Source organism: Mesoplodon densirostris, chromosome 2, assembly GCF_025265405.1.
Source record: "Mesoplodon densirostris isolate mMesDen1 chromosome 2, mMesDen1 primary haplotype, whole genome shotgun sequence".
Lineage (NCBI taxonomy): Eukaryota > Metazoa > Chordata > Mammalia > Artiodactyla > Ziphiidae > Mesoplodon > Mesoplodon densirostris.
In genome coordinates this window covers 122320-187844 of record NC_082662.1, presented here as the reverse complement: position 1 = coordinate 187844, position 65525 = coordinate 122320, and the positions used below count along the sequence as shown (strand labels likewise).

The following is a 65525-nucleotide window of genomic DNA, read 5'->3' as shown; positions in this document are numbered from 1 at the left end:
TGGAGAAAGGAGAGTCTTTTCAACAAATGGTATAGGTACTGTTGGATATCCATACACAAATAAAATAATCTGGAACCGTATCTTTACACCATATACACAAATTAACTCAAAATGGATCATAGACCTAAATGCAAAACCTAAAACTAAAAAAAACTTCTTGGAGAAAATTTAGAAAATCTTTGTGATCTTTGGTTAGGCGAAGATTTCTTAGGTACAACCAAAAGAACAATCCATGAGAGAAAAATGGATAAAAAATGGATAAATTGGAATTCATCAAAATTAAGAACTTCTGCTCTTCAAAAGACATTGTTCAGAAAATGAAAAGATGAGCCACAGACTAGAAGGAAATAATTTCTTATTACATAACTGATGAAGAACTTATGTAAAGAATATATAAAGAGCTCTTAAGACTCAACAATAAGAAAACAAATAACCCAATGAAGAAAATGGGCAGAAGATTTGATCAGTCATTTCATGGAAGAAGATATATGGATGCATTTATTTATTTTAAAAATGTTTTTGCCACGCGGCTTGTGGGATCTCAGTTCCCCAACCAGCGATCAAACCCAGGCCCTCGGCAGTGAAAGCGCCAAGTCCTAACCAGTAGACCACCAGGGAATTGCCTGGATGCATTTAAACACACGAAAAGATGCTCAACTTTAGTCATTAAGGAAATGCAAATTAAAACCACAATGAGGGACTTCCCTGGTGGCGCAGTGGTTAAGACTCCACACTCCCAATGCAGGGGGCCCGGGTTCGATCCCTGGTCAGGGAACTAGATCCCATATGCATGCTTCAAATAAGAGTTCACATGCCACAACTAGGGAGCTGGAGAGCCACAACTAAGGATCCCGCCTACCACAACTAAGACCTGGCACAACCAAATAAATAAATAAAATTAAAAAATAAAATACCCTCTTTAATAATCGTTTAAAAAAAAAGCAAACAAACAAAAACAAAAAACAAGAAAACCCCACAATGAGATAGTACTAACCATCTACTAGAATGGTAAAGTTAAAAAGTCTGACCAGGGCTTCCCTGGTGGTGCAGTGGTTGAGGATCTGCCTGCCAATGCAGGGGACATGGGTTCGAGCCCTGGTCTGGGAAGATCCCACATGCTGCGGAGCAACTGGGCCCGTGAGCCACAACTACTGAGCCTGCGCGTCTGGAGCCTGTGCTCTGCAACAAGTGAGGCCACAATATGTGAGAGGCCCGCACACCGCGATGAAGAGTGGCCCCTGCTTGCCACAACTAGAGAAAGCCCTTGCACAGAAACGAAGACCCAACACAGCCATAAATAAATAAATAAATTTAAATCATATGGGCTTTTAAGAAGACCTCTGCTTTAAAAAAAAAAAAAGTCGAGCTTCCCTGGTGGCGCAGTGGTTGAGAGTCCGCCTGCCGAAGCAGGGGACACAGGTTCGTGCCCCAGTCCGGGAAGATCCCACATGCCGCGGAGGGCTGGGCCTGTGAGCCATGGTCACTGAGCCTGCGCGTCTGGAGCCTGTGCTCCGCAATGGGAGAGGCCACAACAGTGAGAGGCCTGCGTACCGCAAAAAAAAAAAAAAAAAAGTCTGACCAGACCTAGTGCTGGTGTGGATATGGAGCAACTGGAACTCTCAGGAACTCCTGGTGGGGATGAAAAAATGGTAACCACGCCAGAAAACAGTTTACCCAAGAGAAATGCAAGCACATGTTCACACAAAGACTTAAACACAAATGTTTGTAGCATAGCCCCAAATGTCCATCAACAGGTGAATGGTAAATCTTGGCATGTCCAACAATGGGACACTACTTATTAATTATAAACATAACTATTGGCTACACAGTGGCATAGATGAATCTCAAAATAATTACGCTCAGTGACAGAAGCCAGTCACACTGCACTCTTTTGTACTACACCAATGAGTGCCTACGGTATGATCCCATTTACATGAAGTCTGGACGGTGCCACCCAACTGCGGTGACAGGAGGGAAAGAAGGCCCCCGTGGCTGCCTGGGCAGAGGGGGGCGTCAGAAAGGGCACAGGAACCCTTGGGGTGACGGGCGTTTCACTCTCAGGAGTGTGGTGATGGCTTCCCGGGTGACTACACCTGTCAAAACTCAGCTAACTTTACACTTTAAATATGTGGAGTTTATCATATTAAATTATACATCAATAAACTATTAAAAAAGGAAAAGTAAAAAGCCCCTAATCTGTGTAAAGCATTTAAGACTGCCAGGCGTGTAATAGCTGCTCGTTGAAAGTCGGCTTTTATTTTTGAGGGCTTATGTCTCAAGGTCAAGGGCTCAAAGCAGGCTAAGTGGCTTCGGGAAGGGGCCCTGGCGCCCCCAAACACACCGGCCTCTCAGAGCCAGGCGCCGACGGCTCTGCTCTGCCGACTTCCGGTGGAGCCCGCTCGCCCTCTGGTGGCTTCCGGCGGTAGCGCAGGCCGCGTGCCCGGCGACGCCACTCCCCGGCGGCTCCTCCAGCCCTTCCGTCTACACGCGCTCGCGGGCCAGAAGCGCGCAGATGCCCGTGTGCTCCAGAGCCCTTCCCACGAGGAGGCCCATGGTTGGGGGGCGAGGAGAGAGAGGGGACGCCTCGGGTAACTCCAGCCACAGCTGGTCTTCAGAAGGAACCAGGTCCACCGCGCCCTCCCCACAGCCTCCCCTCGGGTCCTGTACTGCCTTCTTCCAGCGCAGCCATGGCAACTGTAGAAAAGCCCCTGCCCCAAACCCTCCAAGCTTCCTCTGTCTGGGGAGTCCATGGGGGGCTCTGCTGCTGTGGCCCTGTAGACAGACACACACGTGTGTGCACCACGGAGTCGTGATGGGGCGCTGGGCCAACTGGTGTCCATGTGGAAACAAAAAGGTGTGACAGGACCCCCATCACCCACCATCCACGAAAATCAGTACCATGCGGGTTGTAGTCCCAGTGAGAAAGGTAAAACGATGAAGCTCTAAAAACGTGGAAGGACATGGCGAAATCTTCATGACTTTTTGGGGCAGGCAAAGAGTTCTGTAAAAAGACAGAAGCAGGGCTTCCCTGGTGGCGCAGTGGTTAAGAATTCACTTGCCAACGCAGGGGACATGGGTTCGAGCCCTGGTCCGGGAAGATCCCACATGCCGCAGAGCAACTAAGTGCGTGCGCCACAACTACTGAGCCTGCGCTCTAGAGCCCGTGCTCCGCAACAAGAGAAGCCACCGCAATGAGAAGCCTGCGCACCGCAACGAAGAGTAGCCCCCGCTCGCCACAACTAGAGGAAAGCCCGCGCACAGCAACAAAGACCCAACGCAGCCTAAATAAATAAATAAATAAATAAATAAATAATAAAAAAGACAGAAACAGTGATAAGCATAAAGAAAATTGTTGATAATTTGGACTATGTTAAAATTTAAAACTTCTGTTCATCAAAAGGCACTGTTAAGAGATTGAAAAGTTGAGATGCGGGGGGGAGATATTCATCGTACAAATATTCAAAACAGAATCCTTACCCAGAATGGGTAACAAACTCCTACAGATCAATAAGAAAAAGGCATAGAAAAGAGGCAGAAGCACTGAAGAGACACACATCTTCACAAAGGAAGATGCCAGTGGGGACTTCCCTGGTCGTCCAGCAGTTAAGGCTCTGCGCTCCCAATGCAGGGGTCCAGGGGTTCGATCCCTGGTCAGGGAACTAGATCCCACACGCTGCAACGAAGATCCTGACTGCCGCAACTAAAGACCCGGTGCAGCCAAATAAATAAATAAACATTAAAAAAGAAGATGACAATGGCCAGTAACTTCATTCTTAAGGAAAGTGCTGCACCAGGTGGTGACAGGCCATAGGCAGTGTGGGTGCAGACACGCTGGAGCGAGGGCACAGCCACCCCGGAAGACTGTTGGGCAGTGTCCTCTAGAGCTGGACAAATACCTCTGACCCCACAACTCTCCAAGACTGCCCAAAGAAATGTTCCAGAATGTTCCTAGCGTCCCTCGGAGTAGCTGCAAACTGGAAATGACCCAAATCTCCATCCACAGGAAAGCGATGCACGGATCACACATGGACCACCCTCAGCGGTGAAGTTGACCAACACACCCTTAGCCACCGAGTCCAGAGCCTGATGAGGAGCAGGGAAGAGGACTGTGGGATGATTAGAAGACAGAGAGCATGGATACTGGTCTCTGCCCCGTTCCAGCACAGAGTGCCTGAAAACCTGGGAATTTCCTGCTGAGAGCACAGGAGCATCTTTTGTTCTAATGAGGCTCCTGTGGGGGCTGGTCACCAGAAAGACCAAGCCTGATGAGAAGCGTGGAATTTTCAGCCCCGCCCCCATCCTCTTGAGAAAGGAGAGGGGCTGAAAATGAGGTTAATAATCGATCATGGCTGTGTGAAGAAGCCTCCACAAAATCCCGAGCGCTGGAGATGGGTGGAGCTGCGTCCACGCCCCTTCCCACGAAGCCCTGCCCATCTCCCAGCCTGGACCCTCATCTGCATCCTTCATCCTACCCTTTTATAATGAACTGGTGAGCGTTAGTGAATGTCTCCCTGAGTTCTCTGAGCTCCTCTAGCAAATTAATTGAATCCAAGGGGCAGTGGGTCGTGGGAAGCTTCTGCCAAGTCGGACAGAAGTGGTGGGTGACCTGGGGACCTGCTCCTTGCCATTGGCGTCTGAAGTTGGGGGCAGTCTGTGGGACTGAGCCCCTAAGCATCTCCAGATATTATCAGAATTGAGTTAACCTGTCGGACATGCAGCTGGTGTCACCGAATTGCCTGGTGTGGGACACCCCCCACACACACACACACTTTTGGCGACCAGTAAAGGAGACTCACAGGAGAGACACAGGAGGGAAACCTGGATTTTCCCAACACACAGAGGCAGGGAGGAGAGACCCCAGACCAGGCTTGCCCACCCGGGGCGGCCGAGAACCCCACCCGACCTCGCTCTTCCGGGGTGACTCGGCCTCCTCCACTTGAAGCCTCGGTTGTCGTGGTCCCCACCTGCCCAGTCTCAATCTCCTGGACCCTCCTCAGAGGCCACCCTCCTCTCCACTCTAGGCCCTTCTTAACATGTGTTGCTGTCAGAAATGATCCTATTTACCTGTTAGTTTCAATGTTTGCTGTCCAACCCCCCTACTCCCTCCTCTGTCCCCAGCGGAAGGGGTTTGTGTCACAATGACCAGGCTGGGGATAGGCAACACCAGCCTCGAGGGCAGGATGGCTCCGAGCAGGGCCTTTGGGGCCCAACTCTGCCACTTACTAGCTGCGTGGCTATGGACAACTCACTCACCCTCTCTGTGCCTTACCAAGCTCAACTGTGAAAGAGGGTCCTCCTGGTGTCCCTCTCAGGATGGACACGTTTTGGAAAAGTGCTCAGGGTACTGGGCAGGGTGGTGCCTGTAAGGGGCTGCTCTCAGAGGCCATGTCTCTCCTGCCCGGCTCCTCCTGGTGACCTGCAGGTGGCAGCCCCTGACCCCTGCTCCTGGAGAGACAGACGGCGCTGCCACCCCCATCTTGGGCCCCACTTGCAGGAGCCTAGGTCGGGAGAGGTGCTGGCGGGAGTGACCAGCTCTCCCCTGACCCCTCCCAGCCCTCTTCAGAGGCCCACTCCCATGTGGGTGCCTCCACTGAGAGCCCTCAAGGACCCCACTTGTCTCCCAAGCCCCACCGGCAGCTTCACGATGGGGCCAGAGCAGGGAGGTGCAAACCCTGACCCAGGTTGGCGGTGGCCACGTCCAAATGACCTCTAGGAACATTCCAGGACCAGTCACTTCCTGGCTCATCACTCTGTGGCTCCCTCTGTCCCCCACAGGTGTCAGGGTAAAGCTCTGAGACCCAGAAGCACCTGGGCTAGTCTTGGGGGGTGCCGGCAGGCGAGGTGGCAGGAGGAGTGGGGAGGGCTGAATTTTCACAGTGGGCGGGGCAGCTGTCCACTGTGAAAGGACAGCCTTCGGCCAGGACAGGCAGTGGAGCAGCCTTCAGCCTGGGAAAGGGAGGTCCTGTGGGCCTGACTGCGGATCAGCATTCTCTGACTGGCATCTGACCTGACCAGGAAGGCGTCCCTCACGTAGCTGGCAGCCCCTCAAATGCCATCTATTTGTGGCCTGTACCCTGCCGCCTGGCAGGAGACATGTGACTGTGGGGCTGTGGTATTTTGAGCAATGGGGGTGGGGCCTGCGTGGTGAGCCCTGCACCATGCCGCTCTGGGACAGGCAGCTTGGATGCCCAGCTCCGCTGCCCCGGCTGGCTGTGGGGTCCCAGGTACAGTACCGTCAGCCCCTCATCCCCACCCTAAGGGGTCCCGAGGCAGACAACCCCCACAGGGACCTCCCCTAGGACCAGAGGGGAGGGCGAGGTGCAGCGGGGTCAGGAAGCCACAGTGCCCTGGTCTTAGGCACCTCCATCTCAGGACTTGCCTGGCCAGAGTGACCTCCCACCACCCTGGGTCCAGTGGCAGCTGACCAAGGGCCAAAGGACAGCCCCCTCTAGGAGGCTGAGAGGTTAGGGGTTGTCAGCCAGGTAGGGTTGCCTTAGTTCACTGAGACACGGGGAGGGGACCTTTGCCGGCTGGGCAGATCTGGTCAGGGGCACAGACACTGAGGATGGCCCCAGGGGGGCTGGTGGGAATCAGGAGGCTCATTTCTGTTCTGGGACCTCCTGCCCAGGCAAGGGCAGAGCCAGGCTCTCCCTGATGGCCCCGGAGTGGGCTCTGGCCAGCACTAGCTTGACCTTGGTAAGCTCAGAGGAAGCCCAGCCGTCTGTCCCAGCCAAGGCCGGTGGAAGGTCATCACCAAAGACTGGTCACCTGCTGGACACTGCGGCTCCTCCCCCCATGGCCAGCTGCCACCTGAGGCATGTTGGGATAGTCCAGAGCTGACTATCGCCCAGGTAAACTGAGCCCTGGTGGGTGGTCCTTGAAATGGGCTTTGCTATATAGAGTTGGCCTCAGTACCAACAACACTGCAGGAAAGCTGGAGGCCGAACAGAAAATGCATAACGTTGCGGAGGAAAACTCCTCCTGGGGATGAAAACTCAAACATGAGGAACCCTGTTCTTTAGTGAACTTCACTAACTTAAATGCAGGACTGTAGCAATATGTCACTGTAACGTTAGCATTTGCGGTCCATTTGGGAGCACGGAAAGTGGGTTCCGGATGTTCTAGCTCCAGGAAGCCATCAGGTTTGAGATCAGCACAGCTCCCCTCTGGATTCTCTGTTTGTTCTGCTTTCTTTCAGGACAGAGATGGAGTGCTGGCCCCTGAGCCAGGGAGGCATGGGATGCCCCAGGGGGCAGGTGGGGTGGGAGCAGTGTGTGCCGGCCAGGGCCCCGGGCCTGGGCCCGTGAAGAGCCTGGTCTGTGGTTCACGTGCCTCTGCTGACCCAGAATGGAGAACTTCCAGTACAGCCTCCAGCTGAGTGACCAGGACTGGGCCGAGTTTTCAGCCACTGCCGAAGAGTGTGGCCTCCTGCAGGCCAGCCTGGCCTCTGGGGATGAGCTCTTGTCCAGTGACACTGACCAAAGGGACAGCAGCCCCCCAGGGCCCCCGCCCCTTCCTGAGGGGCAGCTGGCTCCCAGGGGGAGTGACCGGCCCGGCTCTGAGGAGGAGGACAAGGCAGCCACCTGGCAGCTGGTCAACAGGTCTTGGCGTGAGTCTGTGCTGGCCCCAGAGGCTGGTCAGCAGATGCCCAGCATGTCTGTGCAGCCAGAAGCTCGGCTGTCCCTCAGCCCTGGTGCTGCCCCTCTGGTCCAGGGCTCATCCCTCCTGGGGCCAGTGTCTTCCAGAGGCGAGAGGCAGAGACTTCGGCAGGGGCCAGCCCCCCGGGGTCTTGCCCCTACTCTCACTGGTGAGCCCGCTCGGAGCCCCGATTCCCCCGGCCGCAGCGCTGCCCCCCCGAGGCCGTCTGGCAGCCCTGGAGCCCTGCTGCGCAGCCCCAGCCAAAAGAAGAGGCGGGCTGCAGGCACCAAGGCGGGTGGGCGCTTGGGTGACCCGGGCCCTGCTCCCACCCAGCTGGGCTCCCTACTGCTCGCCGAGGCCGGGGCCGAGGATGGCCTTGGCCTGGCTGGGTCCAGGGGGAAGGGTCTCCGGGTGGGGACAACAGGGCAGACAGCAGGAGCTGGGCAGATCGAGCTGGGGCCAGAGTCTCCAGAAGCCCCTGAGCAGGTGGCCAGGCAAGGGCCAGGTGTGGATCTGTCTACATCTGTCCCTGACACTGAGCAGGGTACAGACCTAATCGGAATGACCCTCAGAACTGAGCCATGCACTACGTCCACGCTTGACCTGGAGGCTTCTCTAGATGTCACAATGGCTAAGTCAGACGTGGCTTTGTCCACACCCACCTCCGAGCCTCAACCCGATGAGCCCCCGTCTACACCTGCCTCCGAGCCTAGCCTGGATGTGGACCTGCTTATGCCAGGCCCCGGGGTCCAGCTGGAGGTGGATTCGTCTGCGCCTGTCTCAAAGGCTATTCCACGTACAGCTGTGCCTCCCCTGGCTTCTGAGGCTGGGTCTGATGTGGGTGTGTCCACACCTGCTCCCATCCCCGAGGCTGGGCCTGACGTGGTGGAGCTGGAGGTTGCCCCAGTGGCCAAGCTGGGTTTGAGCCCTATTCGGTCTCCAGAGGGGGGCCGACAGAAGCCCAGAGGGGAGCCCTCAGCAGGTGCCCCTGGACGCCACACTGGGGAGCCCCCGCTAGGCCCTATCCAAGCCCCCAAGAAGAAGAAAGTGCGATTCTCCATGGCTGTGCCCAGCCCCGAGGAGCCAGGGTCAGCAGAGGCCTCAGGCCCTGCCTGCCCAGCCACAGCCCCCGGGACAGCAGCTGGGGGCCGCAGGGCGTCTGGAGCCTGGGACGCTCTGGCAGTTGGGCCCCGGACCTCCCAGCCTCGGATCCTGAAGCACCTGCCTCCCCCTGCCCCCTCTGCCTCAGCGGGGCCTGGGCCCAGCTGCTGCTTCGCGGTGACCCTCCCAGAAACCTATGAGTTCTTCCTCTGTGACACCATCGAGGAGGAGGATGAAGATGTCGAGGAGGAAGCAGAGGCTAGCCAGGCTCTGGCCGAAGTCCAGTGGCCGGGCGTGTGCGAGTTCTTCTTCCAGGATGGCCAAACCCAGAGGTCGAGGCACCGGGAAGGCCACTCCCAGGCCCCACCCCTCCAGGCTGAGCCTGTGCCGGCCCCTCCGCCAGGAGATCCCATACCCATCTCCATCCCCGAGGCCTATGAGCACCTCCTCGGGGAGGCCACGTCAGGGGGCACGCTGGGGCCGGCTGCCCGTCTCCAGATGCAGGCCACGGAGCGCCTCAGGTCAGTCCCCTGGGAAGTGGGGACCAGCACGCCACCAGGGCCTAGCCCAGCCTCAGCAGAGCAGCTTACCCTGGCCATCAGGCAAGCAGGTGTGTGTTGCGGGGACCCCATGGCCTGTCCAGGACCTGGGTACACACTGTCTAGGGAGTTGGGCCAAGAGGGCCACTGGGGAGGGGCAAGCCAGGACCCTGGGTTGTGAGCTGGTGGGGGCCCTCAGGGATGATCTGGGCAGGAAGGACCAGCTCCTGGCCATCCCAGGACCCGGTACAGGTGGGGCAGCCCCAGTCGAGCAGGGCTTTGGCTCCACACTGACCGTCGCCCTGTGTTCAGACCCAGGTAACGGCAGTGCCTGCCCCCAGCCTGTAGCAGGCAGGCGCTCTGCCAGCAGCTCAGGCCACGCTGCCTGGCAGAGCAGGCTCGCATTCCCCCTCGAAGATATTTTACAAACCAGGAAACGGTGCCCCAGACGTTCTCGCCCAAGTCAGCCTGACTCAACTATGCCACGTGCTACCCTGTGTCTTGGGACAAAGGTATCACGGGGAGGATGTGACTCAGGACAGACATGGCCAGGAGAGACGTGTCCCAGGGCAGGTGTGTCTGGGTGGGACAAGAGCAGGAGCTCAGGACGCACTTCTCTTTCCAGGGGAGCCCCGGGGCCCCCTCACCTCGTTCACCTTCAGCCAGAATGACATGTGCCTGGTGTTTGTAGCCTTCGCTACCTGGGCTGTGAGAACGTCAGACCTGCATGCCCCAGATGCCTGGAAAACAGGTTTGTGGGCCTGGGGGGCGGGGGGCTGGTGTCTAGAAGTCAAATGGAGGGGCAGTGGTGGTGTCCCAGCTGCTGGGCCAGCAGGGATGAGGGGCACGTGGGGAGGTGCAGGTGTCTCCCCTGACGGGTCTCCTGCGTTGCTGACCCACTCTCGCCCCGCTGGCCTCCTCCCATCCTTTGAGAACCCCGCCGTGTGGACGGAGGGTGGGGACCAGGCCGGAATGGAGCCGGCACTCAGGAGGTCTTGTGCTTCTCTTGCAGTTCTGCTGGCCAACATCGGCACCATCTCCGCTATCCGGTACATCCGCCGGCAGGTGGGGCGGGGGCGCCGCAGCCCCAGCTCCTAGGACCCAGGCTCCGCCCAGCAAGACGCAGGAGGAGGAAATGTCCACAGGTGCTCAGGATGAGGTGTTGCCCTCAGGCCTTGCCCTTTGACCCTTGCGTTCTGCGGCATCTGGGAAGGAGCCTGCGTCCTTGGTCCTGGCTCCCTTGGACTCCACCCGAGGGTCCAGCCGGTGGCCGAGGCCGAGGCTGTGCTCCATACTTGGGATTGGGGAGATTCTGGAAGGCTGGGAGGGCAGGCCAAGCAGGGAGCTGGTTAGTAAGGTGCCAGATTAGCAACAAAAGCACAAGATGTCCAGCGAAACTGGAATCTCAGACATGCAGTATGAGACCTACTTCTGCTAAGGAATTATTTGTGGTTTATCTGAAACCAGAGTTAACTGGAGTCCTAATCCTACGTGGTTATCCTGTTGGAGGGAGGTGTATGATGGGGCTTCAGAGCAGCAGCGAGGCCCCAGCTGGAGATCTGGGCAGAGGGCCTTGAGGCCGGGGGTGGCATCCCAGGGACCCTCTGCCCTGTTTATAAGTGGGCCGGGCCGTCGGAGGCCTCTGAGGCCTCTCTAAGCCCTGAACCCCAGGGGTCTGTGGTCAAGACCTCCTCGGCTCCCGCCCGAGATGGTGAGCAGGTACCCAGAGGGGCCCTGAAGGCTGGGGGTCTCTAGAGCAGAGCCTGGAGTCCCCCCTCTGGGGAGCCCTGCAGGAGGCGCAGGGGCGGAAGCCAAGGGTGTCAGGTGGAGGGATGGGACACCTGGGTTCGCCCAGAGCTGACAGGAGCCGGAGGTGGCACAGGAAGGTGGGCAGGGTGCGGGCAGTCGTGGAGCAAGGGGGCTGCCGGATTAGGTGCTGGGTGGGCGTCCAGCTCCAAGGCAGCACATACAGGGTCCCCGGGACGCAGGAGACTCCTGGCTGTTCAGGACAGAATGCGTGGACACACAGCACCGATAAAATCTCCTTCGTTCTTGTTTAGTCTCTTGCCGGTTTCTCCCGACGTTCACACTCACGTACGCCCAGGCCGCCTTCCTGCCTCTTGCTTGTGATGTCTCAGACCCTTGTGCCCTCTGGCCTCACATACTCTGACTCTCGCTAACCTTTCTCAGCCCTCTGACCTTTACACATGTGCCATCCTCCCTCTCCCAGGTGAAGCCCCTGCCCCGAGTCCCCTCCCTCATTCCTTCCCTGAGAGGCAGGCTGAGGTTTGGCCCCTCTGGGCATCCAGTCAACTTGGCCAAGGTGTCCTGAGGATGAGGCCCTCCTGACCCCTCAAGAGCCCAGGGTAGCTCAGGGCCCTGGAGGCCCCCTCCACCTGCTGGGGTCAGACCCTGACTCGATACCGAGTGCCTGGGGCCCCACTAAGAAGCCCCGGGTCCTGCTCCAGCCCCTTCTGCAGGGTCCATGCAGGCAGGCGGTCCCGAGAAGCAGCCTCCTGGTGGCCATCAGATCCACTGGACGAGCCCGCCTTCAGCCTCAGGTGCTCCTCGAGGCCACCGCTGGTGGGAAGGTGACGGAGCTCTGTCCCAGACACTGTCGTAGCTCCTTGGGGGGCGGCTGTCTGGTGGGGAGGGCAGAGGTGCATGTGCTTTCAGGAGGCAACACCCAGAGCTTTCCCAGGGAGGGGCAGCGCCCTCACTCACCTGGGGGAGGTGGCGGGGCTTCGGGCACAACTTCCCTCGCAGGAGAGACCTGGGGACCCCAAAGACGAGTCTGAGGGATGGGCCCTGGGACCGGCTTGGCGGCCAGCTGGGTGGGGTGGGGGGGGCGGCCCGGCCCCACCCCCTTCTTGCCTCCGCCCCCGTCCTTGGTCTCCGCCCATCCTCCCTTCCCCCGTTTCCATCTCTCCTGCTCCCTCAGGGTCCCAGGAGGCCCCACGCGGTCTCCTCTCCCCCGCTGCAGAACCCCTTGCCCGGGGTGGGGGCTGCTACTCACAAGCTGAGGGGAGTCCGAGGGCCGGGACCCCCGGCCCTTGATGGAGCCGCGATGCCGCTGAAAGGCTCGGGCCTGCGGGACTCCCTTCTCGGAGAGCAAGTGGGGGCCGGAGAGTGCAGAGCTGCGGTCAGAGACAGGCACGGACACGGGGACCAAGGGGAATGGGCTCGTGGGCTCAGGTCCGAGCGAGCTCTGCATCGCACTGAGGAACTGTCAGGAGAACGTTGGTGACCGAGGCCCTGGGCTGGGACCTCCGTGCAGCTGAGGTGCCCCTGCCCCAGAAACCCCCTCAGCCTCCCGTGGCAGCCTGAGCAGATCTCAGGCTTCAGGCACCCTCTCAGCCTCAGGCTGTGGCCACGTCCAGCTCTTTCCGTTATCCAGCAGGGGACTGACCTTGTCCAGGTCCCGGACGTCTGTGACCCTGCGGTGGGAAGTGGCAGGTGGTGTGTAGGGGTCAGCGTAGAGCGGGGAGTGCGGTGTCTCCAGGGAATGGTCTGGGGCCTCAGGGCCATCCTCCAGCCTCAGCTACAGGCAAGACACAGAGCAGACAGAATCGCCGGAGCTGGAAGCGGCCAAGCCCTCCCTTCTCTGTGAAGAGGCCTCTGGGTGGCCCCAGGACCGAGGAGGCCGGGGAGATGGAGGGCGGGAGGGAGAGCCATGCCTGGAGCCGGGGTCAGCATGCTGGGCCCACCTTGGTCAGGTCCAGGTGCAGTGGGGTGGCTGGGCCGGGCCCCTTGCCCTGGGCCTTGCTCCTGGGTGATCGGTTGCTGCTGGCCCGTCTTAGCTTTGCCTTGTGCCCACCGACGCTGAGGCAGCCAGGGCTGGCTTGCTCCTGTGGGGACCAAGGACCTTCCAGAAGGTTCCCCGGGGCCCTCTCCCACATACCCCTCTGAGGCTACACAGAGCCCCTCCGGTCTGAGTCACCTCCCCTGAGAACCAGGGCCCTACGGGCAGTGGGGTCCCCAAGACAAACTCGCCTCAGGGTCCCCCGCCCCCTTCCTCTGCCTGTTCCCCGCCAGATACTCACCGGTGTGGGCCGGGCAGGGCAGCCTCTGGTGGACTCAGGCGTGGAGTGGCTGGTGTGGTTGGAGGCGGGTGCTGGGCACCCTGAGTCCCAGCTGGTCCGTCCGTCAGAGGAGAGTGAGCCTCGGCCACTGCCCACAGCCTGGGCAGCCGGCGGTGGGTAAGGGTGAGCCGGATGGGAGGGCCCCTCCCCCCACCGCCCCGTGCCCAGGCACACCCTCCTGTTTCACCGCTGCCCGGCGGCACCTCCCCTGCTGACTCCTCACCTGTGGGGGCGCCCGCAGCCGCGGGAAGCTCTCGGGGCCGGGCGGTGGGGAGGCCCTGTCCCCGCGGCAGGCTGACTGCAGGCAGAGCAGCCAGTGGCCATAGTCCTCGTAGCTGGCACACACCACACGGATGGTGTTGATGAGACGGCCTGGCACACAGATGCCGTGAGGGGGCCTGGCAGGCAGGGTGCCCCCTGAAAAGCCCCGGTGCAGAGCTGGGTGCCTGTGAGGCTCACACCCTCTCTCCCAGGCCTGGCCTCTGCCCACCTTCGATCAGGAAAGAGCGGATCTGTTTCTCCCTCTCCTCCACGTTGATGTGGACGGCGCTGAGCGGGAGCTCCCCCTGTGGGGCATCCAGAGGGGACAAGGCCTTAGTCAGGGGAAGCAACCCTTGGGCCCACTGCCCCGTCTTGTCCTCCCGGGCTGGGTGGGCACTCCGACGCCGGGCAGAGGGCAAGGCAGGTCCAAGGCCGACACCCCGTGGGAGGCCAGGCACTCCCCGTCTGCCCTTGGGGGGTGCCTTCATCCCTGGTCTCCAGGTGGGGCCTTCGCCAGCCAATGGCCGACACAGGACTGGTCAGGGACTGGTCCCCTGGGCCACCCACTGAGATGGGGGTGGGTGGGACGGGATCACAAGGAAGCCCCCTGTGTGTTTCTCAGTGACTGAAAGCCATGCTCACCCCCAGAGTAAAATGTACCCTGATGCACACGACACTCGCTCTGGCCCCGAAGGACCTTCACACCCACGCCCGGGCCCACCTGTGCACACGCACACGCATAAGCCTCAGGCACCAGGAAGTTGCCTGCTCAGAGGTATAGGACCCTTTTAGGGGCACCAGGGGCCCCCCTGCCACCCACCCCAGGTGATGGGTCTGCTGGGGCCTGAGGACCCTCTAGGATGACACGGGGTGCTGAGGCAGGGCACCCACCTTCCTGCCACATCAGGCTAAGCCCAGACTGACCAGGGCAGCGGGCTGGGTGGGCGGGGCCCGCGCTCTCTGTCCCAACAGGCCCCGAAATACAGGTTCCTCCTGACCTGCTGCCCCCTCCCACCCCCACGCAAAGGGCGCGTCCCTGGGGCGGGTCCACAGTGGGGAGGGACCCACCTTAAAGCAAAGCCCATCTGCTTCCTCGGAGAAAATGGCCAGGGAGGTCGGGTACAGGACCAGGAGCCGGTCCCACTGCTCCTGTGAGGGGCCACAGGGCAGAGTAGGGGCTCCACCGGCACACACCCAGGGCCCCACCTGCCACCTGCACCCCTCCCCCGCCTCCTCCACCTCTGCGCCCCCCACCCACCTGTGAGGGCAGATGCTGCAGCTTGACCCTTGAGGCGCAGATGGCGGTGCCCACCACCTGGAGGCCTGATGCCGTCTGCAGCGGGGTCAGCCTGCGCTGCAGAGTCCAGGGGAGCTCGTCTTCAGGGGGCCCCTGGTAGAGGGGGGTCAAGGGCAGGAGGAGAGTGGGGATGGAAAGGGGCGTGGGGTTCGCAGCACTGACCTGCGGGGGTGCTGGGGGGCGGCACGGCGCCCCTCCCATGAGGGCTGTCTGCTTCTCCAGGTGGTAGAGCCAGCGGTCCAGCTCGGCCCGGCTGGGACACAGCACGAGGAGGGGGGCGGGCAGCGGGCCTGCGGGGGAGGGGCAGAGTAGGCTAGGCCAGCAGCCACAGGAGAGGCTCCTCGAGGGTCGGGGGGGCCACTGATGACCACACACACGGCTCTGGAGGCCCCCGACCCACTGCCCTCCGCCCCAGCCCGGCAGACGCACATGTGCCCATCAGAGGAAAAGCCAGGACCCCTCAACATGCTCCAAGCCCCGCCCAGGTCCTGGGGCCCGGTCGACGGCCAGGTTCCCTGAGCAGCCTTAGTGCTCACGCCCTCCTGGGGGCCAGGTCAGCACAGGCAGCAGCCCCGTGCCCCTGCACACCTGTGATCTGGAAGGCATGCTCTCTGGATCCCTCGAGCGGGCAGACACTCAGTTCCATCAGTGGTAACAGCCCCTGCCAGAGCACAGTGGGAGGGAAGCGCTGGGGCACCCCGAGCAGGACTGGGCCGCGTGCGCCCCATGGGGCTGCTCTCTCCCTCTCCCCCAGCTCCTCCGCCGCCCGTGTCCCCTCACCTGGAAAGTGAGTCCTTCGGAACCATGGGCCTGGAAGTAGAGGTGGGAGGGGAAGAGCTCCAGGTAGCAGTCGCTGATGTCCTGGGGGAGAATGGGGCCGGGGTCTGAGGGCTGGGGGCAGGCCCGGGGCGGCCCTCAAGCATGCCCCTCCCGGCCCGGCCCCCACCTGGCTGTGCTGGAAACGCAGCTGGACCTTGGCGTAGTGCACGACCGCGCCCAGGCTCCTCACGGGCGCCCTCCGCTGCCCTGCCTTGAACACACTCAGGAAAGGCTGCTCCAGGTTTTCTTGCTGGCTCTCCAGGCTCGGGATGTTCTGGGGTGGGGGCAGAGCTCAGGGGAGGGGGCCTGACCAGCGGCCAGCAGCCCTGGCCCCCAGTCTCACAATACACGGGTTAAGAAGGCACACGCAGCATCACACGTGTGTGCAGAACCCTGTACACACTCACAGCCTCTTCACGTGAAAACAACGCAGAACACACACACACACACACACACACAGCCTCCGTGCTGGTCACAGAACTCTGTGATCTAGTCTTGGAGTCATCGAGGTTTCACTTCAACGCAGATACAACCCTCAGCTTCGCTATTTCCTAACTGTGTTCCCTTATTTTGGTGATTCAACCTCCCAAAGGCAGGGACTGTTGGTCAGAAGGGTTTTCAGGTGTCCAGGTGAGACGATGCTCGAATCCCTCCCTCACCTCAGGGTTGGCTACTAACATTTTAAAACTTGGTTCTACCAAGAAAGGGGGGGGGGGCTGATTTGTAGTATTTGCCAATTTCCCTGGTGTAAGTACTCCCGTCACAGCCCATTTCATGCCACCAGCACACTGCCGCACGCCCCCGATCTCCGTCTCGGCGGAGGCCAAGGTCCTGACACTGGCCAAGGGGTCTTCGCCCCTCACAGCAGGCACGTGCCCGTCTCAGGACCTTGGCTCTTGCTGCCCCCACTGCCTGTATCACTCAGCCCAGCCCCTTCTCACCCCATCCAGAGCCTGGCTCAGACCCCCTTCTCTGTGAGCCCCTGTCTGGTGCCCTTCCAACATTCTAGCCTCACTGACCCCTGCCCATTGGTCCTCCTGTACGTTTCTCCTCAGCGCTGGCCACATCTGGCTTCCTCTGTCTTTTAATTCTTTGTCTTATCACCTGGCTGGGTCATGGGGTGAGAACGATACGAGAATGGGGCCCGTTGCTGGGCCAGGGCCGAGGACGGGCCTGGAGTGTGCTGGGGACTCAATGCCTGTCTGCTGAAGGGAGGGAGGGTTAGTGCCCACTAACCAGTGCCCAGCTGACCCTGGCATACAGAGAATCCTCTATAAACAGGGGCTTGACTGTCAGAACCGAGTCAGACCAGGACGGGCGCCGAACTGGGGCTGGAGGGGCTGAGATCTGGGATCAGGGCGTGCTGGGGAGCTGGCAGGGGCTGCTATGCCCTGGCCAAGCTGAGGCACCCCTTGGGCAAGCCCAGGAATGTGAACAGACAGACTCACAGCTTGCTGGCGTCTCTGCCTTTGGGTGGGGCCTCACGCACCCACACCCAGTGCGGGGAATGATGCCGGACGGGACCCATGAAAAATCGGCCACGGTGCAGGAAGGGCCACACAGCTGGCCCTGTGGCCTGGGCTCAGCCTCGGGGCCGTGGCCGAGCAGGCTCTCCTGTGGGTGTAGAACCCACGCCCAGGCAGGGCTCGAGGAGCGCTGGCTCCTCCCCCGGCCCCACCCCCCGAGGTTCAGCAAGCCGGGTCCCCTCTCCAGCCGCCGTGTCCCGGCTCAGGAGGACCGCCAGGACCACACGACGTGCCCTGAGCCTGGACAGAGGGAGCTGAGGTCTGCGATGCGGCCACACCGAGGGCCGCCGGCTGGGACCTGTCCAAAGTGCCCTGTCCACTTCTCTGAGGCAGCCTGGTTTCTGAAGCCAGCACTTGGCCACGGGGAGCCCAGGACACCCAGGGAGGAGGAGAGGGGACAGCCCGATTGGGACACTTGGGAAGCTGGCTCTGGAGCCCACACCAGCTGCTGTTGAGGACCGAGGGGCGCAGGGCAGCTGTGTCTGGGGCAAGGACCTGGGGGGTCACTTCCCTCACACCCAGGGCCTCTGCACACAGCAGAGCCTTGCCCCGCCCCTTGCCATGCTGGGTTAAAGGGTGGGTGTCTCTCCCCCTCGGCCAGCCCGGCAGGGGCTTGGGGGTGGTGCTCAGCTCGGGGTGGCCTGCCGTGTGCTTGGGAGCCACGTCCTCGCGGCGGGGCCTGGGGGGCGGGGCGCAGGGGCTGCTGTGGGATGAAGCAGCGGTGGACACTGAAGGGATACCCCTTGGAGAAACCGCGGCCGAGGGTAGGGGGGAGGCCGGCTCACTGCGCACCCGAAGCCCCTAACTCTCGGAGTGACAGCTGGGCGTGGCGGTTCACGGCCCCGTCACCAGCCTGATGCCCGTGCCCACACGGCAGCAGCCAAGACACGCGTGCTTATCCAGCTCCAACGTGCCCAGACACGCTGTCCTGGGCCAGGGCCCGGGGCGGGGGGCGGACACCAGGGTCCCCAGGCAGGGCTAGCGCGTGGCGAGGCGTGGAGGCCCCGCCCCACCGCCCCACTGACTCAGGGCCGGGTCTCAGTTTCACTCTGCTCAGACTTTCGGCCGATGAGCGTCCCAGGGCAGGGCTGCACCTACTTCCTCCCTGTGCTGTGGACTTGACTCCCCTGGTCCGACGGGGAAGACCCCGGGCCCAGCACAGGCAGGACGCACACACGCAGTCACACGCAGACCACCACTGCCACGCCCCCTTGAGCCAGGGCTCACAGCCCGGCTGCTCACCGTTCCGGGGATGTAGTGGAAGATCTTGTCGGCAGTGGTGTCCCCATCCGGACTGGCCTCGGTGCCAAACAGGCCGACCAGCTTCCGGGCGCCGTCCTCTCTGGGAACAAGGGAAGGGGTGCTCACAGCCTGGCCCCCGAGGCAGATTGAGGGAGATCCCGTGACTGAGTGGCCGCAGCCGTACCCTGCCCCGCCTCACCTATTTCCCTTCAGCGAGGGCTTTCTGGAAAAGGAGGCTCGGAGCCTCCTAGGGGCCTGAGGGACACAGTGGCTGTTCCCCATGGGCAGCGGTGGCAGCCGGCCTGAGTAGAGCAGGTCGACAGGTCTGGGTCCCTCTGTCCCGAGCCTCCTGCCCCACCTCCGGGGGCGGGGCTCTGGGGCAGCCTGCCCTGTACCCAAGGGCTGGGGAGGCGGAGCCTTTCTGGGAGGGACCTGGCCCCTACCTGAGGCTGAGCTGGGCCTTTCAGTTCCCTGCCCAGGGTCCTCCACACACGCCAGCCAGCCGAGGGGGGGGGGGGGCGGCATGGGGGGGATGGGGAGGAAAGGCTCCCCTCCTCTCGCCGCCCCGTGAAGAGCCCCCAGTCCGTACAGGAGGGGGCCCAAAGGCCAGTCTGTGATGGCATCAGACTGGGGGTGCCAAGAGCTGGAGCTCCGTGAGCCCAGGCATCCCCTTCCAGACCTCCCCACCATGAGAGCACACATCCTGTTTCCACCTAAATGCCTGTTGCTGAGTCACCAGTGACTGCAGGGGGATGTGTGCTTACTCTCAGCTGTTGAAGCAGGAATTTGCCACTGGGTAAGGGGAAGCCAGGACCCTCCCGCAGCCTCCTCTCTTGCCTCAGTCCAATCCTCACCCCAGATCAAGGTCAGGATCCCCAAGGCTTAACCAGAATCCAGGAGGGAGGCCATGACCCTCCCAGGTGCGCCTGGGACAGCCATGGTGAGGGGGATGCCACGCACAGCCTGGAGTGAGACACTGGCCACCACAGCCCTGCCCCTGGCTGTGACAGTGCGCTGCCTCCAAGCCCCCAGGTGCCAACACAGCATCTTGCCCCAGCCGCGCAGCCACCCCAGACAGGACCCTGGAAGACAGAGATCGACACTCAGCCACAGGCCCGCAGAGCCCAGGAAACACGTTTATTGTTCAAGTGGCTCATATTGCTGTGCGCGGTCTGCGGTGCACGTGTGCCCAGCTCAGTGCAGGATCCAGAGATGGCACCACAGCCACAGGAAGGAAGCCCGATTCGTGCCCCCCCGCCGGAAGTGTGCCTGGCTGGGCGAGGCAAGGAGGTGTGCAAAGCTCAGGCTGGGGGTCTGCACCTGCTCAGAAAGCCCCCCCGAATAACTGCTCTGCATCACCCCTCGGTCCCTCCAGGTCTAGAGAGTCCAAGTTGGCCCCTTACCCACGGGCAACGCCAGTGTCCACCCGGTCGCTCCCCAGTGCCCCCAGCACGGTGGGAGGACACCCAAGAGGGCAGCTTGGTCCCAGAGACAGGACACTTTAAAAGTAAACAGAGAGACTGGCAGCCGCAGCCTGCCCACCACCGATCGATAAATAAACGAGTGAATAAACAAATGGCACACACAAACAAACACTGAGAAAGGAACACAGAAACCGGCGGCCTAGACGCGCGGAGACTGGACAGACGGCCCCGGACGTTCCTGGTGGGGGCCGAGCCCCGCCCCACGCGCAGAGGAGGCAGGCGCTGGGCCCAGGGGGCTTAAGGCACGTGGGAGGCCGCGGGCGGGTCTCTGTGCGGCCGCGCCACGGGTCAGAGGCTGGTGGACGACACAGACAGCGTGGGCGAAGAGGGCGGCGGGAAGTTGAGCAGCTCGAGCACGGCCACGCCCACGCTGCTGCGCCGTGTGAACATGCAGGACGCGGCCACCCACTTGTTGGTCCTCGGGTTGTACTTCTCAATGGAGTTGAGGCTGGAACTGCCGTCGTTGCCCCCTACGGCGTACAGCCAGCCGTCCATGGACACCAGGTCGTGTGTGCTCCTGCCGGCAGGGCGGACGGGGAGAAGTAAGGGGCGAGGCTGGGGGTGAGGAGGGCGCAGGGCCGGGTGTGGGGCCGTAGCCACCTGAGGAGCCTCAGGGGGCGGGGCCTTGGGAGGTACCCTGGGGGCAGGACGGATGGGGGGGAAATGAGCCGGTCAGGCGGGGCCTTGGCATGATGGGGGCGGAGCCTTGGAGCTGTGGGGGCGGGGCCCTGGAGGGGGAGACCAGGGAGGGAGGTGGGGGGACACGCCGCGCAGGGGTGAGAGCCTGGGACACATCTGCCAGGGTCGGGGGTGCAGACCGCTGTGGTGGTGACAGGTGCGGGGGCCGGCACACCTCCGGACGTTCATGGGCGCCACGCTCTCCCAGGCGCCCGCCCTGGGGCTGTATCTCTCCACGGAGTTGAGGCAGCTGGTGCCGTCGTTGCCGCCGGCCACGTAGAGCGCCCCCTCGAGCACCGCCACGCCCGCGGAGCTGCGCCGGCTCAGCATGGAGGCCACGGGCGTCCAGGAGCTCACCTGCGGCGGAGGGACGGGCTGGGGGCAGACCCACCACCAGCCTCCCTCCGTCTCCACGTGCAGGACTCTAGTCCAGGGTGGGGTGTCTGTGGGACAGGGTGGACGTAAAGGGATGACCCTCCGGGGGATGGGGGTGGCCAGAGAGCGATGACCCGAAGTAGCTCTGGGGGAGGGGAAGGTGTGATTGGGGTGCTTCGCACCTGGGGCTCATACTTCTCCACGGTGGCCAGGTGTGATGAGCTGTCATAACCGCCCACGGCATACAGGTTCCCATCTACAGGGAGGCAACACACCCATGGTGCACCTGCTGCGTGCGGGGGTCCCTGGGGTGGGCGCTATGCGAAGCAGTCACCCACCGAGCATGGCCACGCGCACATATCGCCTCCGGGTGCTCATGGCGGCGATTGACGTCCACGTTCCCGTCAGGGGGTCGTAGCGCTCGGCACTGTAGACACCAGGACGGCCGCTGACCTTGGGCAGGGGCAGAAAGGCAGTCCCGGCCCCAGGACCTGCCCTCCCCCGAGGAATGACTACAGTTCTGTGCTAGGCAGTCACGGAGGCTGACCCCAGAGTCCCACTGGAGCAGGAAGCAGGGCCTACTAGGTGGACACAGGCCACGGGCTACCTGGATAATGCTGGGCAAGTGTCCACCTGGGCCCAGCCACTGGCCTGGTGGGAAGGACGCCAGAGAGGAAAGAAGGGGCCACCGGGCCAGCCCAGATGAGGAGGCACAGGGGACCCTGGTGACCTGACTCAGGCAGGGTCCCCCTTGGTTCCCCTCAGGCAGGACCTCTGCAGTCCTGATGCAGCCACACCTGCTGAGCCAACCCTGAACGGCCACCCGGCCCTGACCCCAGCCACTACCTGTTGAGGCAAGAGGCCCCATCGTAGCCACCGGCTGCATACAGGAGCCCGTGCAGGGCAGCCACACCCAGGCAGCTGCGCCTCGTGCCCATGGACACCTCAGGCTGCCAGGTGTTGGTCACAGGGTCGTACGACTCTACGGTGGCCAGGTCTGAAGTCCCATCGTAACTAGGGGAGGGGTTCGCTGCTGGTCAGGGTTGGCCCAGTGGGCACATGCCAAGCCCCTGACCCGAGACCACCCCCCACTCTTACCCGCCCACGGCATACAGCCGGTTCCCAACTGCCGCCACGCCCACCCGGGCCCGGCGCGTGGACATTGAGGCCACCACATGCCAGCGGTCAGCGCGTGTGTCGTACGCTTCACAGTCCCCGTGGATGGCGAACAGGCTCCCACCACCTAGGGAGGGGGAGGTGACAGGGCAGGACAAGGGCCCAGGGACGCAGTGGGCTAGAAGGCTCTAGCACAGCCCGAGGCTGAGGGCCTGGAGGCTCCAAGGGCAAGTGGGGCCAGTGACTGGTGAGCGGGTCACACCACGGTGGACGGGAGAGCAGGTGTGGGGTGAGCGCAGGATGGACACGGCATGGGGTGGGGGGGTGGGGGGGCTCGTGCTAGGCTTGTGGGTAGGGACACGGGGCAGGGATGGGGGACCGGATGGGACGGGACAGGTGGGCGTACCCACAGCGAAGAGCACAGGGCCGGCGCCCTCACAGCGCCGAGGCCGGGTGCGGCTGGTGCCCAGGACGCCCCTCTGCTCGGGCAGCAGGTGGAACTTGAGGGCCTCAATGAGTAGGTCCTTGCAGTCCGGGTGGTGCCGCACCAGGCTCTCGGCGTCCACGTGGCCCAGCAGGAAGTCCCGGCTCAGCAGGGGCAGGCGCACACACTTCATCAGCTGGGGTGTGGTAGCAGGCCTGCTCACGTGTCCTGGACCCTCCTCAAGACACGCGCCTGCATCACCCCTGTGGGAGCTCTGGGCACACAAGAGCCCAGGCACGCCTGATCCTCAGCCACTGCATCCCCTCCCAAGCACTGTAGGCCCCCCAGGGCCTGGCCTCACCCGAGGAACGTGCTGCCTCCGGGTATCCACGTCGTGCTTGACCCAACTCAGGACGGCACGGTAGACGTCCTCCTCTGAAGGCACGTTCAGGCTGTCGCTAGAGACCAGTTCCAGCACCTGGGGGTGGGGACCCTCAGACCTGAGATCTGGGGAGGGGCTTGGGGACCCATGGAGCCCTGAAGGTGCCTGGGAGGGAGAGTCCAAGGGGGCCCAGTGTCCCTATGAGGAAGAGCCAAGCAGGGTCAGGGGGCACAGACCCAGTTCCCGTGGGCCTAGCTCCACAGCAGTCCTGGGAATACGGAACCAGGCATGGGACACTGTAGGCAGGTATGTGACCAGAACAGGACAGTGTCAGGTATCAATGGCGATGGCTTGTGTGGGGTTAGAAAATGGGGGTGGGGGGTTCCCAGGGGATGGGTGGCGGGGTTGGAATGTCGGTCAGAGACTGGAGATAAAGACTAAGGAGCAAAGGACCAGATCTCATGGGCCCAGATGATGGGGGCCGGGGGGCCAAGGCTGGTACTGGGGTCTGGCGATTGGGACAGGGTCGGGGTCCGAGTCAAGGTCCAGGCTGTGCTCCAGCTGCCACGTTACCTGCTTCAGCGGCAACAGCATGAACTCCTCAGTCTTGGCCACGTCCACGAAGTGCTGCAGCACGTACCTGTGTGCCGCCTTGAGCAGGTCACTGCACGAGTGTGTGTCGGCGAAGCCGCGGATGCCCAGACAGTTGGAGGGGTCGAGCTGACTCAGCAGGAACTTGCAGCAGGCGTCACGGACCCCGTTCAGCTGCAGGAGGCTGGCGGCCGGGAGCAAAGTCTATGGGGCAAGGTGGGAGAGCGGGCCAGGGGAGCAGGGACAGAGAAATGGACGTGAGGACTGAAGGGGTGGCAGCGGAACAGGGGACGCTGGGGGCGTGGGGAGAGCGGAGACACAAGCAGGGTGGCGGTTTGGGACGTGGGGGGTGAGGTAGCCTCACCTGCACGTTGCCTTCCCCCACCACGATCTCGGCCGTGTACGCAAACTGCACCAGCTGGTCCAGGGCCTGAGGGTCGATGTCGTGCAGCGTCACGTGCGTCTGACGGCTCTCACTCATCTCATCTGTGGGGACAGCAGGTCAGGCTGGTCCCCACCCTGGGAGAGCTGCAGAGTCCCCCAAGCGCCCGGACCCGATGGGGCAGTACTTGCTTGTGAACATGGCGTGGAAGTAGGGGCTGCAGGAGGCCAGCACCACCTTGTGTGCCCGGATCTCCTTGGCAGCCACGTGCAAGACGATGTCACACAGGAGGCCGCGCTGCCGCATGCGGCTCATGGCCACGAAGGCGTCGTGGTAGTGTCGCTTGGAGTTGTGGGCGACGGTGTGGCCCTCGCGGCTCAGCAGCTGCACTGAACCTTCCATGGGGCCCGTGGGCCGGGCCTGCCGGGGCCGGGCACGCTCTGCCTCGGGGCTGTAGGTGGGCAGTGCCTGGTCACGGTGTGCTCTGCAGGGAGCTGCTCACCCACCCCTGAGACCCTGGGCGGGGCCTGGGCACCCAGGAGGCCACCCGCCCCCGGCAGCCCGAACCCGGTTTCCATCGAGGACCCACTCCCCTCAGGACCGCCCCTGCTCTCCGGGCGCCACCGCACTCTATTCCCTCGCATCCAGGGAGCCCAACTAGACCCTGCTCCAACCTGCTACCAGAGTGAGGTCGGATCCCACGCCAGAGCCCGGTCCGTCATTGAACCTGTACATCTTCCTCTGCCGCGACCCCTGCTCAAGCACCACACTTCCCTCCGCCCGGGGGCCTCCGTGAAGAACCCGGCTCTCTAGACCCTCCTCGGGACTAGGCTCTCTGTCCATCGCTGGCAACCCTTCCCGTGCCCCCATCAGAGTCCGGTGTCCTCGGCACGGGCAGGGCATGCGGGAAGTGCACGAGGTGAAACTGGTCCGTACTGACCGGTGGCTCTGAAGCCCCTACACCGACCAGCAAGTGTGACCTCTCTTGACCGCCAACCCCCCATCATTCAGACAGGCCGCCCGAGTCTTTGAACGGCGCAGCCGGAATTCAAGGGCGGCGGGAGGGGACAGAGCCTCCGGGAGCAGCCTCCTCGGGACGCCCTGCCCCGCGCCGAATGTGTGCGCGGGTAACGCAGGGGTCCTGGACCCTCCGCGGTCGGGCCGAGCCTGCGGGGCACGAGGCCGCCCCCTCCCGGCAGCCTGCCAGGGTCGGCGCGCCCCTCCCTCCCTCCTTCCCCCCTCCTTCCCCCCTCCTCCTCGGCCCTGGCCAGTCACGGTCCCCAGGCCCCCGGCCCACTCACGCTGCCGGCTGCGGCGGCGGTGGCGGCGGCGGCGCCTCGGGCGCGGGCCCCGGGCTGCCGTGCTCTGGACTTTGCGTCCTGCCGGCCGGGCGCTCGCTGCGCGGCTGCATGGGTTCGGCCGCCGGCCCGCCGCCGATCCGCGGAGGATGCACGGACAAGCGGACGCTGGACGGCTGGAGGACTGCTCGGCGGTGGCGGCAGGCTCGGCGTTCCTCGCTCCCGCCGCTTGGCCGCAGCCGCTGTTTCTCGGCGCCGCCCGCTCCGCCTCCCGCGCTCCCCCGAGGTTTCAGGGGCGCCGCGTAGCGCGCGAATCCTCCCAATGTTTCGGCGCTCCGTCCGCCTCCTCCTCCAGGAAGCCCCCCGGGCCCCGCCCGCCGCCTATCCCCAAGAAACCTCCCGGACCTTCCGCCCGCCTCAACTCGTTCAAGAAGCACCCCTCGCCCCTTCCGGGGCCCCGCATCTCCTGGGGGGCCGAATGGCCCCACGTGATGCCCCTGAGACCTGAGCCAGCCGGGGGCCCCGTCTGCCCTCCTCTCTCCAACCCCACGCAGGCCACTTTGCGTCTGGCCTTGATCTGGACGCTGGCTGCAGAGCGGGAGAGGGGTGGGGGTGCACACCCTGGGCGCTGAGGGGTCCCCTGTCTTGGGATCTGGCTGTCCAGGCCCGCGGACCTCCGCCATTAGGACGAGTGGGGGGAGGGCAGGGCATAGGTTGGCTTCCCCACCTCCTTCCTTCCCCAAGGCAACCTTCCAGCCTCCGGGCCTTTGCACCTGCAGGCTGTTCCACAGATAGGGCAGAGCAAAAGTGGCTGTCCCTGCCCGGGCCGGCCTGGGGACTTAGGCAGATGTGTTCGTAGCTGAATTCCCAGCAGAGGACTCGCTGGACTGAAATATCAGCCATCCTCTTTCAGGGAGATTTGGCCAACCTGGTTTCAGTAACAGTGCTCGGGTCTGTCGCCTGTCTGCCCCCTCCTGCTCCCCCAGCGCAGGTGCTGTGGGGCTGTCCAGTGAAGTGGAAACGGCTCTTATCGTTCTGATCCTCATCAGAGTGTCATTTATCAATTCGCAAACAGCCCATCTATAGCATCACCATTTCTATTTTCGTCTGTTTTTTCTACTAAAGATTATTGGCTTTTTATTATTGATTTCTAAGAGCTCTTTGTATAGAAGTCCTCTCTGACACGTTTCCCCCCATGCATTTTTCCTCACAGGCACGTGTTCACGGAACCTGGGGGGGGGGCGGGGGGGCTGTGGGCTGGGCTGGGCGAGGGTGACCCGGCCCGGCCCTCCCCCAGGTCGGTGTCGTTATTAGTGCCTTTTTTGGTAAACGTCACAGATTTGTGAGCGGAATGGCGGGATTCCGCCCTACGCAGTCCTGCCGGGTGCTGGAGCTCCGTCCGCAGTCTGTCCCTCAGCGGAAGCGAGCGGGAGCCGTGACTGAACCAGGCCTGCGCAGGGAGCTTTCGTCCCGCGTGCCACCCTGGGAGGCCGAGCGCCTCCCGCCCAAAAAGAGAGCTGAACGCGCCCTCCCGCCTGGATGCCGCCGCAGCCAAGGTTGGAGAACCTTAAAGCCACCTGGCGGGGCGCGGCGGGGCGGGGCCAGGGGCGGGGTTGCCTGCAGGAAGCGCGCCTGGCGCAAGGCCTGCTGGGGCCGGAAGTGGGGCGCACGCTACGGGCCTGCAGTTATGGCGGCGGCGTGGACCCGCAAGCGGTGAGTTGAGGCTCCGATCAGGCCTCCCGGCGGGTGCTTGCATCCAGAGAGGCTCCCCTTGCGCCTCTCTGTGTTCCTGGGGCGGCCGGGCTGGGGCACACCGGGCTGGCAGGGAGTCGTGACTCCAATGGCATGGCCCGCAGGCGCCTGGCGGAGCTGACGGTGGACGAGTTCCTGGCCTCGGGCTTTGATTCCGAGTCCGACTCGGAGCCCGAAGGAGCCCCAGAGGCAGAGACGCGGGCGGCGCGCGGAGCGGCCCGGAGCCCGGATGGGCCAGGTGGGAGTCCCTTGGCCAGGTGAGTGGAGCGTCTTCTACGGGCCGTGTGTAAGCAGAACCCACTTAACCGTCCTGGCCCGCCCCACCAGAAGGGTGCTGACCACTCCTGGGGCCTCAGGACTGAGACCTAGGGACCTCTGACCTCTCCCCCATACCTTTCGGCTTGTTTATTCTTCCATCGGTATTTACGGAGTGACTGCTCTGTGCCAAGTCATCCCAGTGTTGGGAAATGCTGGAGAATAGTACTCATTTTGGCTTAGGAGCGCTTACTCGGCCTTGGGTAAGCCACAGCATGTAGGGTGGTGGACGAAATAAGTGCTGCAGACAGGAAGGAAAAGCAGAAGGAGCTGGAGGAATAGGGAGCATAGGCGGGAGCTTCTGCGGCAGCGTTAGGTGGAGTGGATAAGGCCGTTTTAGGAAACCCGAGGGAGTAAATTGCAGCAGTAGGGGAAGAATGTCTGGGTGTTTCAGGCAGCAGGAACAGCAGAGGTCCTGAGTTGAGAGTGAGCCTTACGCAGAGTTGAGCATGGCTGTGGCAGGAATGCGAGGAGAGTAGTAGGAGGTGAAGCTGGAGAGACGGTGATGGGGCTGGATCTTGTAGACCGTTTATATGGCGTCTCAGTGCAGTTGGAAATTATCCTAGGGTTTTGAGTAGCGAAGTAACGTCGCGTGACATGTCACAGCATGGGCCCCTCCGATTGCTGTGCTGAGAGCAGGTTGTAAGCGGCTGGAGTGGACAAGCGAATTGAGAGATGATGCTGGTTTGAGAGGAGTCGTGAGACTTTTGGAAGTATTGATGATGAGATCTCGTGACAGGGTGCATGCTGGGTGTGAGAGGCAGAGAGGGTTTACCTTTCACGTGAGTACCTGGAAAGGGGGAGTCAGCGACAGCTGAGGTAGGCAGTGTGTGGGCGGAGTAAGTTCGGGGGAAGCTGCAAGTTCAGCGTTGTTTTGAAACACGCGTTGGGTTTGAAACACGTGTGCAGAGGCTGTTGGATGTATGAGTCCGGACTTTGGGCAGAGAGAGATCTGCTGAAAACTTCCTCTCTGGCAATCCCCCTGCCTTGGTCGTTGGCAGCTGCTGTGGAGGAAGCAGACTAAGCCTCATAGGTTCTCTGAGGAGGACGGGAAGCCCGATCCCCCCTCCCCCCTTGGCCTTGGCCGTGCCTGCCGGTCCGACTTGATGACCCCCACCTTCTCAGCCGGCGCAGGGGCCGTGCGTCTGAGCACAAGGACCAGCTCTCTCGACTGAAGGACAAAGACCCTGAGTTCTACAAGTTCCTGCAGGAGAATGACCAGAGCCTGCTGAACTTCAGTGATTCGGACAGCTCTGAGGGCGAGGAGGGGCAGCTCCACTCCCTGCCGGACGGGCTGGAAGTGAGAGCCTGTGCACCGTTGGGCGGGGGCAGGGGCATATTTGTGGCCTGTGCATCTGGTCCAGTGGGGCCCTCTGTGTCTGGTGCAGGAAGCAAGTGAGGAGGAGGAAGACGAGGAGGACAGGGCCCCCAGAGGACCTACGGGGAAGAGGAGGGATTCTGCCTCTGTGACCCTCGCCATGGTTGAGAGATGGAAGCAGGCAGCAAAGGTGAGAAGTGGCGTGGGCTGGGCCGCTGACCCCGCCCCAGCTCCCGCCCCCTTGCTTTCTTTCACTTATCTGGGGCAGTGCAGGTGGGAGGAGCCCTCTCTGAGCCCGTTCAGCACAAGAGAATCTCGCAGTTTTCCCTGCACGCTAGGAGGGATCAGGACGGCACTCTCTCCTTCATTCAGAGCCTAGGGCCTCCGCCTTCTCCTTTCTTCTCTGTTTCTCTCCGGGGCTCTCTGAAGTCTACTGTGGGCAGGACATAGTCTCTGTGCCTTTGCTCGCTGGTGGAGCCAGGGCCCTTCGGAGGGCCTTGCGGTGGTTTCCGCAGGGAAAAGAAAGGACAGAAAGGGAGAACTCCAGATACCACTTGGAGCTGGCCATTGTTTAGATCCCGGCTCCTCAGCCCCTCCCCCGTGGCCCTTCCAGGAGGATTCTGGACTCTTCTTGTTCCCTGCACATGGCTCCATAACACGGCTCCCACCTCTGCTCTTGGTCTGAGGATGTGGCCGAGCGTGCCTTTCTCTCATAGAGCAGATTCCTGGAGCCCCAGCTAGCTGCCTCTCGCTTTGCCCAGCACAGCTGACTGCTCCTCCAACATTCCGGGTCCTTCTGCCCTTTTAGCAGCACCTTACTCCAAAGCTGTTCCACGAAGTTGTGCAGGCGTTTCGAGCAGCCGTGGCCACCACCCAAGGAGAACAGGAAGGCACTGAGACCAGCAAATTCCAGGTCACGGACAGTGCTGGTGAGCTGGGGTGAAGGGACCAGGGATACAGTCTCTATGTTCCATTTTCTGTCCTGAGAGTGGCATCTCTGGTCCCCTCATTGCAGTGTTCAACGCTCTGGTCACTTTCTGCATCAGAGATCTCTTTGGTTGTCTCCAGGAGCTGCTGTTTAGAAAAGCCCCAAGGGACAGTAGCAGGTAAGAGGGAAGAGGGTGGCATGGGGAGGCGTGGTCAGGGCCCTGCCCTGGGGAAGGCAGGGGCTCTGGGACCTAGGGGCCCCCTCTAGACCCAGCTGGCACAGAGGGATGTGGAGGACAGAGCCAGGCTCTTTGCAGGGCTGTTGGGAGAGGCTGGACACTCAGGGCCCGGTGGGGGCAGCCCTGTCCTTCCTCCTTCCTGCCCAGGATTCCTCCAGGGCCACAGAGTGTGTGCTTAGCTTTGCTCCCCCATCTTCCCTGGTCAGGATTCTCTCTTTTCTCTTTGGACAAGTCAAGTCTCATCTGCTCTCCTTGCTCTTTGGCTGGTGCGAGAGTGTGTGTGTCTAGGCAGGGGCCCCATCCACGCTCGCTTGAGGACCTTGACTTTCGTGCGAGAGGTCAGTTGAGCAGAGAAGGCCGTGGAAGGTTTTCAGAGGGGAGAGGGGAGCAGCCGACATTTGGCAGCTTGTGGGTTCCCCTGGGGCTCCCAGGAGCCTGCAGCCACGTGACCTGGAGGCAGGAAAGGCTTGGAGGGTCAGACTCACCCCGTCGCTGCTCAGAGGGAGAAAGAAGCTCCAGGGAGAGGTCCGCCGGGACCCCCTGGAGGGGAGGTGGAGGAGGCCGGGGCTCGGGGATGGGAGTGCCTGGGCCTGGGGGTGGTGGTCGGGGCGGGACTGATGCGGCCACGTGGGTGTGGCTGCCTGAGGGGACAGGGCAGCTGGCTGCCGGCGAGAGTGCAGGGCCACAGGCGGTGAGTGAGTGGGCAGCGAAGAGGCAGCGCAAGTGGTGCTGGCGTTGGCTGGGTGCGGGCGCCCGTGGGGGCCGCTGCAGTGGGCAGAGCGGTCACCATGGAGGACAGCGGGCTTGGGAGGAAGCAGCAGCGCCGCCTGGGTCGTGGGTCCAGGTGCCCAGCAGCCGGCCTCAGCCCATGGGGAAGGCTGTTAGGGGCCCTTGTCCTTGGTTCTTCTGCACACGTTAGCAGGGTTAACAGACACTTAACGTGCTGAGTTCTGCAAGTGTTGAGAGGTGACACCTCCGAGAAACTTCTTAAGCATCAGCCACTGCTGCTGAAATTCAGGTGTAAATGACCTGGTCTCTGTAAAGCGTATGTGGCCCGGGGAGTTCCCCGGTGGTCCAGTGGTTAGGATTCGGTGCTTTCACTGCCGTGGCCCAGATTCAGTCCCTGGTCGGGGAACTGAGATCCTGTAAGCCGCAAGGGTAACAACGACAAAAACTGTATGTGGCCCAAAGGAAGACAGCTTGTGCTGGTTGGCGATGCCTGGGTCAGACCTGGGACTGCAGAGTGTGGGTGCCTGAGGGGTGTGGGGAGCTGGAGGCCAGGGGTCTGTGTGGGGGCTCTGGGGGAAGTGGCTGGCCCTGGGCTCAGACGGGAAGGATGGTCAGCCCTCTGGCTGGGTGGGGTGGCCTGTGGGGGACTTGGGGCTCGGTGGTACCCCTCCTTAGGCGTAGCTGTGGGCCACCCCTGAGAGAGTCCTGGTGTGTCTCTCGTGTTCATCCAGCTGGAAAGGTCCCTGAACTCGTGGGAAAGATGGGGGGGGGTGTCTCACCCCAGGGCCCATGTGCCCTTGCGTCCTGGACACTGTGTGTGTCCTGGACGGGACGTGGCTTGGGGCACACCCCTGCCTCCTGCTGGCCTCGTGTCTGAGCTGGAGGGTGCGGTCTCCCTGCAGGGTGTTGCAGCCATCCAGCAGCCCGCTGTGGGGGAAGCTCCGGCTGGACATCAAGGCTTACCTGAGCTCCGTCACACAGGTGCAGTTCTGGGGGGCGGGGCCTGCCGGGTCACATGGGGGCCTGGCTGCGTCCGCCGGTCCAGTCCTTCCTCGTACCCTGGGCCTCGCTGACCTCTCCTGCCTCCCCAGCTGGTGGCCTGTGTGGCAGAGGCGACAGTGGTGGCGGCCATCCTCCAGCACGTCAGCGGCTCCGTGCCCTACTTCCTGACCTTCCCCAAGCAGTGCCGCATGCTGCTCAAGGTGCGCTGGCCTCGGGGCAGCCCCACCGCCGGCTGGAGTGCAGGGGGCATCTGTGCCACCCCGTGGGGCTCTGTCTTGGGGGCACACTCGAGGCAGCACAGCCCAGTCATGCGAGGACGGGCTCCCCTGGGGGGTGGGGGGCAGCTTTCTGGCACCCACGTACGTACATGCGCTGGACAGCAGAGGTCCGTTTTCACCGTACGGCCTTCAGGAGGGGTGCTGTGCTCTGGTTTCGCTCCTCCGCGATTGAGCTCTAACTCGGGGAGTTCCCCGGGGCACTGTGGGAAGGGCCGTCTCTGGCCGGGCTTGGGGCAGGGTGGTGGGGCCGGGGCAGGCGGTGACAGCTCGCCTCCACAGAGGATGGTGGTCCTGTGGGGCACGGGTGAGGAGACGCTGCGCGTGCTGGCCTTCCTGGTCCTTGTCAAGGTCTGCCGGCACAGGAAGGAAGTCTTCCTGAGCCCCGTCCTCAAGGTAGTGGTGCCCCCCGGCTCTTCCACTAGGGCCTGGGTTGAAGGTCTCGACCTGAGGGCTGGGCAGGCTGCCTTTGTGGTCGGTGTTTCTCGCGGGTGCTGTGACCCTGGGCAGACCCAGGTCCTCGTCATGGCTTCCTCCAAGAGAAGTGGGGGACGGGACGGCACAGGGACAGGAGCCCTTGGTCCCCCTGGGGCTCCACATGGAGTGACCTGCACAGCTCTCCCCTCAGTGGACGAAGACATCAGACGTGGAGAAGGGCGGGGACCCTGCTGCCTGGCTCTAAACCTGAGGCGGCCTGCCCTGCACAGGACCCTCTGGAAGCCCCTTGCATCAGCCTGGCGGGCAGCTGGGGCTTCTCTGTCTCCTTCCCTTCTGGTCCGTCCACGTCCCTTGCCCGTTCCCACGGTTATTCATGCTGCAGCTCCCTCCTTCCTGGGTGTCTAGGCTTCCCCGTAAGACCCTTCCCCTCAGCACTGCAGACTCTGCCCGGGACTGGTGGGCTGAGCAGCAGTGGGGCCTCGAGAAGCAGGGCCGTGCAGCAGAGGGGGCTCTGCGGCACGCGTGGCTGGGCTGTGGTTCCTGCTGAGGCCAGCTCTGAGGGAAAGGCCCGGGTGTCTGCAGGGGGCTTGGAGCTGGGTGGTGGGGGCATGGCGCCCTGGGAGCTCAAAGGTGGCTCTGACTAAGGTGTTTCCGGCAGCAAATGTACATCACGTACGTGAGGAACTGCAGGTTCACCTCCCCCAGCACCCTGCCCCTCGTCAACTTCATGCAGCGGACTCTGACAGAGCTGCTGGCCCTGGACGCCGGCGTCGCCTACCAGCACGCATTCCTCTACATCCGGCAGCTCGCCATCCACCTGCGCAATGCCATGACCACGCGCAAGAAGGTGGGCGGGGCGGGGGCGGGGCCTGACCCACTGCGGGGGTGGGGTGGGGGCGGGGCCTGACCCACTGCGGGGGGGGGGGGGCGGGGCCTCCTGCGAGCGGCGGCTCGGCCCCTTGGTGGCGCCAGGGTCCTTGCTGGTGGGGGCTGTGCAGTAGGTGAAGGGGACCCAGGGCTGACCTGGGTGGACTGCACTCTGCCCAGGAGACGTACCAGTCAGTGTACAACTGGCAGTTCGTGCACTGCCTCTACTTGTGGTGCCGCGCCCTCAGCACCATCTGCCCCAGCGAAGCTCTGCGGCCCTTGATCTACCCCCTGTCCCAGGTTGTCATCGGTTGCATCAAGTGAGTCGGGGCCGGGGGTTGCCCCAAGGGCCGAAGGAGGTGGGGCCAGGGTTACATAGGTATCCTGGGGCTCAGGGCCAGGGTTACACAGGGAGAAGGTTACAGGAGGCTGTCCTGGAGGTCAGGGCAGGGTCGGGGTTGTTCGCAGATGGTCTGGCCAGTGCCCCTGGCAGCTGGGGCCTCCAGGTGTGGTGTCTGTGACTTGGCAGCACCTGAGGAAGGTCTGGGCTGAGGCTGTCCATGGCCTTGTCCCCGACATCCCAGAATCATTGTCAGCTGGGCCTCTCGGTCGCCTGTGACCTGGTACCTTAGTCCAGGCCGCCGCCCACACGTGCATTCTGGGGACGCGGGGTAGAGGGGGCTGTGTGCAGTTTGAAGGGATTTGGGCTTATCTGCCTGGACGTTGTGGACGGAGCAGGTTTGCAGTGACCTGCCGCAGTTGGTTTGCCTATGAATATCGGTCTTGTTGGTCTCTGGGGGCAGAGACTGGCGGAGCCACATGTGGCCAGCAGAGGGCATCCTTGTCCTCCTGAAAGGAGAAGAAGGAAAAGTTCTGCTGTCTCACGTGTTAAAATAAAATTGAGTCGTTAGCCAGGTGGGGTGTGGTCCCCCCCCCCACCTCCCCGCCACCGTAACTGAGCAAGGAGGCAGGTCCTTAGACCTGCGACTTCGGTTGGGGCCTTTTGTCCTGCTTTTATCTGTCTGAGGCTGGTGTGGCCGCTGACCCCGCCGGGGAGGAGCCCCTCCTGTGGTTGGAGCCCAGTGGGTGGGGGGGGGTTCAGAGGCAGCTGGGCCAGGCGGCTGAGGCTGGTTTGGGGGTCTCTGAGTCTGGGGTCTCTGCTCACTCCCGCCTTCCCACACCCCCAGGCTGGTCCCCACTGCCCGCTACTACCCGCTGCGCATGCACTGCGTGCGCGCCCTGACGCTGCTCTCGGAGGGCACGGGCACCTTCATCCCGGTGCTACCCTTCATCCTTGAGGTGAGTGGGTGCTCGGGGTGGGGGGGGCGGAGGGTGCAGGAGGGAAGACGCCTCCTGCCGCGTGTGGCCAAACCACTCAGCTCGGTGCAGCTCTCCTGAGCGCTGGCTCTTTGCCCATAGCACACAGGTGTTGTGAGGGCGTTACTCTGCACGGTGCCTGCCCGATAGGCGAGAGTGGCACCGCAGGTGAGGACAGCTGCTCTGCTGGGCTGGCCCGAGGGCGCTGGTTTTAGGGCACAGACTTGGGTCGATCTGGGTGTTTGCCCAAGATTATAGAGTGAGCGGTGGAGCTGGGCTGGAAGCCCCGTCTGATTCCAAAGCTGTGTTCCCTCTGCTCCCTCTGTGCATGTGTACCTGTGTGTATATGTGTGCACGTAGCTTAGGTAGGGAGAGGCTTCAGTCCAAAGGCTAGAGATCCACTAGGGCCGGGACCAGGCTGTGGGGAGGCGATCGTGGGTGAGGAAATTGCAGTGATGGTGATCCTGTGCAGGAGGGACCCTTCTTTGTCTCCAGACACTGGTTCTCATGGCTCCCTGGCCCAGTTTCAGGAGGGGGACAGCAGCAGTGTGTAAGGGTGTGGCCTGGTCCTGCCCCATTGGCCAGGGCCCTGCTCTAGGGCAGAGGGACTCCCTTGGGGACCAGAGATCTGGAAGGTGAGCAGACTGTGGGGGGAGGGGTGGTGTCTGTGAGGCCGCGGGGCTGGCACTGTATCTGGCCACTTGTCCTTGGTCTCAAGATGGGTCTCCAGAGACCCAGGGTACTGGGGTGGGCAGGCTGGGCTGACGGGTCCTTGGGGCAGATTTTCCAGCAGGTCGACTTCAACAGGAGGCCGGGGCGCATGAGCTCCAGGCCCATCAACTTTGCTGTGATCCTGAAGCTGTCCAAGGTCAACCTGCAGGAGAAGGCGTACCGGGTGAGCGCAGCCTGCAGAGGGGTCCGGGGACGCCCTGGGTGGGGTCACGGCAGGATGTCGCAGGGCACCGAGGCCAGCGTGCGGGGTGACTGGAGGTAGATGAGTGTGGGTGGGAGAAGGCTCGCTGCCCTCCAGGACTGAACCTCCAGGCCTCCCGGGGCTGGGGTAGCCTGGTGAGCCTGAGCCTGAGCCCGAGTGTGGCTCCGAGGTCTGAGCTCCCCTCCGCCCTGACGCCGCCTGCTCCCTCGCTGCCTCAGGATGGCCTGGTGGAGCAACTGTACGACCTCAGCCTGGAGTATCTGCACAGTCAGGCCCACAGCATTGCATTCCCCGAGCTGGCGCTGCCCGCTGTCTTGCAGGTGTGTGCCCCCTGCCCCCCGCCCGAGTCCCTCTGTGGGCCCAACCCCTCAGCAGACCAGACCGCCTCCTGACGGACTGGCGCCCTTGCTTGGGGCCAGAGCAAGGCAGCCCTGTCACAGCCGCACAGGGCCAGTGGCAGAGCCTGGTCAGCTTGGGGTCTCTGTGCTAGCACCACCTGGCAGCTGGGTCCCTGGGGCCGTGGTGTTGGGGTACATGCCTGGGTGTGGAGCCTGAGGAGGGCGCTGGCCCGGGTGCATCAGGAGGACCCCGGGACCTGTCAGACCCCCTCTAGCCTGCTACAGCCCAGGGCCCAGACCAGCCATGAGGGCTCCTGGGGGTGTTGGGGCTCAGCAGGCTGGACCGCCCCCGGCTCTGGGTTGGGCTGGTCTCACTGCATGCTTTCCCAGGTGCTCCTGGGCCGGGTGAGGAGGTAGGAGACGTTAGGGGGTCACAGGAAGCCCTGGCCGCCCACCTCAGCTTTTCTTCAGGCGACATTTGGGGTGGGATGGGGGAGTGTCTTCCCTCTCAGAAGCCCCTTGGAGATCCGTTTACTTTCAGCCTAGGTGTTTCTCATTTCAGGGAGGCCCGTACCCATCTGGCCCTGGTGGGGAGTGGGGCGGGGTCGCTCAGACATAGGTGTGTGCGCGTCGTCCTCTCTCTGAGTCTTGGGGATCATGGTCTAGAAGAGGGTCAACAAACGTTTTTGGTAAAAAGTCAGATGGTAGATATTTTAGGCTTTGCAATCACGGGGTTTCTCAATCCGCTCAACCTTCCCGCAGAAGTGCAAAAAAATGCACAGAAACGCAGGAAGGAACGAGTGTGCCGTGTGCCAGCACTTTATTTACAGACAGGCAGCAGGCGGGATGTGGCCTGGAGGGTGGATCCATCCTGCCCTTGCCCACCCCTCTGCCTGGCCCACAGGGTTGGTGGGCATCCTCCCGTCAGCTCTTCGACCCCCACAGGTCCCTAAGGGCTGGGCCATAGAGTCACGCAGCACCCCCCCGCCCCCCCCCACACTTGTACTGGGGCTCCCCCCACCTCAGGGGCGTCCCCCAGGGCTCTGAGACACAGGAACCCATGACCCGCCCCCGCCTGCCTGCGGTCAGCGCTCGGCGGGTGCAGAGCGGCCTTGTGCCTGGGGCTAGGCTGAGCCCCGCTTCTCCTGCAGCTGAAATCCTTCCTCCGGGAGTGCAAGGTGGCCAACTACTGCCGTCAGGTGCGTCAGCTACTCGAGAAGGCGCAGGAGAACGCAGAACACGTCCGCAGCCTCCGCCAGAGGGTCTCCTTCGGCGTGTCCGACCAGCGCGCCGTGGTCAGCTGGGGGCTGGTGCCGGGGCCCGGGGGACACTGGCCAGTGTGTGGCTGAGGTGTGGGGGTTTGCCTGGGGTGGGACATGACCCTGGATCTCCCTGCACAGGATGCCTGGGAGAAGCGGACCCGGGAGGAGGGGACCCCGCTCACGAAGTACTACCGCCAGTGGCGGAAGCTGAGGGACCGTGAGATCCAGCTGGAGATCAGTGGCAAAGAGCGGGTATGGGCGGGGGTGCGTCGGGGATGTGGGCACGGCTGGGGGGACGTCGGCAGGGGTCGGGGGGGCCCGTAGCCCTCGCTGCAGCGTGTGCTGGTGCTGCCGATGCTCTGATGGGCGGGTGGCGGGCAGAACCAGGTAGAGTCTGGGGGCTTCTCCCACGACCCTCAGGTGGAGAGGCCCCAGGGCTGTGCTGGGGCAGAGGCTGCTGCCCCTCAGGCCTGACGGGCTGGGGCTTTTGGGGGAGCGAGTGCTGGGCTGACCTTGTCACCTAGGCCAGCCTGTGGACACCAGGAGGGCCAGTGGGGAGGTACAGGAAGGGCTCTAGCTCTCTGTGTTTGGGTCTGGGCCTGATCGGTGGGTGCATGACATTGTGACCTGAGGGGACAGCTTCGTGCCAAGTGACATGACTGTCTGCATCCCTGTCCTGGTGTCAGTGTGGGCAGGCCATCTGTTCTGGGAGTGACGGCTGAAAATGAGGGGAGGAGGACAGTCGGAGCCTGCAGCTCGGACGTCACTTAGCGGGCCTCCTCACTGGCCTGGTGGGGCGGCTGTCCAGGAACCCTACCCAGTGATGCCGACCAAGTGTCCCAAGTGGCCAAGCAGGGTCCTTGCGTGGGGGGGTGGGCTGGAGGCTAGAGGAGGGGCTCACGGGGCAGGAGGGCGCAGGACTGGGTCTGGAATGTGAGTCGGGCTTGGGCTTGGGCCGTGGTTTGGGCTGTGGCCGGTGGGCAGGCAGCCCTGAGAGCCCACCCTCACCTGCAGCTCTGGGTCTCTGTCCTTCCAGCTGGAAGATTTGAACTTCCCAGAGGTAAAGCGCCGCAAGGTGGCGGACAGGAAGGATGAGGACAGGGCAGAATTCAAGGACCTCTTTGAACTGGACAGTGCTGAGGATGAGGACGACGATGAGGACGCCCCCGACTTCCCAGAGAGAGGTGGGGCCTGGGGGAGGAGGGAGCAGCTGGGCCTGGCAGGCCTCCCACCTCATGGAACCAGAGGAAGGACACTTATCCCTCCTCTGCCTCTCCTGCCTCGGGGCTAGCTTTGAGGTGGGGGCCCCCAGGCCTTGGGTCTCCCCCTCCCACCACCACCTTTCAGGTGGTTCCCCTCCCACTTGAACAGAGGAGACCTGAGGGAAAGTGGGGTCCAGGGCTGTGCTCCAGCCCCCATCCTGCCTTAGCTGCCCCTCTGTGCATTTGCTGGTGGGTCCACCCCCATGGGCTCTTGTGCTTGGTCCCCAGGGACGCCTGGGTCCCCGAAAGCTTGGCAGAGGGTGGAGGAAGTCAGCGACTCAGAGGGTAAGTGGTTCCTGAGAGTGCGGGGTGCCGTGGTTTTTGAGCCCATCTGTCTGGAGCCTGAGACTGTCATGGGGGATCCGGTGGGTGGGCAAGGCCATCGGCTCTAAGCTGGGCCCCCGCCCCCGCCTCCGGGGACGCTGGGCCAGCTGCTCCATACCCGCTGGCTCTGGCCCCCAGCAACAGCAGCAGCGATAAATTAATTAGTACTGTGATTAATTAGTGATGAGTAACCTCCCAGGCTGGCGGCTTCCTGATAAAGCAGAATTTATGTAGCTATGCGCTCTCCCTGCAGATGGAAGCCCAGACGCAGAGGCGGGGCTGGATCCCCAGGAGCCCTGGCGGCTGGCCCAGGGGCCGGAGGACGAGCTGCAGGATCTAGAGCTCTCCGAGGACGACTGAGGGCTGCCCCGCTGGAGCCTCATGGGGGGCTGCTGCGTGGTGTTCCCACCTCACCAGGCAGTCAGGTGTGCTGCTTCCCGGCTGCGGCTGAGCCGAGGCCCTGGGGTCCGTGCCCACGCAGGGCGCAGATGGTGGATAGGGCTTTATTTTTACAACATAAGAGACCAGAAAGGACCAAGTGCTGTTCCAAGTCTTGGAGTGGCGGCCGTGGGGACGTAAACCACCGTGGGGCTGGCCTCCTGCCGCAGCTTATGGTGGCGGGTGAGACGCACCTACCCCACGAAGGAGGCTGACCTGGAGCGGGGCTCTGTTGGCGTGCAGTCATGCCGTGGGCACGGCCGACGCTGCAGGGCCTGGGGTGCGCCTGCGCCTCCTCTGTCTCTGGTTTGTCTGCAGCTGCCCAGGGTGCAGCGCCCCCGCCCCGGGCCTGGGTTCGGTCCCCGCGCGGTCTGCACCGGGCTCTGCAGGTGCCCCCAGAGAGTCTTTGGAAACTCATTCTTTTTCTCTTAAATCATGTGTTTTCGTTTTAAAAATTGTGTTTTTGCATCCAAAACTGAAAGGAGGATAAGCTGTGGGGTCGGGAGCCTTGGCCGGGGAGCAGCCGGCAGTGAAGGATGGGGGGTCTGACACCAGCTCAGCACAGAGACTGGGAGGGGTCCGCGGGCCCTGGGAGCAGAACCATGGTTCCGTTCTCCTGCTCGGGTGAGGCCCGGCTGGCAGGCGGCTGCACGCCCCCATAGGGGGAGGGGGCCGGTGCTGGGGACAGGGGCTGCTCCGCTGAGTTGAGCTCCCTCTCGGGAGCCCGCAGTGTTGGCGGCTGCAGCGGCAGAGCCATGGGGAAGCTGGCCACGTAGAAAACCCGGCCCAGGCGCTTGGCCACCTGTGGAGAGACGGGCCTGGATGGGGCCTGCGGGGCTGCTACCCTGCGGCCACACGAAGAGCCTCAGTGCTGCCCCTCCGTTGTCTGGAGACCACTGTCCCCAGCAGGCGCTCACCTGGGCCCGGATCTTGAGAGCAGGCCCCAGCTTCAGCCCCATGGTGGTCAGGAGATGTTCCTCCGTCAGCAGGGGCAGGGTCTCCCCATCAATCCCCTGTTCTCTGAAGACCTGGGGGTGGGGGGCACAGTGTCAGGGCGTGAGTGCCAGGGCTGTGTCCTGGGGTGGCCTCAAAGCTCTCCAGAGAAAGCAGAGCCACGAGGAGCTGTCGGCGCAGCTTGCAGGAAAAAGTGTCAGATGAAAGTCTCCTCTGTGTTGGGCGCGTGTCCCACCTTGGAGGCGGAAGCACGGACAAAGGGAGGGGGTGAGGTATGCCCCAGTGCCCCCACCCCCGCAGTCTCTGAGGAGAAGTTTGGGGTGGGAAGCAGCGCTGGGTAGCCGGGGTGCTCAGACCATCCTGGGCGGGGCCCCTCACCGGTGCATATTCTCCGCAGCCGGCCAGGCCGCCCACAAAGCTGCAGACGTCGTCCACTGTCCACTTGCTGACATCCTCGGGCGCTGTGGCCCCCTCCCCATCCATGAAGAGGCCCCCCGTGGCGCCTGGGTTGGGGGTAGAGTGTTACTAGGACTCTGGCCAGCTCTTTCCTATGCTCCCAGCCCTGTCTGCTGACCTTTGCTCGCCCTAATTGTTCAGAAATGTTGGACTGATGACTGAAAGGGATCTTTCTCCCCGTGCACGCCCTCCCTGAGACCCTGGGTGGGGGATGGGGGACTGGGTCGCTTTCCACCCCATGGAGGAATCTAAAGGCATGGCGGGGGTGCCCACCTGTGTGGAAGTAGGGGCTGACCGTGTAGGGCAAGCCCAGGGGCAGTGGAGGGGGCAGCATGGACCCTGAGGCAAGCCCCTTCCCCTCAGAGCTGGTCCCTCCAGTTGGGGCTTGGCCTGGGATGGGGCCCTGGCCCCCAGCAGCCACCATCTCGGGGTCCTCTCCATCTGAGTCCTTGGGGGGCTCATCTTCAGAGCCGTCTTGTGCCCAGAGCCCAGCCCCTGTGGTCTCCTTGGGCTCGCTGGGCCGGGCTGAGGCAGGGCTGGGGCCCCCCTTCCGAGGAGCTCGGCGGGCAGGCTCCCGGGGCGGGGTGGGGGGGCCGGGGCCCGGGGGTCCCTGGGGAGGCAGGGCCAGCAGCGGCGCGGAGCTGTGTCTCAGCACCAGCATGGCCCCGCGCCGCTGCAGCTCCTCGGCACCGTCGGGTGGGCGCAGGGCGGCCTCGGGCGCCAGCAGCTGCGGCCGGTGCGCGCTCTCCAGCTCCTTCTGGCGCAGCAGCTCTGCTGACATCTCCAGCCTGGCCGTGGAGACAGACCACGGAGTATCAGCCAGCTCGGAAGTGACACTTCCCGCGCCGCCGCCCCGCCCCCGGCTGAAGCACCTACCGGGCCAGGTTCTGCTTTCGCAGGAGCTCCTGCTGCCGGGCAAGCATCTCCGCCTGGGCAGGGGGCAGGAAGCCGTAGCCTGGTGGGAAGGGGACAGACCACGAGGCCAGGTGGCCGAGTGGTCCAGGGCCACGCAAGCCCGCCCTGGTCTGTCCTTGGCTTCCATCGGGGAAGGGGCGGGTTCGCCGGGAGCACTGATGGACACGCGGTCTGTGACAGACGAACCCGGATGGCCCCGCACCAACAGCCCCACCCCCCCCCCAACCTCCGGGGCACAGAATCGCGCACCAGCCTACTCCTCACCTGGGGTCTGGCACAGGGCCGAGGGCACCCCCAAAAAGGGGGGCCTGAGGTGGGGTCCCAGGGCGATGTGGGGCGCATTCTGGGGCGACAGCAAGGGGGGCGGCTGCGACAACTCCCTGTGGACGGCAGGGTGGTGAGCCGCGCGCGCCGCAGGCTCGGGCCCCCTCCCCGCGCGGCCCCTTCTTCCCGGAACTGCCGCCCCCGCCCCCGCGGCCCCCCGCTCCGGCCGCCTCTGCTAATTGCCGGCCCTGCGGGCGGTCGATGTGCGCCCGCCGCATCTCGGGTCGCCTCCGCCCCCGCTGGCGGCGCCAATTAATCTCGGCGGCGGCGCGGAGGCGCTGGCCCGGCGGGCGGCGGCGACTGTGGCGGTAATTACCGCGCTGGGGCCCCCGCCCCCGCGGCCCCTGCCCCTAGCCGACCCTGCGCGGACGCGGCGCAATTAGCCGCGGTCCGGGAGGCGGCGGCTGCAGCCAACAACTCGCGGGCGCGGGCGCGAGGGCGGCCTCCCGGCGGGAGGGGCGGGGAGCCTCCGAAGTCCTTCCGCCCCCGCCCCCTCCTGGGGTCTCCCGGCCCCTACAAGCCCCGGAGGCCTCGTCTGTGCTGCCAGCGGCTCCGATGTCTGAATCGGTGCTGCTGGGGGGCTCTCCCCAACCCCAGCTCTCCGACTTCGGGGTTCCCAGACCTCGCACTGCTCCCTCTCATCTGCCTCAAGCTCCCTCACCTACCTGTTGGGGGAGCAAAGCCCTCAGGGGCACCTGATTCAGCGGGCCCCACAGCTGCTCCGTGGAAACACCCCACCCAGAGGGATGGTCACCCCCACACATTCTACCCCAGAAATGTTCTGGGCCCCTGCCCAGCTGCCACCATCCGAGGCCCGAGCACAGTGCCCGGTTCACTCAGGACCCTGCGGCTGTACAGCGGCGAAGGGGAAGTGCGGGCTGTGGACCTCACATGCAGAAACCAGGTGATAGGTCTGCCAACCGCAGCTCTGTAGCCCCGAAACAAGCACAGGGAATGTAGGGGTCTCTCTGAAATGCAGGCACCCCGATACCTCTCTGAGAAGGATGGGGCGCCAGCTGGGGCGGTGCCGTCTCGGTGCTGAGCCAGGCCCTGCTTCCGACGCTGACCTGCTGTGGATGAGGGCAGGTGGACTTCCAGGCCGCTGGGCTCCTGCCGGACCCTCAGGAGATCTGAGGAGGGGGCGGCAGCAGCAGTGACCCAGAGGGCAGCCCCCACCAGGCCCCCACGTCCCCACACCCTGTAGTACACTGGCCAAGGACACGCAGACCCGGAGCAGTCTCCCACCGACCCTGCTGGTTCGTCACCGGGACAGAAAGACAAGCAGAAGGCCATGGGGCAGGGCCGACACCAGACATCCCAGCGCAAGGCCCGCTGGTGGCACCCACCGGTCTTGGGAGGGGGGCCAGGTGAGCATTTGTAAGGGATACGGGGATGTCAGGAACAAAAAAGTGGTTGGGATGGAGAGAGGGAAAGGTCCCACACAGGGGAGTCTGGTGGTGCAGGAACCAGAGTTGAGGCTGCCGCGAGCAAGGCTGCAGGGCCCGTGAGGGGAGGGGTCGTGCAAAGGCCCCAGAGTGAGGGCAGTGGGACCTGTCCAGGAGTTGGGGCGGGTCTCCACCCCCGTCCTAGGTGACACCCGGGCCCACTGTGCGGTCGACGCACTCCGCTCCCCACCCCTGGCCCTCTCTCCTGCTCAGGGCCGGACCTCACAGTCCCCCCCCGCAGCCCCCCCACTGTGCAGGCTCCGCCGCCACCGCCTGTTTATAAATTAATTACCCGAAAAGCGGAGGTGGGTCCTGCCCGGGGCCGTGTGCCAGGCCGCAGAGCCCAGCCGGCGCGGCCGCCCGCATCGATCCCCATCCCGGCAGGGCCCCGCGCCCCCGCCCGCCCGCGGCCTGGGTTATTTACCGTCGGCTCCGGGCGGGGGCGGGGGCGGCGGGCGGGGGCCTGATTGACAGCCCGAGTCCGCGCCGCTCCCCGCGGCCATCGCCCCTCCCCGCGCAGGCCAGCGGAGCCGGCCCCAGGCAGGGCAGGGAAAGCAATTAAAAAGGAAGATTTTTAAATTATTAACATTTGGTGAATTATTCAGGCTCTTGGTGCCTGACTGCCCTGGGGGACAGTGCCTGTGTAAGGAGAGGAAATCCGGCCCGTTTTCCCAGCACCCTCTCACCCAGCTCCAGCCAGAAAAGGCAAGCCCCCGGCCCCAGCCCCCGGACTGGGGTCTGCAAAGCCCGGGTGCAGCTGGACAGGGTGCCGGACTGCGCCCTCGCGGTGGCAGGGGGGCTTCCAAGCGTCCTGTCTGGGAGCCGGGTGGGATGGGCGTGGCGCCTCTGGCCGGAGCGCCTCCCGAGCACCAGTGAAGGCCGTGAAGGCCGGGTGGCCAAACCTGAACTGTCGCCCATCCTGCTTCTGGACGGACGTCCACGGCGGACGTTCAGGGGCTGACTGCTGTCCTGCTCTTGGCCTCCCCGAGGAGGGGCCTGGCACTCGCCAGACGGTGCCGTCCAGAGCAGGGGCCACGGGGACCTGCGTGCGCTGGGTCTGGGGAAACCCCCACCTCCCACTCTCGCGTGGGCTCCCCTGAGACTCAGCTTCCTCATCTGTGAAGTGACGGCCATTCGAGGCCCAGCTGGGAGAGTCTGCGGGAGATCTGTTGCGGGGGGCCTCCCCCAGATCCACCCAAACAAGCGGCTGCTTGGGCAGAGGGAGGAGGAGCTGGGCCTCGTTGCCCACCTACAAGGGCTTTCGAGGTTTGAGGGGCCGAAAGAACTGCCTCCAACCCCAGCCTTGCTGTCAGCAGCCAGGGACCCCAGGGCCTCTTTGCAGGGTGAGCAGAGACGTCTCAGGACAGGGAGAGTCCGGCGCACGTGGTGGACTCTCGTGCGTGGGGAGGGGCTACGTACCGTGGCCGGGGAGGCCCAGGTGGTAGAGACGCTGAGGGTCCTCAAAGGTGCCGGCCTCACTCAGGGCGGACACCAGCCGGCGGTAATGATCCTCGGGGGCCATGCCGGGCCCTAGTTCCGGAAGCAACAGACCCTCTGTGTTGGGCAAGCACAGGAGAGGGGGTCTTTCCCTTCAGATACAGCAGAGGGGGAGAGGCGGGGGCTCCCCTCTTAGAACCTGCTGCTGTGCTGACCCTGCCCTGCAGAGGGTCCAGGCTGTCCCCTTTCCTCTCCAGGGCCTGTGCCCCACCCCCCAGGGGTCGGGCTCACACCTGGAGGGGACTTGCTTCGGGCCTTCTTCTCCGGAGGGCAGTCACTGGTGATGTGGGGGGAGCGGCCCAGCCTCTTGCCCAGCAGGTCACCTGGGGGAGGGCACAGTGAACCCCGCCCTGCCTCTCAGGGCTCGTAGGGGCCAGGGCAGGAACAGCTCAGGCCGGAACCACACCCCTCCTTCCTCAGGGGTGCCTGTGGGTTCCGGCCAGGTTAAAGCCGTGCCCAGCCCGGGGTCCCTCATGCAGGGCTGGGACAGGGCGAGGGCCTGGGACGGTCCAGACCCTGGGCTCTGGACTGTGTGCGTGTAGATACGATGGGAGATTCACAGCTACGGCCTCAGGTAGCAACTCGGGACCCCACAGGTGCCATGCTGCCAGCACCAGCCAGACTAGTCTCCTCTGCAGAGTAAGGAGCCCTCCTCAGCACCCTGATTTGACTGGAAACCAACCTCTCCTCCTAGGGTAGGGGTGAGGACCGGCAGTGCAGGGTCTCATGCCAGGGTACCCCAAGCCCTTCCTAGAGGCCACAGGCCCTGGCACACCTGCCATATCCATTCTTCCTGGGCCCCTGCCCCCAGGCCACACCCCTCACTGCCCCCAGAAAGCCCGAGCCACCACCCTGGCCTGGCCTGTCACACACATGCCCACCTGCCCAGCTGGGCTAAGCCCCCAAGGGCACCCCAAGCAGCCTCACCCACTGCGTACAGCCCCTCACGTGGCCCAGGCCCCGCCCCAGCCCCCCCATCCTGAAGTCCTCTCTCAGGTCCCACATCCAAACCAGACTCATCCATCCCAGCCCCTGCACCCAGACGCCAGGCTCCCTCCCGAGCCCAAGGCCTGGGAGGTCTCTGCGGAACAGCTCAGCAATTGGCTCTGTCTCCTGGACCCACCACAGTTACCTACCCTAACCCACCACAGTGCTGGCCTCCTGTCCAGACCCCGTGCTCCTGGCCCCCTCTCCATCCTCACGGGGCTCTGGGTGGGTGGGTGGGTGGGTGAGGGGCCCACCATGACACCTTGGCAAGGGGAGCTCCCGAGAAGGCCAGCCCTCAGCTCCAGAGCCTAATTCCTTTTCCTTATTCTTTTAATCTGTCATTTTTATCAGGTGGGGAAGTGCAGCGGCAGCCGATCAATCTCCACTTTACAGCTGACAGAATGGTGCTAATAACTTATTGATCTCGGCTACCTCCTGCCACTGGCCGGGCTCAGTGGCCTAGCCCCAGGCCTTGCCCCGAGAGGGACGAGGACGAGGTCCCCACCGCCCAGATGAAGGGTCCTACCTCAGTGACCTAGCAGGATGGGTGGGGGATGCTCAACCAGCACAAGGCCCCTCAGGAAGCCAAAGGGTCTCCGGCCAGCAGGGCTGCAGCGTCCAGCTGTGCCAGGCGGGAAGGTGGGTCTGGGCTGGGTCCACACCTGCTGCCCACACCCCACCCTGTACGCACGCCTCCTGGACCCAGAGAACGACCCAGGGCTCTCACCTCCCTGCGATCAGTTTCCCAGTTTCCACACTGGGGGTGGGGCTCCTCTCTGCCTGGGAGAGGTGCTGGGGAGCACCTCACTGTGGGGGGGACCCACAGTGAGAACCAGGCCCATGGCCACAGGGGGCTCCTGCTGTGGGGGTCTGGGGCTCACCAGGCCCTCACGAGGCCACATCTACTCACAGACACCCCCGGGGCAGCCAGAAGCAGACACACACACCGTCACCAGATGTCTGCAGGGCCGCCCCAAGCCCTTTCCTCCTGACCCTTCCTGCCCGGGTGAGAACAGGACTGACACGTGCTCCTGGGGACGAGGAGGTGAGGACGGGCAAAGGCCTCCACCCAGGGGCCGGCCGCAAGACGTGGGAGCCGATGAGAAGTGGAGTCCCAAGAGGAGGGCAGGACTCGGACGAACCCTGGACACAGGACACACGTGGTGCTTCATGCAGACCACGTGGGATCCCTGAAGCGCTCATATGCGGGCCCTGAACCTGAGCATGAAGAGAGTGAGGGCACCCTGATACACGCGTGTCACATGGGCGTGAGTGGATACCCAGGCCTCTGGCCGGGCCCAGGGCGCACACGCGCACTCAGGCCACGCACCATGGGGAGGTCTCCACGTGTGCAGGCAGCAGGGGGCCTGGCGGCTCAGAATATCTCAACCACTGTGGGGCTCCGGAGGCTCTCCCGATTGATGGGGCAATTAGATTTTATCAGCCGCCTGCTCAGCGCCCCCAACACGGCTCCAGAAGCAGCACTCCCCCAGAGGCCTACCTAGGCACAGGCACACCTGGAGGCCCTGATGGGGATACTCAGGTGTCCTAGGACGGTGGACCATCCCCTGCCCAGCCTTCCTGAGAGCTGCAGCCACTGCTGGGAACTTCCCGGGTTTGCCCTGGTCCATAGGGCAGCAAGGGACCCCTGCCACCTCCTCTCAGCAACCCCCCACCTTCAGCCACAGCTCAGCCGTGCCGCCCACTCTCTGCACTGGTGCCTCGTGGGTCCCCAAGTTGTCCCTCCCTCTGAGCTCCTGCTGTCACCAGGAGCCGCCCATCCTCAGGGACAGAGCTCCTGGGCCAGCACCCTCCTGCCCCACCCCTGCAGAGGTCCAGGCCGCAGCCCCCCTCCTCTCAGGGCGTGGCCCCCTTCCCTCTTGGGGCCCCTGGCTCTGTGGGGTCGGTGGGCACTCCGTGCGTGCAGAGCGTGTCCCTGCCCATCCAGGAGCCACTCCCAGGTGTGCACCTCTGAGCCTCCTTGAGGCCTGCACTCCCTGACTGTCCTGCCTGCATCTGCCCCTGGGGCCTCGGCCACTCCAAGCCCCCCGCAGCAGCAGCAGCAGCCACGGTGGAGCCACCGCCCCCGCCTTCTGTCTGCCCGGCTGGCCGGGATTAACACAATTACCATCACACAGAGCCCCGGGGGACAGCCGGCCTCGCCCCCCTCCCGCCGCCTCCGCTGGCCTCCCTGGCCGGCAGCCAAGGCTGCTGGGGGTGGCGGCGGCATCCAGGGCCGATGGGCAGACACGCAGGGAGGGCCGTGGGGCGGCCGCCCTCTCGCTGAGCTGCCTTGGCTCGGGCGGCCCCGTCCTCAGCCCCCGGCACTGCCCTGGCCCCTCACCTGCGGCTCCCAGGCCGACCTCCACGCTGCCTCTCTGGAATTCACAGCGGCTCTGATGCTCGGGCATAACGAGGTGGCGGCTGCGACGCACGCTGGATATGAGGGTGGGAAGGTCGCTGTCCTGGCTGCAGCGAAGCAGACGGGGAAGGTGAGACCCCGTGGGGCTCCCGACCGAGCTCGCCTGTGAGCATCTCCATTCCCTGGCGGGTGTGGGCTCTCACCCTGGCCTACGCAGGCCCCACCTGGGCCCACCAGGACCTGCCAAGTGTCTGCTGGACGTGGAGGCCTCGCCCTCAGACCGCACTGCTGCTCCCGGGGAGGGCCTGTCTGGAGTGCAGGGCTGGCCCTGTCCTGCAGTGCTCTCTCTCCAGAGAGACTGGCCACGGTGTCCCTGCCTCCTGCCTTGGGGGGCCCTGCTCCTGGGGTGTAGGCTGCCAGAAAGGCCCGGCACTCACTCCTGTGCACGTGCTAAACTTGCAACCACCCACGGACTCTCGATTTCTTCAAATAAGGAAACCGAGGTTGAGAGCAAAGTCTGCAGCCAATGAGGTGTGCGCGTGTCCAGGGACACACATGGGCGCACGCACACTCACCCAGGCCTTCAGACACACACAGACACAGATGCTCACCGCGGTCCCCGGTGCGCCCGTGCTCAGGACACTCTGTTCTCTCCAGGGTTCCCCGCCAAGAACCCTGGGATGAACACAAATTTAACTTTGCTCCCTCATTTCTCTTCCTGTCAAATCAGCTCAATGCCTGTATCACAGAACCCCAGAGAAAAGAGGGAGGGAATGGTCCCCCAACCCGCTTGCTCTTGGGGCTCTGAGAGCATCTCCCTTAGCGCAGGGAAGGGCCACTCGCCACCCTGCAGATGCGGCCAGGAGGGGCAGGAAGTTGGGATACGACAGAAGAGGAGCAGGGAGGGACCCCAGCCCCCCCTGTGACGTGCCAGCACCCCGTCCCCGGCACCCTCGCTCCCCAGCCCACCTGTAACGGAGCAGCCTCCTGTCGGGGCCACTGCAAGGGGGGCCTCCACTGAGTGACCTGGGAACCAACCCTAAACCTCATTAAATAGCCCCCAGCACCCCCTCCCCGCAGCCTGGGTGGCTGGAGCAGGCTAATCCAGAGCTGGCCCCTAAGCAGATCAGTTTCAGCTCCGAAGCCTCCAGGGCTGGACTCTAGAGCCTCTGGGAGACCCTGATGCAGGCTCTCTCCCACCCCCAACCCCCTTTCCCTGGAGGCGAGAAGGCCCCCCCGCATGCAAATAAGAGGGCAGGTGGGGTGGGAATAAGTACTTTATGGGATTAATTGGCAGCGATTCTCACCCCCTCTACCCTCCTCATCAGTGTGGGGGCGGGGGGGTGGGGTGGGGGGTGGAAGAGGGAAGTGCTGTCCTCAGCACCAGGGAGGGGGCGGCGGGTGCCTAGTGGCAGGGCTGCTGCTGCCACGGAGCTCTCCCTTGAGGGGACCCCCTTCTGGTGTCCCTAGGACTCCTGCAGGAGGGGGACCAACTCCCCAGAGGCTGAGGAGTAGGGTCAGGCCCCGTCACTTTGCTCCCCGTGACTCCTCAGCCGAGTGCCCCACGCAGGGACCGGGTCTGCCCCCCTCACCACCACCGTGGCCAGCAGTGCCTTCACTCGCTGGTCATTCAGGCACTCGGGTGGCGCTGCAGCCCCATGGAGGTGAAGCCTAGTGGGAAACAGGGCACAGTCCACCCCGCTTCCTGCCTTGGGGGGCTGCCCCATGGGCCCCAGGACAGCCTGGCCGGCCCGGGCCCAGAAAACCTGTGTGGTCACTCCGTCATTCACTTTACATAAAGCCTGGTGTCATGCACGCCAGGCTTTATATAAAGAACCGCGAAGAAATTTTGTACACGCCAGACTGAATACGTGTGAACCCTCAGACCCCGTCTCCCCGTGAGGGGCCCTCGGGTCCTCCAGTGCCGGCTACACTGTCCAGCCCTTGTCCATCTCCGGGCCAGCGCAGGGGCCTCAGGAGGGCAGGGGCCACATCTCCTGCCTGCTGCCCAGGATGCATGGGGCCTAAGGGGGAGCTCCAACCAGGCAGGTGTTTCACTGCAGTCATGCAGACAGAGGGATGGGGACGAATGGACCGACGGATGGAACCGATGGACAGACAGACAGATGAAGATCGATGGATGAAGTCCGATGACCAGAGAGACGGAGATGGACAGACAGACACGGACAGGCGCTACTGGACCGACAGAAAGGATGGCAACAGCAGACAAAGAGATGGACAGAGCCTGAAGTACAGACAGCAGACTAGAGACAGAAAGACACATGGACAGGGCCAAAGGAGCCGGGAAGAGACAAAGACAGAGCCGGGGTGGGGTCAGTGTGAGGCTGCTGGGCCGCGTGCTCGCCCAGCCCCTGGCCAGACGCCGGGGTGTGCAGTGGGGGACTGCGGGGGGCAGGTGGGCTGTAAGTCCTCTTGGCTGAGCCCCTCAGTTTCCCCTCTGGTAAAGTCCAGGAAATCAGCCCAGCTGCTCTGAGCGCCTGTGCCAGGCCGAAGGAGCCCCCTCACACTGGGGCCTGGTCTCTTGCTAGGGGCTCCCTGCGTCTGGACACCTGGGCCCTCTCCCACATCCCATGGCCAGGTAGGGTGAACAGGGGGCTACAGGCAGGGGAGGAGCAGCCTGGGGTTTCCCTACAGGCTTCGCTGACAAATTTATCATGTAGCTTCCCAAGTAAAAGGCTCATAAAATGTCATCAGTGTTCATGACAGCTCATAAACATGATCGGTTGAGCAGCAGCTTCAGGACGAGGTGGAGAGAAGTTTAAAGACGCTTTCATTGTCATTCGGCTCCAGGACCCAGACATTCTTAGAAATGTAAATAACAACACATCTGGGACTTCCCTGGTGGCGCAGTGGTTAAGAATCCGCCTGCCAACGCAGGAGACACGGTTTCGAGCCCTGGTCCGGGAAGCTCCCACATGCCGCGGAGCGACTGAGCCCGTGCACCACAACTACTGAGACTGCACGCCACAACTACTGAAGTCCGCGTGCCTAGAGCCCGTGCTCTGCAACAAGAAGGCACCGCAATGAGAAGCCCACGCACCACAACGAAGAGCAGCCCACGCTCACCACAACTAGAGAAAGCCCGTGCGCAGCAACGAAGACCCAACGCAAAAAATAATAATAATAATAAATTAATTAATTAATAATAACAACACATCTGGCACAAAGCCAGGCAGCAAGTGGGGCCACTCAGTGCTGGACGCCCACTGCCTGCTCGGTTGGGCCCTTCCTGTGCCTTCCCTGGAAGCACTGGGCCAAGACTTGACTCCACTGAGCAGACACCACAGGGACCCCAGCCTGGGCTCTGCCCACAGACTGCCCACCCCTGCCCTTCTGAAACGGGGGACTGGGGTCTCCCCAACACCCCCCAACCTCCTCATCAGGTTCCCTCATTTTTATCTCCTTACTACATCTTGGATTGGCAGCCCCCTCAGCCTCTCTGCTTCCACCATGCCTGGATCACCATGGACTGGAGCAAACCCCCAGCCTGCTGGGCGGGGCCTCCAGCAGGACCTTGTCAAAACATACACTGGTTACTCCCCTGCTCAAGAACTTTCAGTGGCCCCCCACTGCCTGAAGGACAATGCCAACAGTCCCAGCATCTAAGGCCCCTTAGCATCCAGTTGAGCCAGGCCTACCAGCTTCCCCTCCTCCCTTCTCACTTCCCCTTCCCTCCCTCCTCCATGTCTTTGCAGACATCCCCTTTCCCTAGTGAACTCCTATGCATCCTTCAAGACCCCACTCACACATCACCATTCTCACATCCCAGTGGGTCTCTGGGAGGGTGGGAGGGGCTGGTCACGGCCTTAGCTCTGGACAGATGGGCTTCAATGTGCGAGGGGGAGCGCACTTTGGCTTCAGGGTTGGGCAGTCCAGCACCCACGGCCGTGCTGCTCTCACAGCCTGGGCACAAGTCAACAGACAGATGACGGACTAAGGAGAGGGTGGGGGAGGGAGGCTGGAGAGACTTAGAAGCAGACCCAGGGCACGTGGCGCAACAAGGCTCTGTCCTGCCCATGCACAGCATGTGCGGGCAGCCTGGCCCGGCCCTACCTGCAGGACGTCTCTCGGAAGGAGATGTTCACATCCCAGTGGGTGTGGACTCTGCAAAGAGAGAAGCAGAGGGTCAGTGTGGCCTCCAGGACTGGGCACGGGGACAGCAGGACGTGTGCGTGTGTGTGTGTGTGTGTGTGTGTGTGTGTGTGTGTTTGGCACGCCCTGTGTCTGCCCTGGAGCGCCAGCCTCAAGGGAACTGGGCTGGCTCAGAGCACCCTCAACAGGCCTGTGGCTGCCGCCAGGACAGGCCCGCGGGGCAGGAGCCAGCTCCTGGCCTCCCCAGACAGAGGAGTCGGGAAGCGGCAGGACTGAGAGCCGGGTCTCTGCTGCTTGTTGCAGTGGAACCAGAGCAGTCCCCGTGCTGTGCTGGGGGTGGGGCTGTGGCTTCCTCCGCACGTGCCACTCGTGTGACTGAACCAAATTCCTAGTTGCTAGAGCTGCTCCGGGCAGGGAATGAGCCCCATGGCCCCTGCTGGCTCCAGTGGTGGCCCCTGGGTCCCAGCTGCTGCCAACCTGCCTCCTGAAAGCGACCATCACGCAGCAGAGGCAGGAGAGGTGAAGAAAGGAAGCAGCTCTGCCCTGTGCCCGCGCTCTCATCCCAGCAGCGCCCCTGAAAAGGCCCTCGGGCTGACGGAGGGCAGTGGGAGGCCCACGTGGCGCTTCACCTTAGCACGGGTGGGAGTGGGGGCTGGCGGGGGTGTGTGTCTCGAGGGGCCCGGACGGTTAGGGTTAGGGTAGGAGAAACTGGAACATGTTAAAAGACCAAGCAAGGGGCTTCCCTGGTGGTGAAGTGGTTGAGAGTCCGCCTGCCGATGCAGGCGACACGGGTTCGTGCCCTGGTCTGGGAGGATCCCACATGCCGCGGAGCGGCTGGGCCCGTGAGCCGTGGCCGCTGAGCCTGCGCGTCCGGAGCCTGTGCTCCGCAACGGGAGAGGCCGCGACAGTGAGAGGCCCGCGTACCGCAAAAAAAAAAAGACCAAGCAGGAAGAGAAAGGGCCTACAATTCTGGGGATGCACAAGACATGCTGGACAGACAGATGATGGACGGACAGATGGATGGATGGATGGGAAAAGGGGCGAGTGGACAGAGGGAGGGGTCTCGGTCGGGAGGGGAGAAGGTGGGAGGTCAGGAAGGGTGGCCCCAAGCCTGGGAGGGACAGTAGGAGCCGGGGCGCGGCCACTCCGGTGAGAGCGGGCGTGGGGCCCGCCCAGCTCCCCGTTCCCCGCCTGGCTGTGGTGCCACCAGACCCCCCTCCCAGAGACGCCTTCCTTCCTCACCCCCAGCGGCTCCGGGCCTCCTGGCCAACGACCCTCCCTGGCCTGCTCTGGCCGTGACCACTGGTGGTGCCTGCTCCCCGGAGACGCCACCGAGTCCTGGCCCGACACTCGGCCCCCAGGCGGGGGCAAGGTGGGTTCGCAGCCATCCTGTGGCATGTCCCCGGGGGTCCAGGTTCTGTTTCAGCCGTGGCAGCTATCAGCGTCCACGGAGACACAGCAAGCTAAACCGGGGCCCTATCCCCAGGGCAAAGGCCCCCCAACCGAAGCCTGATGTGGCCTTCGGCTGCCTGGAGACCCCAGTTCTGATGTCCCCACCCTGCCAGAGCCCGTGTGCCCTCCCACCCTGGCCCTTGAAGCACCTTCTTTTCATGATACGGACATGCGGGTCGTCCTCCTGCTTCAAGCCCAGCCGCTGCCCACAGGCCGGGCCACTCCTGTCACTGTCACCACTGGCTGAGAAGCTGGGGGTCAGCTCCTTCTTCAGGACGCGGGCAGGGGGCAAGGCAACTGTCCTCTTGTCTGCCAGCCGCCCCCGGTTCTGGACAGGGAGTGGGAGAGGAAGGTTAGGCCAAACCGGGTCGCTCAGCTTCCTGGGCGCCTACAGCAGAGGGGCCTCCAGCCTCCAGGACCGTCACAACCGACCAGAGGCCAAGACAAGAGCAGGGGGGCAAGGCCTCCACCAGGAACCCCTGCAGAGACTGCCTTCCACTCCACCTTGGGGGCTGGGGTGTGGGCAGTGCCTTGTTGGGACTCCACACTCGGCCCAGGCCCCTCCACAGGCACTCGCCTGCTGGAGACCAGCGCGGCTTTCCCAGCTCCAGGGAGCCCCGAGGGGCCGCGAGTACCCGCGGGACGCTGTGGGTCCCGTCCCTGTTCAACGTGCAGTTACCTCTGCCTGCACGTCTGCCTGGCAACCCCCCTGACTCTGTGTGAACCCCCCACCCATGCGAAGCCCGCTTTCTATGATAAGTGCCAAACGGAGCCAGCTCAGGGGGGGCTGAAGCTGACCCTGGGCAAATGGCAGGCCTTTGGTTCACAGGTCACCTGGCAGCTGAGACCCTTTGTCCCACGGGCCCTGGGGGGGGTGTCTCTCCCCTGGGTTAGGAACTAAAAGATTCGGAGTTTTCCCACGAGGCGCACCTCTCCCGGCCCTGCGACCGCGACGTGAGCGGGGAGCAGGGTTCACACACACGCAGGGCCTCCACAGAAGAACTCAGAGCCCGCGCACAGGCCGGAGGCTCACGCTCAGGGCCCCGCACAGGATGGCACCTGCCAGCGTCTGCAGGTCCTGCCACCCGAGGGAAGAAAAGTTCCTATTTTCTGGTGGGCAGGAGGCTCTTTCTTATTTAATAACAGGTTACTGGTTCAGGGACGTGGCAGGGGCCTCCTAGGACCCCGCCCTCCGGTTGCCAGGACAACGTGTCCCCGCCACACGCAGGAGCTTGGGGAAGAAGGTGTCCAGGGGGCTCTCGCCCCTCCCCGCACAGTGCTGCCCTCCAGAGGAAAGGTTCTCTTCAGACCCAGAACACCCTCACCTCCAGACACACGGCCCACCCCAGCCCCAGATTTGGGCAGTGCCCCCGACAGGGTCTGGGAGCCCCAGTCTCTGCCACACCTGCCCTCACACATCCACGCAGGAGGCCCCCCGTGGTTGGCTCCGCAGCACACACTCAGCAAGATGGACTGGGCAGCGCCGGGGATGGGTGGCGTTGGGGGGGCAGGAGCCGGGGTAGGCCTGCAAGACGAGGGGGCTCGCCCTGTGCTTGCAAGAGCCTGGCCTTGGCTCAGTGCTACACCAGCGACACCAGCAACAGCAGAGCTCGGGCGAGGCGGGGGAGGGGGAGGGGGGTGGCTGCCCGTCTGGGCCCCGAGCCTCTTCAGGCCAGGCTCTGGGGGAGGGTTCCCGACAGCCCTGGCCTGTCCGGAGTGTGCTCAGCTGCAAAGCCCCCTGGGCTCTGTCGTTCTCTAGCCTGCTGCAGCCCAAGCAAGAGGACCTCCTCTCCTGCCTTTCCGCTTTAATTAAACTGTTCTCTTTAGAGAAAAGTAAATGCATTTCTCTCTTCTTCTCATCTGTGGGACAAGGAAGAGGAGAGGGAAACAGGGCAGTAAGGCTGCCGCTTGGGGTGCGGCCAGACCAGCTAGGGTGGCCTGGGATGGCCCCAGTGGGGGGGTGCTGAGGAAGAGGGGCCCGGATGGGCAGCCCTGCTGACCCCGGCCAAGGACAGGGAACACACATGCCTCCCACGCACACCAGAGACCTCAGCTGCTCGCCCCGGCTCAGCACACAAATTTAAGAACTGGGCGCTAAGCCCCGGCCCCAGCCAAGCACTGGCTCCTCAGACAGCGAGAGTGGGTGTGTGGAGGCCGCTGCGTGACCCCTGCGCCGTGTGCACACCCATATTCTGTGACCGTGCAGTGTGCACATACCTGTGGACCTGGCCACGGGGAGTAGGGGAAAACAGTCTCTCTGTGGAAAAGGTGGGGCCTGGAAAGACAAGGGGGTCCATGAGACTCCTTCCTTCCTAAGGGAGGGGTGCAGGGACGGGCCTGGGAGGGACGAGGCTCAGAAGAGGCAGGCCCAGGGCCGAGGCATCCCTCATGCAGGGCAGGGGCCTGGGAGCCCCTGACAGGTAGGCAGCCCTGCCAAGCAGTGTCCTAGAGGGGACTGATGCTGCGCTCAGGCCACCTGCCCACCCCCCTCCTGTGGGAGACCTTCAAAAGGGGATGCTCCTCCCACCCGAGCAGAAAACCCAGACCAGCCTGGAGGGTGTCCTCTTGGGCACCAGCTACTTGAGAAGGGGAGCGAGAGCTCAGCCTCCTGCCCCAGGCAGGTATGGTGGCAGCGGGCAAAGGTGGGCTGCCTGTGTACATGCTCTGGGGGGCTCTGGGGGCGGGCATGCCTGTGAGTATGGCGAGCTCATGCCAGACAGTGTGTGGGGTGGGCACGTGGGGAGGCTCAGCTGCGTCCTCTTCCCCTGCCCAACTTGTGTGTCTTTACAGGACCGTGTGTGGCTTCCCAGCTTGCCCACCCCCAGGGCCCACGAGGAATCCAGGACATCCCCTCCCCCACCCTACCGCCAGTCCAAAGTAAACAAGCTGAAGGCGGCCGGCAGGGTCCTCTCAGGCCTTCCTGGCAGCGGGGCTACTGAGTGGTGCCAGGAGCCATGGCCCTAATGGGCTCTCCCTCAGGGGCTCAAACTGTCCCCCTCAAGGTGAAACTTCCTTTTCAGGTCCACCCTCCAACCACTGCTGCCTGGAGGGCACGCGATGGGGAAGGCAGTGCTTCAGGGGCAGGCACAGGCCCCATCTCTCTTGCTCCCCTAGGCTAATGAGGGGTCAAGAGATGTCTACACTAGGTTGCAGGCCCCACACCAGCTCCCAGCTGCAGTTCTCTTGACACCCAAGGCCCACACTGCACCTCCTGTGCCCCCAGCCGGGTTGTATCCCCAGACACTCCTGGACATCTAGGAACTTGCCCTGTAGGGCTCCAGCCCTGGGCACCCAGAGACGCACGTCACTCACATCCAAGCCTGTGGCCACCCCACAATGTACATCCAGGCCAGCCGACACTGCCACACTGTCCCATCCCAGAACGAGCATTCCCTTAGGACTGGGCCCTCTCCCAGGCCGGGCCAGCTGACATGGTGACCCCCTCCCGACCTGTGACAAGGCAAAGTCCTCAAGCCCCAGTCAGGTGACACTGTCCAGGGAGGAATCCTTCACACCGTGGGCTGTCCCCAGGACCTCAGGAGAAGCAGCTCCCAGACTCCCAAGGAGAGCTTCCAGGACAGGCAGGACCCTGCCCTGCATCAAGGGGGCGAGGGCTCTTGGTGCCCCGGGATTCCCACCCAAAGCCATCTCCTCTATTAGTCGCTGGGGGCTCCCTCCTGCCCATCGGCAGGGTTGAGGTTAGGACTGATCCTAGAAAATACAGGCACAAGCTCCGCAGCGGAGAAACAAGACCCCGAAGCCCCAACTTTTCTCCCGCATCTCACCACCGGGGAGGATATTCGACAGCCTGGACAGTCGCAGATCGGAGGGTGCACCTGGAGGATCCCCTTGGACATGAGCGTCTTCAGGCTTTTCCCTGCGAGGAGAGCCGAGGCAGGACCAGTGAGGGGCGGCGCGGGCACAGGTGGGGCCGGGCACGCGGGCACGCCTCCGGGGCGCTGTCAGGGTCAAGGCCAGGTTCCCTCCCACCACGACTACGAACACCCGCCTCCGTCCAACTTCCGAACCCACCGCCAGGCCTCGCCGCTCAGCCCACCCTCGCGGACGCCGCGGGGATCTGCAGAGCTCAGAAACTCAAGATCCGGCGAGCGCCCTCCCCTGACGGAGGGCGGCTTTCTGCCCTCCCCCTGCGCCACTCCTCCCGCGCTCCACGCTTTCCAAGCCGGTCCGCCGGAACCCGGAGCTGGGCGGAGGAGGGTCGGGCCCGGCGCAGGTGAGCGGCGCGGTCGGGACCCGGGGCTGCGCTTGATCTCATGGAGCCGCGAGCCCCAAAGTCGACGAGCGTGACCGGGCCCCTAACTTTCTAACCACCCCCCACCCCCGGCCTGGCGCTCACCCCCTCTCCCCCACCGCATGCCCGCTCTGGCGCCCGCACGTCGCGCCCTCGGAGCCAGACTCCTGCGGGAGCCCAAGCGGCTGCTCCCAGCCCCGCCGCCGCTCGGCTCCGCGCGCGCTCCCGCCCCGACGCGCGCCCTCGCGCCCCCCACCTGCCTGCGCCACCCCTGCACCTTGCCGTTCGCTTTACCAGCGCGCGTCCGCACCCGGCCGCACGTGTGCCCCTCCACTCCCGCCAGAACCGGTGGCTCCTCGACCCCGCAGGGGAGCACCCCGCCCAGTCGGCCTCCAGCCCGCTCTCCCGAGTTCCCGTAAACTTCCCCGTTAGCCTCAGGCCCAGGAATCCCGCAAAGACCTTCCGGACGGAAGGAGCCGCCGGCTCGTGCGGCCAGCGCTGGGGGGACCGCGGAGGCCGAGGGCGCTCTGCCCAGGTCCACCAAGGCGACCCTGCTTGGGGGGAGGGGGCGTCTCTGCGGTGGCCCCGGAGTCGCAGCGCCCTCTCTAGGCAGAGATGGAGTCTCCCAGGTGGCAGGACGAGGGGGGTCCGGACCCACGGGTCCTCGGGGAGCAGAAGGGAGGGACCGGAGAGGCCCGCGCCCCCACGGCGGCCGCACCTTTGTGGCGGATGCTGCGCTTCCAGTCCTTGGCCGTCTCGCGGCCGCTGACGAACTGGAACTCGTTGGGTGTGAGCCACTCGCCGCGGTGGCGGATGGACGGACCCTTGCTGCCCTGGCAGAGTTTGCGCACGTAGAGCAGCGCGCGATTGGCGCCGCACTCCACCTCGATGCACGGCTCGCCGTTGTCCAGCAGCGGCTGGAAATCCGGTGCCGCGGCCGCAGTGGCCGAGAAGCGCTCGAGGGCCAGAGGGTCTCTGGGAAGGTGGAGGTGCGGGGCGGCCTCGTGCAGGCTCAGGTAGGCGCGCGGGGCGCGGAGCGGCGGGGCCAAGAGCGCCTCGTAGCCCGCGGTCGCGGCTGGTAGCGAGGCGGCTGGGGGCAGGGCGGCCGCGGCGGGCAGTGGCGCCAGGTAGCCGGGCAGCGGCGGCAGTGGCAGCGCGGCCAGGGTCGGGTGGAAGGTGGCCAGAGCCAGGGCGAGGTCTTCGCGGCTGGGTAGCTCCTTCTTGACCGCCGGCATGGTGGGCGGGTGGTCCTGCAGCCTGGCTCTCCGCAGCCGGCCCAGCTAGTTCCGGCCGGGGCTGGAGTTGGGTCTCGAGGGCGGGGGCCTGGGGGGCTCCTGGCCGCGCACACGTCCTCGCCGCTACTGCGCCCCAGCCGGGCCACCTCGGACCGCTGCCCGGCCGGCTGGCGGGGCCTCTGCTGCCTGAGACATGGTGCTGCCGGAGCTGTATCGATCCCCGATCGACCTGCCCAGCGCCGCAGCTGCAGGACCCTGGGGCTCCACAGGGCGCTGGGCCACCTGCTCCCGCGCCCCCCGGGGCGGCCCCGCGCCCGGCTTGGTGCTGCGCCCGCCGGGCTGAGCCGGGCAGTGAGGAGGTGTGGAGCCTCCGGCCGCGTGCCCCGCCCCGCCCCGCCCGAGGGTCCCAGGCCCCCGCCCCGCCGTCCCAGCCGCGCACCCGCGTACTCCAGCGCGCGCCCGCCTGGCGGGGACTTGGGAGACTCGCACCGCCGCCGCCGCCGCCACAACTTGGCCCATTTAAACGGCCCCGGCGCGGCGGGCGGGCGGCACGGGCTCCAGCAGGGGGTGCGTGACGGCCGACTGGGCTCACGCGGGGGACCCGACGGGCCCCGGCTGCACCCTCTGCCCTATTCCCAAGTGGGAGAGAATAGGAGGAAAGGAGACTGGTGTGTGTGTTGGGGCGGGGCTGCGGGGGACGGATGCCAGCGAGACGCGGCGCGCATGGACCGCGCCAGGTGCTGAGGGAGTCACTGTTTGGGCGCCCCAGCCGGAGTCCTGGACTCCACGTGGGGCGGGGGCTGGCTCCTTCCGAAGGAGCGGATCCGGGATCCGAATCGCCGCTTGCCTGGCGGGGGTGTGTGTGAGCCGGCAGCTCTGGGTAGGTGGTGGGCATCAGTGGGGAGGGCATGGGTGGTCTCCTTTGCTACAGCGTGTGCGCTGTGTGGCCTCGGCAAAGGTGCTGGGGAGGGTTCGTGGTCTGTGAATAACAACGATAACAGTTCCATCAACCATTGCCCCCTCCCCATACACTTCACACACCTTAGTTCACCTGATCATCCCTACATGAGTTTTCCTTTATTATCCCCATTTTACAGATGAGGAAGGTGAGATACAAAGAGGCCAAGTAACTGTACTGACGTTTCAAATCCAGGCTGTCTGCCTCCACGGCAAACAGTATCTGAGCCATAGGATGGGGCAAGAAAGTGGGCTAGATGCAATCTGGGTGAGGGGCGGGGGACGTGGGGAGGAGGAGGGGCAGCTGAATGGGGGGTTGTGCACCTGAGCATGTTGCTGTACCTTGCCGTGTGCAAGTCTGGGGACGAGGGACCTACGCATCCACGTCCACCTCCGTGCCTTGGGGGGAGCAGGTCAGCCTTGGTCTAGGCCTGGTATGAGGGCAGCTGTCCCCTGGGATCAACCCACACCTCCTTGCAGGTCAGCATGGTGGCCTCGCAGTGGGATAACTAGGAAGAGAAACTGAGAACCTCGGTGGTTTTGATAGTAGCTGGCGGGACCTTGTATTTCTCTGGTGTGCCATTTGGGACAAGCTAGAGAGTAGCCTCTGATCCCAACCCAGCTCCCGGACCCCTGCCCCTGCCCCTCTGAGATGCACCTGGCAGGGCACCCATGTGGGCATCTTCCTGACCAGGCTTGGGCGGGGGGCTGCTGAGCTGGGTCATAGGTGTGCTCATACCTTCTGCAAGGGAGGTGCTGGGAGTGAGGGAACAATCCCCCTCAGCCCCTCCTACCAGACGCCAGCACCACCTGGGCATGTGGCTGACTGCCGGGGACCACGCTGCTTTCGTGTGCTAATGCATGCTGCCCACCTCATCCTCAGCTAAGGTACCAGCCAGCCCCAAGGCCAACCTGGGGAGTGAGGTCTGGGCTCAGACCAGGAATGTGTCTGGGACCCTCTGCCCGTTTACTCCTTGTATCTCTGTCTGTGGGAGTTTAAGAGGCAGGTGGGAAGCTGGGTGTGAATGTGAGTGATCCCTCCTTACTTCACCACCTTCAGCCCCGTTGCCGTGTCTGTAACTTGGACACCTGCACATACCTGACCCCAGGAGTGACAGGGAGCTCCCCCGACACCCAGCCTCTGGGGCCTACGTCTTGCTCTCAGGTGTGATGCCTCCATGTCAAATGGATGCAGGAGGCTGTCCTCGCCTGAGAGCCAAGGCCCGTGGAGGAGGCTTCATGTTAATCTGTGGTCATAGCTCAGTGTGGAGAGGCCATCAGGGCTCAGCTGGAGGCCCAGTGGGCCTGTGTGCCCACTGTTTGGCCACAGCCCTGACCCTGCTGCCAAAAGACAGCCTCCACACCCAGCTCTTCTGTTTGCCTGCACCTGTCTGTTGAGCCTTAGGCCTCCTAACCCCTGACCTTCACAGTGCGGTTTGGGGAGGGGAGGCTGGCAAAGCACATCTCTAGATGTGAGAAGATACCAGGCAGCTGTCAGGCCAGGCCTCTCCTCTGTCCCGAGCCTGAGGAGGGGGGCCTCCCGTCCCTTCTGCAGGACCACCCCTCACTCACCCCTGGCCTCTTTCATCACACATTGGCCCACCATGGTTAAGGAGTGCCATGGGGGTCCCCAACTCTGGCTTTCAGGGGAGGGGTCCAGCTGGCAAAGTGTGGTGGCTGACCTAGCTCACCCAGCCTAACCTCCACGCCACCGTCTGGCTCCAGCCCTCTTTGGAGGACCAGGGTTCCCTCCTGAAAAGACCGGGACTGGGCCCAAAGCTCTCTGCAGGACGCTCTCTCCTTCTAGGGCCACTCCCTGACTCCAAGGAGACCTCCCTCCAGGGGCTGTCTGAGTCTTGGCTGATCAGGGCAGTTCGCCGCCACCCCCACGTTTCCCCCTGTTCTTGGGAAATAGAGCCCTCTGCCCACGGGGCTCGGAGCGACATTCCCACGCCGACGGGACCAGGCATCCTCACCCCTGGACATTATACTCTTCGCAGGAGGATCTGCTCACTTCCTCCCACCTGTCCAGGTCTGGCATCTGGGCCCGCACGTTCCTCTGTACTTCGCAGACTGGAACCAGAGGTCAGAGGGACAGAATTTTGGCGCTAGGATCACCGCTGCTTGGCCCTCAGGCCTGGCGGCCCCGCGGAGAACACAGGTCGGGTCGGTGGCTGCAGCCCCTCTTCCAGCCGGCGGAGCTCCGCCCCTGGCCGCCCGCCGGCCTCCGCGGCGCCATCGCTGCTCGCGGTCCCCCCGCGCGGGGCCCTCCGCCGCCCCGGCTGCCGCCGCCGCCGCCGCCGCCGCCGCCGCCGCCGCCGCCGCCAGGGAGGGAGAGGGGGTCATAAATAACCCGCGGGGCGGCGAGGCCGGCGGTGCAGACGGTGACCCGAGACGTCCCCGGGGAGCGCGGGGGCGGCCCACAGACCCTGCTGCCCCCAACCCAGGCTCGGCCAGCCTTGACCGCCCCTCTGGCGCTGCCCGGCCTGTCCAGAGCTGGTGCTCCCTCCCATCCTGGAGTGCCCGCCTACCTCCTCGCCGGACCGCCCCCTTGGAGCCCCCTTCTCATCCATTCGTTCACCAATCAATCATTTATTGAGCACCAGATGTGGTAAGACCCCAGGAAGAGAAACCCAGAGGTGAGGTTGGAAGAAGAGAGAGACGCAGAGGAAAGCAGTGTGTCCCTGAGACCACAGGTGCAGGGCCGGGCCTGCCCCCCTCAGCCTCCGTTTTCCTGTGCTCAGCCCTGGTGCCTGAAGGGCTGGGAGCGCAGGCCGAGACCTGCCCAGACACAGGAAGGCATGCAGAGACAGATCACAGGGGCCCCACAGGTGTGGGCCCAGCGCACACACACATGCCCACACAGCACCCACGGCAACCAACACATGCATGCCTTCTCAAAGCGCACAGACAGCAGCCCACACGTGTGCTCACACCCACACGCATGCACAGCAGCTCCCAAAGCTGCTCGCACAGGACAGGTGCAGGCACAGATGCTGACATTCTAGCCACAAACATGCGCAGACAGTGTGTGTGCTAACTTAACACGGCAGCCAAGATCGAAGACACCACCAAGACCTGTGCACAAAACACACATAGACACACGGTCCTGCAGCGTGAATGCCAGATGGATAGAGTTGTCATGTCCAAGATAGCTTGTCTGGTGCAAGGGTCTGGTGTGTAGCACTGTTCCACCAGGAAGGGTTAGCCTGGGAGGTCAGAGGTTTGTGGCACTTTAGCTGGGGCTCCATCAGACACCCCTGCAAGAGTGGTCAGAGCTTTCAGGAATGTGTCTGCTCTTGGCTCCAGGTCAGACACAGGAGGGGCTGCCCTGCTGGGACGTGCCTTGCTTTTGGCCAACTGTGAGCTGGCTGCAGGCCATGCCACCTCTCCCTCAGGAAACGAGGTGTTTCTGAGGCTGGTCTGTCCACTGACCTTAACTTATGCCATTTAAAGAAGCAAAGAGTTAGGGCCTGGTGTCCAGACTTGGGGCACCCACAGGGCACACACTGTCGGTTACATATGCCATGATACTCACGGGCTATGTTACACATGCTGACATATACACACCTTCTCAGACAGATGCAGTGACCCCAGACACGAGCAGTGACACACACGTGCTCGACACACCTCGGGCTGCACTGGGTGCACTGACATCGGCACAGAGGAAACTGTTGTCTGCTCACCTGGGTGGGACTCCTGGCTGCCACCGGCTCTGCATGCCCGGTCCCTCCCTAGGAGTGAACATGCCCCCTTAGTGGCATCACTGGGGGCAGAGAGCAGACTCTGCCTCAGGGCAGCCTGCTCGGTGCTGTGGCCCTGCCTGGGCCTGAGCTGTGCTGGGGAGGCTGAAGCAGGCGGTGGAGAGAGCAGACCCTGCAGTGGCCTGAGACTTGGGTCCTCCTGGCTGGCCACTGTGTGACATAGCCCCCTCTGCCCTTATCGTGACCTTGGTCTCCCCGTCTGACAATGAGAGAAGGGCCTCAGAATCTGTGGGGTCCCCTGTGGCTCAGAGCAGAGCGGTCAGGGTGAGATGTGGCTGCAGGGTCCCTGGGCCGTGCAGTGAGGGGCCTGGCGTGCCCTCCATGCTTCCTCCATAGATGGTCTCAGGGTGCAGGAGCTGGAGGGCTCCCCCCAAAGTGCGGCCAAACAAAGGGAAGGAATAGAGTCCTCCAGGGCCCCCAGAGACACCACTGTGCCGTCCTCAGCCACAGGGCACCAGTCAGGGACCCTGGGGGCAGCAGGAGGGGGCTGTGGAAGAGTGAGCTCAGGCGGGCTCTCTGCCAGGCCGCTGGGTGCAAGTTGGAGAAGAGAGGACATCCAGGCAGGGACCCTGGAGACGGAGGTGCTGGTTGGGGGCGGAAGTCACTGCCCCCAGGCCCAGCTCTGAGAGGCTCCCAGGCTGTGCAGGGAGTCCAGGCTGGCCCAGCAGTGACCGTTTATATGTTGGACTTCCTGCCGGACGTGAGCTCCCTGCGAGCAGGGCTTTGGTTTGTCCTCGGACACACTCGGGTGTCAGTGTTTGAGGACTGCCCTCAGGGACCGCAGCAGTGCAGCCCCCTCCCAGCTCAGCCTGGCCTTCCTGCCTGGGGCAGCTCCACCCCTGCTCATCTCTCCCCCCAGCACCCGCCCACTGAGCTTCTACCCAGGCAGGACTCTGAATACCCTCCTGTCCGAGAAGCTTCTTAAGAAGTTGGCCACAGGCATCCTCTTCACCAGAGCAAGAGAGAAAACTCAGGAGCCTGGGAGACCCAGGGGTCAGGGTGGGCACCCTTGATTGTTGGCAGGTGTTGTCCACACTGAGGGGGAGATCAGAGTCCAAGGACAGGTGTGGCGGTCTGTTCTGAGGTCCCTGCCGGTGACCTGGGGGTGGCACAGAGGCCCCATGATGGATGCCACCCAGCAGCAGTGGGCGAGGGCTTGCGCCTGCTCCCGCGTGAAGAAGCAGACGGAGACCTTGGAGGGGTCTCCGAGACCCTGCACCCCCGGTACAGGCTGTGACTACCTGAGGCCTCCTGCCCCCATGTTCCTCCCACAAAGTGCCTTCTCTGCGCTACATGGAGGGGTCACGAGCATGTGACAAGGTCTCTGGGGCCTTAGAGGGCAGAACTGAGCACAGGGGAAGCAGAGTGGATCCTCAAAATAAAGAAAAACAGCCCGAGTTACCGGGAAATGGCCTCCACTCTGTCCTGGGTAATGAGCGCCTTGTTAAGAGGCAGCCGGGGAGAGCCTGACACGGACGGTGGGGACGCAGCGGCAGGTGCAGGTCCCGCACACACGGACGGTGGGGACGCAGCGGCCCGGGTGCAGGTCCAGCACACACGGACGGTGGGGACGCAGCGGCCCGGGTGCAGGTCCCGCACACACGGACGGTGGGGACGCAGCGGCCCGGGTGCAGGTCCCGCACACACGGACGGTGGGGACGCAGCGGCCCGGGTGCAGGTCCCGCACACACGGACGGTGGGGACGCAGCGGCCCGGGTGCAGGTCCCGCACACACGGACGGTGGGGACGCAGCGGCCCGGGTGCAGGTCCCGCACACACGGACAGCTCATCACATGGGCACACAACACAATGGGACCGTGCACATGGGTGTACAACGCAG

The 65525-nt window shown here is 63.7% G+C and overlaps 5 protein-coding genes across 22 annotated transcripts; 2 read left to right on the top strand and 3 right to left on the bottom strand.

The window, feature by feature from the left end:
* The first annotated feature begins 7347 nt into the window (after positions 1-7347).
* On the top strand, positions 7348-10376 carry PERM1 (PPARGC1 and ESRR induced regulator, muscle 1). Its single transcript, XM_060079089.1, has 3 exons — positions 7348-9349; positions 9591-9851; positions 9970-10376. Exons 1-3 carry the CDS (start codon positions 7348-7350, stop codon positions 10374-10376), a joined length of 2670 nt encoding a protein of 889 aa, XP_059935072.1.
* Positions 10377-11328: 952 nt separating this feature from the next.
* PLEKHN1 (pleckstrin homology domain containing N1) lies at positions 11329-19446 on the bottom strand. 7 transcript variants are annotated; one of them, XM_060088744.1, is made up of 16 exons: positions 19360-19446; positions 18705-18807; positions 18506-18605; positions 15865-16011; positions 15699-15779; positions 15507-15579; positions 14880-15208; positions 14690-14770; positions 13851-13926; positions 13584-13732; positions 13322-13459; positions 12986-13126; positions 12688-12819; positions 12295-12504; positions 12003-12051; positions 11329-11916 (listed from the first exon to the last, which is right to left on the bottom strand). In XM_060088744.1, the coding sequence occupies exons 2-16, from the start codon at positions 18785-18787 to the stop codon at positions 11684-11686; spliced, it is 2022 nt and encodes a 673-aa protein (XP_059944727.1). In that variant the 5' UTR covers positions 18788-18807; positions 19360-19446; the 3' UTR covers positions 11329-11683. The 7 variants fall into 7 exon arrangements, with proteins under 7 accessions (XP_059944727.1, XP_059944724.1, XP_059944725.1 ...); XM_060088741.1 differs by lacking the exon at positions 19360-19446 and having other exon boundaries at positions 14880-15011; positions 15081-15208; positions 18705-19039; XM_060088742.1 differs by lacking the exon at positions 19360-19446 and having other exon boundaries at positions 14880-14975; positions 15081-15208; positions 18705-19039.
* Positions 19129-25526, bottom strand: KLHL17 (kelch like family member 17). Of its 7 annotated transcripts, none has more exons than XM_060088751.1 (13): positions 25239-25526; positions 24129-24388; positions 23920-24041; positions 23538-23759; positions 22944-23060; positions 22565-22856; positions 22141-22285; positions 21889-22056; positions 21381-21469; positions 21225-21298; positions 20843-21042; positions 20399-20506; positions 19129-19587 (listed from the first exon to the last, which is right to left on the bottom strand). In XM_060088751.1, the coding sequence occupies exons 1-13, from the start codon at positions 25346-25348 to the stop codon at positions 19356-19358; spliced, it is 2139 nt and encodes a 712-aa protein (XP_059944734.1). In that variant the 5' UTR covers positions 25349-25526; the 3' UTR covers positions 19129-19355. The 7 variants fall into 7 exon arrangements, 5 of the variants coding, with proteins under 5 accessions (XP_059944734.1, XP_059944735.1, XP_059944737.1 ...); XR_009531071.1 differs by having other exon boundaries at positions 19499-19587; positions 19909-20506; XR_009531072.1 differs by having other exon boundaries at positions 19501-19587; positions 20808-21042.
* A 1352-nt stretch (positions 25527-26878) lies between these two features.
* NOC2L (NOC2 like nucleolar associated transcriptional repressor) lies at positions 26879-39427 on the top strand. Of its 3 annotated transcripts, none has more exons than XM_060088749.1 (19): positions 26879-26948; positions 27092-27244; positions 28428-28602; positions 28691-28810; positions 29432-29549; positions 29636-29726; positions 31418-31496; positions 31607-31717; positions 32075-32188; positions 32889-33077; positions 33278-33417; positions 34285-34396; positions 35196-35309; positions 35567-35668; positions 36838-36981; positions 37087-37200; positions 37985-38132; positions 38439-38495; positions 38788-39427. In XM_060088749.1, exons 1-19 carry the CDS (start codon positions 26923-26925, stop codon positions 38892-38894), a joined length of 2214 nt encoding a protein of 737 aa, XP_059944732.1. In that variant the 5' UTR covers positions 26879-26922; the 3' UTR covers positions 38895-39427. The 3 variants fall into 3 exon arrangements, with proteins under 3 accessions (XP_059944732.1, XP_059944730.1, XP_059944733.1); XM_060088747.1 differs by having other exon boundaries at positions 29429-29549; XM_060088750.1 differs by lacking the exon at positions 38439-38495 and having other exon boundaries at positions 29429-29549.
* On the bottom strand, positions 38675-59289 carry SAMD11 (sterile alpha motif domain containing 11). 4 transcript variants are annotated; one of them, XM_060088737.1, is made up of 14 exons: positions 58448-59289; positions 57263-57354; positions 53627-53805; positions 51987-52037; positions 47895-48019; positions 44797-44886; positions 44486-44620; positions 42613-42751; positions 41562-41677; positions 41259-41337; positions 40656-41170; positions 40305-40429; positions 39890-40000; positions 39436-39774 (listed from the first exon to the last, which is right to left on the bottom strand). In XM_060088737.1, the coding sequence occupies exons 1-14, from the start codon at positions 58962-58964 to the stop codon at positions 39529-39531; spliced, it is 2520 nt and encodes an 839-aa protein (XP_059944720.1). In that variant the 5' UTR covers positions 58965-59289; the 3' UTR covers positions 39436-39528. The 4 variants fall into 4 exon arrangements, with proteins under 4 accessions (XP_059944719.1, XP_059944720.1, XP_059944721.1 ...); XM_060088738.1 differs by having other exon boundaries at positions 57266-57354; XM_060088739.1 differs by lacking the exon at positions 58448-59289 and adding an exon at positions 58024-58130.
* Positions 59290-65525: the final 6236 nt, after the last annotated feature.

Coding starts and splice junctions, on each gene's coding strand:
- PERM1 (XM_060079089.1), top strand. CDS start 7,348: ATGGAGAACTTCCAGTACAGCCTCCAGCTGAGTGACCAGGACTGGGCC. Junction 9,350..9,590: donor CCTGGCCATCAGGCAAGCAG/GTGTGTGTTGCG, acceptor CCCTGTGTTCAG/ACCCAGGTAACGGCAGTGCC. Junction 9,852..9,969: donor AGAGACGTGTCCCAGGGCAG/GTGTGTCTGGGT, acceptor TGGTGTTTGTAG/CCTTCGCTACCTGGGCTGTG.
- PLEKHN1 (XM_060088740.1), bottom strand. CDS start 19,030: ATGCCGCCCCCCCCCCCCCTCGGCTGGCTGGCGTGTGTGGAGGACCCT. Junction 15,209..15,506: donor GCATGCCTTCCAGATCACAG/GTGTGCAGGGGC, acceptor CCTCCCCCGCAG/GCCCGCTGCCCGCCCCCCTC. Junction 13,733..13,850: donor CCGCTCTTTCCTGATCGAAG/GTGGGCAGAGGC, acceptor TCTGTGTGCCAG/GCCGTCTCATCAACACCATC.
- KLHL17 (XM_060088751.1), bottom strand. CDS start 25,348: ATGCAGCCGCGCAGCGAGCGCCCGGCCGGCAGGACGCAAAGTCCAGAG. Junction 22,286..22,564: donor CCCTGTGCTCTTCGCTGTGG/GTACGCCCACCT, acceptor CCCCCTCCCTAG/GTGGTGGGAGCCTGTTCGCC. Junction 21,299..21,380: donor TGTGCGCGTGGCCATGCTCG/GTGGGTGACTGC, acceptor GCCTCCCTGTAG/ATGGGAACCTGTATGCCGTG.
- NOC2L (XM_060088747.1), top strand. CDS start 26,923: ATGGCGGCGGCGTGGACCCGCAAGCG. Junction 26,949..27,091: donor GCGGCGTGGACCCGCAAGCG/GTGAGTTGAGGC, acceptor CATGGCCCGCAG/GCGCCTGGCGGAGCTGACGG. Junction 29,550..29,635: donor CCAGGTCACGGACAGTGCTG/GTGAGCTGGGGT, acceptor CCCTCATTGCAG/TGTTCAACGCTCTGGTCACT.
- SAMD11 (XM_060088736.1), bottom strand. CDS start 58,964: ATGCCGGCGGTCAAGAAGGAGCTACCCAGCCGCGAAGACCTCGCCCTG. Junction 42,752..44,485: donor CCTGGGCCTCCCCGGCCACG/GTACGTAGCCCC, acceptor CCCCCTCCTCAG/ATCTCCTGAGGGTCCGGCAG. Junction 40,001..40,304: donor GCTGCGGAGAATATGCACCG/GTGAGGGGCCCC, acceptor CCCCACCCCCAG/GTCTTCAGAGAACAGGGGAT.